Source organism: Mirounga angustirostris, unplaced genomic scaffold (assembly GCF_029215605.1).
Source record: "Mirounga angustirostris isolate CCGP_5_RB_7025 unplaced genomic scaffold, mMirAng1.0.hap1 SCAF_1, whole genome shotgun sequence".
Lineage (NCBI taxonomy): Eukaryota > Metazoa > Chordata > Mammalia > Carnivora > Phocidae > Mirounga > Mirounga angustirostris.
In genome coordinates, this window is record NW_026991709.1 from 99,123,703 (window position 1) to 99,195,791 (window position 72,089).

A 72,089-nucleotide genomic window follows, 5' to 3' on the forward strand; every position below is an offset into this window, starting at 1 on the left:
TTGGACATCTGTCAAGTTAATTTCAAAAACATTTAGATATAAGGAAGAAAGAGGAGGGCCAAATCCTTTGAAAATCTACACAGAGACTCAGCATTATAGGTGATGCTTCACTTGCGAATCTGCTGATATAGATGTCTACCTAAAGATGATCATCATCTATTCCATTTATCTATGGTCACTATCTGACTTTAAGATTGCAGATAGCTACTAAAGAATAGATAACACAAATGAGATTGCTTCCTTGCTTAGTTAAATAATAAGGATACATAAAACATATTTTTATTTATAATGTGTGTGAGTAATATCGGGTACAGACAAATTCTTATTTTTTAGTCTATGCATGTATTCTGTCACTTAAATGATTTAGAATATACTTTAGAGCCTGACTATCTATATTCAAATCTTGACTCTTCTGCATGCCAATTATAAAATGGGCAATTTATTTAACTTCTTGCTTCAATTTTCTCATCTATGAAAATACAGATGATAATAATAGCACTTCCCCTAATATAGCTGGCGTGAGAATTAAATGAAGTAGCATAAGTAATGCTTTCAAATCAGTGGCTCAAACATAGTAAATATTGTATGTATTATCATTATCATTATTTTTATCAGTGGTAATGACAGCACATCATCATCATCTTCCAGTTTAACCATGAGGGATGAAACATGCTACAGTGTTTTGAGAGCATGTTTTCGAATCATACTACCTTGTTTCCATTTCTGATATCCCTATTTAACATATATGATCCTTTTTTTTTTTAAGATTTTATTTATTTATTTGACAGAGAGAGAGAGAGAGACAGCGAGAGAGGGAACACAAGCAGGCGGAGTGGGAAAGGGAAAAGTAGGCTTTCCGCCAAGCAGGGAGCCCAATGCGGGGCTCCATCCCAGGATCCTGAGACGAAGACCTTAGCCGAAGGCAGACGCTTAACTGACTGAGCCACCCAGGGGCCCCAACATATGTGATCTTGATAAAATAACTGAATCTCTCTAAGTTCCAGCTTCTTCCTGAGGAAAATACTTTTAATAATTACCATACATATCACTCATGATCAGTGACATAATTTGCAAGGCTCATTACAAAATAAAATGCAGAGTCACTTTTTCAAAAGCTGAAGAAAACTGCTGTTACAGGTACTAAAAATTTCCCTTTCTTCTGAAACTTTCTCAACTTTGCCGTGGTGTTTTTCAAAGTAAAGGGAAATTAAAAACTTAAGTTAGGGGGCGGAGCAAGATGGCGGAGGAGTAGGAGACCTGGATTTCGTCTCCTCTCAGGAATTCAGCTGGATAGGGATCAAACCATTCTGAACACCTACAAACTCAACAGGAGATCGAAGAAAAAAATAGCAACAACTCTCTGAACAGAAAAGCAACCACTTTCTGGAAGGTACGATGTGCGGAGAAGTGAATCCAAGGCGATATTTGGGAGAATAGATGGCAGGGGAGAGGCCTCCGTCAGCCACAGAGCACAAAATCGGAACTTTTAAAAGTCTGGTCCGCTGAGGGACGTCACGCTGGTGGCTAAGCGGGGGGTGGAACCCTCACAGGACAGTGTGGTCTCAGGACCCTTGGGGTCACAGAAAGAATAGAGGTGCCTGAGTGGGGCAGAGCTCCCAGGTATCGGAGCAGGGAAGCCGGCTGCAGGGGCGGAGCCCAGGCGCGGGCTCTCAGCTCGGGGTCGCCATAAACCGTGATCCGCGGCACAGTCGGGCCACTGCTCCTCCAGCAGGGACCCAACAAGCAGCAGATCCGGGGAGACTCACCTTTCTCCCCCGGGAGGAGCTGTGTAGGAGTGCACTGCAGGGATCTGCTGGGTTTGGAGACTCCACCCGGGGTCGAGTGCCGGAGATAGAAACGCGCGGTCACAGGCCTGGTGAGCACAGAGTGCGGCTGGAGACCGGGGAGATGGGAGTGACTGACGGCTTTTCTCTGGGGGCTCACTGAGGAGCAGGGCCCCGAGTTCTGAGCTCCTCCAGGGCAGAGATTGGGAGGCCGGCATTTTCACTCTCCGCCTCCAAAGCTGTACGGAAAGCTCGCAGGGAACAAAAGCTCTGGAGAGCAAACCCGAGCAGATGACTTAGCCAGGAGGGGGCAAGGGCGGGGCAATTCTGCCTCCGGCAAAGACATTTGGAAACCACGGCAACAGGCCCCTCCCCAGAAGATCAGCGAGAACAGCCAGCCAAGACCAAGTTTACCGATCAATGAGAATGGCAGAACTCCAGCGCTAGGGGAATACTACACATAGAATTCATGGCTTTTTTACCGTGATTCTTTAGTCTTTCAAAGTTAATTTTTTTTTTGAACTGTCTTTTTTCATTTTCTTTTTCTTTTTTTTTCTTTTTGAATTTTTCTTTTTCCCTTTTTCAGCCAACATCTTATCAATCCCTTTTTTAAAAAAACATTTTTATTTTTCATTTTTAGAGTCATATTCTATCCCTTCATAGCACTTACCCGTATTTTTGGCATATATATATAAGTAGTTCTCTCTTTAAAATTTTGAGATAGTTTCTTCTAATAGATTAAAATATACCCTAAATCTCTAGTATATGTTTTTTTTTTTCCACTCCCCTGCCTGATCACATGCTCTCCCTTTTTTCTTTTTTCTTTTTTTAAATCCTCTTCTTTCTTTTTTCAAACAACTTATCAATTCCTTCTATAAAATTTTTTATAATGTCCATCTTTACAGTCATATTCCATCCCTTCATCATATCAACCCTTATTTTTGTACATATATAAGTTTTTCTTTCTTTAAAATTTTGGGAGGCACTTTCTTCTAACAGACCAAAATACACGCAAAATGTAGTGTGTGGCATTGATCTATATACCAGCCTGATCATATTTGATCACATTCTGGTTTTTTGTTGTTGTTGTTCTGTTTTGTTCTGTTTTTGTTTGTTTTTATCTTTATCTTTATCTTTTTCTTTTTTTTCTTTTTCTTTTTTCTCTCTTTCCCTTTCTTTGCCCACTGCTTCAGGTCTTTTCTGATTGGTTTAGAGTATATTTCCTGGGGACATTGTTACTCTGCTAGCATTTTGTTCTCTCATTAATCTATTCTCCTCTGCACAAAATGACAAGATGGAAAAAAATCACCTCAACAAAAAGAACAAGAGGTAGTACCGACTGCCAGGGACCTACTCAATACGGACATTAGTATGATGTCAGATCTAGAGTTCAGAATCATCACTTTAAAGATACTAGCTGGGCTTGAGAAAAACATGGAAGTTATTAGAGAAACCCTTTCTGGAGAAGTAAAAGAACTAAATCTAACCAAGTTGAAATCAAAAAGGCTATTAATGAGGTGCAATCAAATATGGGGGCACTAACTGCTAGGATAAATGAGGCAGAAGAGAGAATCAGTGATATAGAAGACCAAATGATGGAAAATAAAGAAGCTGAGAAAAAGAGAGATAAACAACTACTGGATCATGAGGGCAGAATTCGAGAGATAAGCGATACCATAAGATGAAACAACATTAAAATAATTGGGATCCCAGAAGAAGAAGAAAGAGAGAGAGGGGCAGAAGGTATAATGGAGCAAATTAGAGCAGAGAACTTCCCTAATTTGGGGAAGGAAACAGGCATCAAAATCCAGGAAGCACAGAGAACTCCTCTCAAAATCAATAAAAATAGGTCAACACCCCGACATCTAATAGTAAAACTTACGAGTCTCATAGACAAAGAGAAAATCCTGAAAGCAGCTTGGGAGAAGAGATATGTAACCTACAATGGTACAAACATTAGCTTGGCAACAGACCTATCCACAGAGACCTGGCAGGCCAGAAAGGACTGGCAGGATATATTCAGAGCACTAAAGGAGAAAAATATGCAGCCAAGAATACTATATCCAGCTAGGCTGTCATTGAAAATAGAAGGAGATATAAAAAGCTTCCAGGACAAACAAAAACTAAAGGAATTTGCAAACACGAAACCAGCCCTACAAATAATCTTGAAAGGGGTCCTCTAAGCAAAGAGAGACCCTAAAAGCAACATAGACCAGAAAGGAACACAGACAATATACAGTTACAGTCACCTTACAGGCAATACAATGGCACTAAATTGCTATCTTTCAATAGTTACCCTGAATGTAAATGGGCTAAATGACCCAATCAAAAGACACAGGCTATCAGATTGGATTAAAAAACAAGACCCATTGATATGCTGTCTGCAAGAGACTCATTTTAGACCCAAAGACACCACCAGATTGAAAGTGAGGGGGTGGAAAACCATTTACCATGCTAATGGACACCAAAAGAAAGCTGGGGTGGCAATCCTTATATCAGACAAATTAGATTTTAAACCAAAGACTAATAAAAGATGAGGAAGGACACTATATCCTACTTAAAGGGTCTATCCAACAAGAAAATCTAACAATTGTAAATATCTATGCCCCTAACATGGGAGCAGCCAATTATATAAGGCAATTAATAACAAAAGCAAAGAAACACATCGACAACAATACAATAATAGTGGGGGACTTTAACACCCCCCTCACTGAAATGGACAGATCGTCTAAGCAAAAGATCAACAAGGAAATAAAGACTTTAAATGACACACTGGACCAAATGGACTTCACAGATATATTCTGAACATTGCATCCCAAAGCAACAGAATATACATTCTTCTCTAGTGCCCATGGAACATTCTCCAGAGTAGATCACATCCTAGGTCATAAATCAGGTCTCAACCGGTACTAAAAATTGGGATCATTCACTACCTATTTTCAGACCACAATGCTTTGAAACTAGAACTCAATCACAAGAGGAAAGTCAGAAAGAACTCAAATACATGGAGGCTAAAAAGCATCCTACTGAAGAATTAATGGGTCAACCAGGAAATTAAAGAATTTAAAAAATTCATGGAAACCAATGAAAATGAAAACACAACTATTCAAAATCTTCGGGATGCAGCAAAGGCAGTCCTAAGAGGAAAGTATATAGCAATACAAGACTTTCTCAAGAAACAAGAAAGGTCTCAAGTACACAACCTAACCCTACACCTAAAGGAGCTGGAGAAAGAACAGCAAATAAAACCTAAACCCAGCAGGAGAAAAGAAATAATAAAGATCAGAGCAGAAATCAATGAAATAGAAACCAAAAGAACAGTAGAACAGATCAATGAAACTAGGAGCTGGTTCTTTGAAAGAATTAACAAGATTGATAAACCCCTGGCCAGATATATCAAAAAGAAAAGAGAAATGACCCAAATCAACAAAATCATGAATGAAAGAGGAGAGATCACAGCCAACACCAAAGAAATACAAACAATTATAAGAACATATTATGAGCAACTCTGTGCCAGCAAATTAGATAATCTGGAAGAAATGGATGCATTCCTAGAGATGTATCAACTACCAAAACTGAACAGGAAGAAATAGAAAACCGGAACAGACCTATAACCACTAAGGAAATTGAAGCAGTCATCAAAAATCTCCCAAAAAACAAAAGCTCAGGGCCAGATGGCTTCCCAGGGGAACTCTACCAAACATTTCAAGAAGAATTAATACCAATTCTTCTGAAACTGTTCCAAAAAATAGAAATGGAAGGAAAACTTCCAAACTCATTTTATGAGGCCAGCATTACCTTGATCCCAAAACCAGACAAAGACCCCATCAAAAAGGAGAATTACAAACCAAGATCCCTGATGAACATGGATGCAAAAATTCTCACCAAAATACTAGCCAATAGGATCCAACAGTACATTAAAAGGATTATTCACCACGACCAAGTGGGATTTATCCCTGGGCTCAAAGCTTGGTTCAACATCTGCAAATCAATCAACATGATACAATACATTAACAAAAGAAAGAACAAGAATCATATGATCCTCTCAATAGATGCAGAAAAAACATTTGACAAAGCACAGCATCCTTTCTTGATCAAAACTCTTCAGAGTATAGGCATAGAGGGTACATACCTCAATATCATAAAAGCCATCTTTGAAAAACCTACAGCGAATATCAATCTCAATTGGGAAAAACTGAGAGCTTTCCCCCTAAGGTCAGGGACACAGCACGGGTGTCCACTATCACCACTGCTATTCAACATAGTATTGGAAGTCCTAGCCACAGCAATCAGACAACAAAAAGAAATCAAAGGCATCCAAATTGGCAAAGAAGAAGTCAAACTCTCACTCTTTGCAGATGATATGATACTTTATGTGGAAAACCCCAAAGACTCCACCCCAAAACTGCTAGAACTCATACAGGAATTCAGCAAAGTGGCAGGATATAAAATCAATGCACAAAAATCAGTGGCATTCCCATAGACCACCAACAGGATAGAAGAAAGAGAAATTAAGGAGTCGATCCCATTTACAATTGCACCCAAAACCATAAGATACCTAGGAAAAAATCTAACCAAAGAGGCAAAGAATCTGTACTCAGAAAACTATAAAACACTCATGAAAGAAATTGAGGAAGACACAAAGAAATGGAAAAACGTTCCATGCTCATGGATTGGAAGAACAAATATTGTGAAGATGTCAATGCTACCTAGAGCAATCTACACATTCAATGCAATCCCCATCAAAATACTATCCACTTTTTTCAAAGAAATGGAACAAATAATCCTAAAATTTGTATGGAACCAGAAAAGACCCTGCATAGCCAGAGGAATGTTGAAAAAAAAAAAGCAGGGCACCTGGGTGGCTCAGTTGGTTAAGCGACTGCCTTCAGCTCAGGTCATGATCCTGGAGTCCCTGGATCGAGTCCCGCATCAGGCTCCCTGCTCGGCAGGGAGTCTGCTTCTCCCTCTGACCCTCCCCCCTCTCATGTACTCGCTCTCTCTCATTCTCTCTCTCTCAAATAAATAAATAAAATCTTAAAAAAAAAAAAAAAAGAAAGAAAAAGAATAGCAAAGCTGGCAGCATCACAATTCCAGACTTCCAGCTGTATTACAAAGCTGTCATCATCAAGACAGTATGGTACTGGCACAAAAACAGGCACATAGATCAATGGAACAGAAGAGAGAGCCCAGATATGGACCCTCAACTCTATGGTCAACTCATCTTCGACAAACCAGGAAAGAATGTCCAATGGAAAAAAGACAGTCTCTTCAACAAATGGTGTTGGGAAAATTGGATAGCCACATGCAGAAGAATGAAACTGGACCATTTCCTTACACCACACACAAAAATAGACTCAAAATGGTTGAAAGACCTCAATGTGAGACAGAAGTCCATCAAAATCCTAAAGGAGAACACAGGCAGTAACCTCTTTGACCTCAGGCAAAGCAACTTCTTTCTAGAAACATCGCCAAAGGCAAGGGAAGCAAGGGCAAAAATGAACTATTGGGACTTCATCAAGATAAAAAGCTTTTGCAAAGCAAAGGAAAAAGTCAACAAAACCAAAAGACAACTGACAGAATGGGAGAAGATATTTGCAAATCACATATCAGATAAAGGACTGGTATCCAAAATCTATAAAGACCTCATCAAACTCAACACCCAAAGAACAAATGATCCAATCAAGAAATGGGCAGAAGACATGGACAGACATTTTTCCAAAGAAGACATCCAAATGGCCAACAGACACATGAAAAAGTGCTCAATATCGCTCGGCATCAGGGAAATCCAAATCAAAACCTCAATGAGATACCACCTCACACCAGTCAGAATGGCTAAAATTAACAAGTCAGGAAACGACAGATGTTGGCGGGGATGTGGAGAGAGGGGAACCCTCCTACACTGTTGGTGGGAATGCAAGCTGGTGCAGCCACTCTGGAAAACAGTGTGGAGGTTCCTCAAAAAGTTGAAAATAGAGCTAGCCTATGACCCAGCAATTGCACTACTGGGTATTTACCGCAAAGATACAAATGTAGGTATCCTAAGGGGTACGTGCACCCTGATGTTTATAGCAGCAATGTCCACAATAGCCAAACTGTGGAAAGAGCCAAGATGTCCATCGACAGATGAATGGATAAAGAAGATGTGTTATATATATATATATATACACAATTATATATACACAATGGAATATTATGCAGCCATCAAAAGGAATGAGATCTTGCCATTTGCAACGACTTGGATGGAACTGGAGGGTATTATGTTGAGCAAAATAAGTCAAACAGAGAAAGACATGTATCATATGACCTCACTGATATGAGGAATTCTTAATCTCAGGAAACAAACTGAGGGTTGCTGGAGTGGGGGGGGGTGGGAGGGATGGGGTGACTGGGTGATAGACACTGGGGAGGGTATGTGCTCTGGTAAGCGCTGTGAATTGTGCAAGACTGTTGAATCTCAGATCTGTACCTCTGAAACAAATAATGTGATATATGTTAAGAAAAAAAAAGAAGAAGAAGGTAGCAGGAGGGGAAGAATGAAGGGGGGTTAATTGGAGGGGTAGACAAACCATGAGAGACGATGGACTCTGAGAAACACACTGAGGGTTCTACAGGGGAGGGGGGTGGGAGGATGGGTTAGCCTGGTGGTGGGTATTGAGGAGGGCACATTCTGCATGGAGCACTGGGTGTTATGCACAAACAATGAATCATGGAACACTTCATCTAAAACTAATGATGTAATGTATGGGGATAATATAAGAATAAAAAAAAAACTTAAGTTATTAGCATAAGCTTTATCTTTATGTTGTACAATGCCAGTTTCAAATGCAAATATCAGAGCATCTAACACATTTATGGAATCCTTGACATTATACAATCCATATTTCATCATTCATCTCCACAGGGTGCCTCGAACTGACCAGAATAAACAAACAGAAGCTAGATTCTGGGAATTTGAAAGGAGGAAAAGTGGTCCCTCTAGGCACTGAGAGGACCTGAGGAAGAGCTTTCCTGAGCACAAGATATTCATGGGAAAGTCTAGACCCCTGGGAGTAGGCACAGGGAGGCCAGAGGCCGGCCTGTTTGAGTAGCTGCACAAAATGCTGGTGCCCTATACTGTAGCAGGCAGTTAAAGAAAATGTTTATGTCTGGGAGACAGAACGATGAAACTGTTTTTGGCATGCTGATTATGAGATGTCCGTGGACACCAAATTGGCGCTGGTAAATTTTAACTGAACATTTGAATCTGGAACCTAGGTGTGAGATTTAGACCAAAGGGAATAGATTTGAGTGTCATCAGCACATAGTCAGTTATTTGGTTGCATAGAATGAGAAGGAAAGAGCAACATGGTCAGACCTTGAGGAATGCCAGTATTTATGGAATGGAAGTGGAAAAAAAGAGTTAAAAATACTGAGAAAAAGTGTACAGAGGAAAAGGGTTTTTTTAGAATGAAGGGAGGAAAGAGCTTCCCAGTAAAGGAAATTGTGAAATGTTCCTGCTACAGAAGAATCAATCAAAATGCTTAAAATTATATGTTATAGCAAAAAGTTACTTGTCACTTTCCTTAGAGTGGGCATTTTCCACACAGGTGGGTGTGAAAATTAGATTGTAGGGAGTGAGTGTATAAACTACTTTCTGCAAACGTTTGTGAGGGGAGTGAGTGAATGAGAGAGGGTGTAAACTGAAAGGTCATGAAGGACAGAGTAAGACTGTTTTTAAGGTGAAATGAGTGTATAAGGTTAGAAGAGTTGAGAAAGGGGATAATTAATCTATTGGATTCTTTAGGGAAAAGAAAGATTGGATACAAAACTTTGGGAGCAAAGGTGGGAAAATGAATGAAAATACCGATAAACACATACACACATAAGGACTGTAGATCAGAAAATTTAAGCATGATATATTTGATATAAAGGTTGATTAAATACTTTGTCTTAGGTTAGGATCTAAAGGAAGCAGACACTGAAATGAAATTTCACAGGTACAAAGTTTGTCACAAAGTTTACAACAAAGTTTGCAACAACACCTGTGAGGGAGTAGGGGAAGCAGGGAGAAGCTCATCTGCTATGAAGTTGCAGCAAAATCCTCTTCAGTGGATTCAAGGGGAATCTCTGGAACTCACATTCTCCTTCAGAGCTGGCTTGAATCAAGGCAAGAAGGCTGCCCTATGGCACCCGGCATCAGATAAGGGCCACCCCTGAACTTGGGTAAGACTGTTCCTTTTTAGAGGGAAATTCCTAGAATGGGACTCAGCTGTGAGCCATCAGCAGACAATATTCCTGGCAGCTAAGGGACTGTGTCTTGGTCTCCAATATGGTTCTATATCGTACATAACTCATGACAGGAATTTCAAACAATTCTGAAATTTCTGGGTCAAGATAACTATTGACTACCTAAATTTATTTCTTTTTTTCCTACGTCTCATTAAAATGAAGAGAATACATGTTATGAGGAACTGAAACCCATCTCCACTATTGTCAAGGGAGAAACAGAAAGATTATACTTGGGGACTCAGACATAAATATTTGAGGATCCTGGACGGCTCAACAGGTAATGCCTGTGTCTTTAAAAACTGAATGTAATAGCAGAATAGAAGTCAGCTTTTAACATAATCTGGCCAGAATGTCACTTTTTTATAAAATAGGTACAAAGTTACAATATGTTTCTAAGAATCCCTCAGTAAGGGATTCTTACAGAAACATTGTAGATTGTGTGATTTTAAGAAAAAAATATTCCTTTTGGCAAATTACATGTGTGTCCTAGTAACTTAAGAGAAAATAAACTCGGTCTTCTTATGAGGATAGACACTGAGCTATACTTGAAGCATCATGATGTTTATACATGCATGGGGGAAATGAGCTCATGCCACTTAAAGCCACCGGAAACCTGAAATAAATATGGTTCCACTGATATGCAACCTTACCCTGAAACAGCTAACTGTTCAAGCCACAAGAAGAGGATATAATATAGAGTGTCTCAATAGGCAGGGAAGAAAACTGGAAACGGAGGGTTTTAACGAGCATGGCATGAGCCTTAAGAGAGAAATCAGTACACTGAGTAAAATAAATGAAAAAGGGGCAGTGAATTATTCTTCAAAAGGTAAGAAAGGTGAAACTTTGAATGCACTTATTCAAAAATAATGAAAGACGGCTTTCAGTGACTGTGACTCTGGAAAGATTCCAGCTGGGCCAAGGGATGTCGGATCTCTCTGTCCTCCTCCCCTTCGACCTTTCCCTGAAGCCCCTCAATAAAATGGCCTGACCACCCCCCCCCCAAAAAAACCATGAAAGATGAAAAACAATTTTTGAAGCAACATTCAATTCAAGAAACTGGGGGGTGGGGGCATCAGCCTTAGCCTGAAGAAAGAACTAATAAAGATAAAACCTGAAATTAATAAAATAGAATAAAAAAAATTTACTTGCCAAATTGTCATGTGCAACGTCCTTAACAAAATACAGACTTCTGAGTAATGAGATTATGTTGAAGGAGAAGAAGGAAGAGGAGGAAAAGGAGAAAGAAGGAGGAACCCCTGCCTCCTCACTGGACAACAGGCATCTCAGGAGAGTAGTCCTTGACAGAAGTAAAAAAAAAAACAAGGTGATCCCGTAGACTGCCCCAGCTCAATTCTTGGAGAAAATTTCCAGGCAGAAATGCAGGGACAAAATGTGCAAATGGGGTGCCTGGGTGGCTCAGTTGGTTAAACGACTGCCTTCGGCTCAGGTCATGATCCTGGAGTCCCGGGATCGAGTCCCGCATCGGGCTCCCTGCTCAGCAGGGGGTCTGCTTCCCCCTCTGCCCTCTTCCCTCTCGTGCTCTCTGTCTCTCATTCTCTCTCTCTCAAATAAATAAATAAAATCTTAAAAAAAAAAAAAAAACCTTTAAAAAAAAAAAAATGTGCAAATGGAGTCTGCTGATCTCCCTACGTGGAGAAGACACAGTATAGAGTTCGGGAAGACCAAGGTGGCTAGAATTCATGAGGCAGAAGCTATTAGATAAGAAAGACACACAGAGGGAGTTCTGAAATATGCAAAGGATTTTTCTTATAACTTCATCTGAGTATTGATTGGCACCTACTTATGAGGAATCATCTTATAACCAGAGAGACTATTGGAAAGAAACAGGCAGATCAATCACTAGAGAGCACACAGAGCTGAGGACAGTTCATGTTCTGAACAACTAGAGTGGAAAGTCCTTCTAATACATGGGCCATCAAGTAAAATCCTTAATAGCGGGACCAAATTAACCACAGATTAAAGGCTGTTCTGGGCTCATCCAACAAAGCTTAAAAGCAAACATCAACAGCATCAAATTGTTTCCAAATAACTAAATAAGTTCTGAAACAAAATCCAAAAATATTTAAGAGAACACAAGAACTCTTAGCCTGAATAACATAAAATTTATAATGTCTGGTATTCAATCAAAAATTACTTCACATGAACAGGAACATGTAAATATGAATATTGATGAGAAAAAAATCAATAGAAGCAGACCCAGAAATGATTCACATAATATATTTAGTAATAGTAGTAGCAATAAAATAAGAATGATAATGAATTACCTTTGAGTATTAAACATGTACCAGCATTAGGCTAAGTGATTATCATCCATCACTCAGCATAATCATTCTTTTAAAAACCCTTCTAGAACACAATTATTTTCCCATTTTAAATGGTGTAGAAAACCTGGCTTCAACACACAAGTATAGCATGCCTAAAATGAGACTAATTCTCAAGTTTAGGTGACTGAAATGTCTAGTATATGCTCTTAACTCCCTACCTATATTATTTTATTGTCATTTCAAATTACAGAGCTATTTAAAATAACTTACAGAAATATTCATTAATATTGAATACTTTCTAAAGTAATTTACATGAAGGAAGTAAATAATACTATTTCACAAGGTCTGTCATCATTCTCAAGTAATGTTTAAAGGCTGATTTGAAACTTTAGTTTCACTAGATTCAAAATAATGACCTCAAATATCCAATAACAACTCTATGGGGCAAATTAATGAGCAAGATCTTTTTTATTTAAATATCTTCTTCAAAATATTCAAAAGAATTACAATTAACCATATGTAATTGGCTGATGCACTTTCACAGCAGATACCACCTATAAATAAGAAGATATGCTAGTGGTACTTTAAGAGAAGCCCCTGTTTATCACACTTGACTTTACCTCTCCAAAATATGTCTTGCTTCTTTTGCTAGACTTTACAACTTCCAGTGGTTTCTCTGGGAATAACGCCTGGAAATTAGCCTTCCGCATTCTCATTCCAAAGCCAGACTATTAAAATGTCAAGATTATCAAGATTAAATTGAGAAATTTGGCATTACTAACAATTTGGCCAAAGGCCAGAGTATATGAGCAAATAATAAGTTTATGATAATAATAAAGTTTACGATTCATTAGGAAAAAGCTGTGAATGGTAAGATGTAACATTGAAAAGCTGAAAGTCAAACAGTTCTTATACTGAAAGAATTTAGATTTGGGGACAAAGAAAAGCCAAGAATATAAGGATGCCAGTAATTATTATCAGTGTTTTTTGAACAATCTGTGTGGTCAAAAAAGGTATACATACAAAAACATATGCCATATCATATATTCATAGAAATAAAAAGATGGGATGAAACAGATGAGATGGTAAAGTTTAATTGATGTTACAATTTATTCAACTCTTTGAATAGTTCAACTCATACACCATATGATAAAAGCTTTTAGATTATTTCCACTTTGTTTAAAGTATCAGAAGAAGTACTAGAAGTATCTATTATGAAAGAAAATAACTAGTATCTGATATATTCTTTATTTTTTTAAGATTTTATTTATTTGACAGAGAGAGACACAGCGAGAGGGGGAACACAAGCAGGGGGAGTGGGAGAGGGAGAAGCAGGCTTCCTGAGAAGCAGGGAGCCCAATGTAGGGCTCGTTCCCAGGACCCTGGGATCATGACCTGAGCCAAAAGCAGACGCTTAACGACTGAGCCACCCAGATGCCCCTAGTATCTGATATATTCTTAACAACAATCTAGGTTCATTTAAAAATTCTAACACATGTATCATTTGGTTCACTTCAAAACTCTCCAGTCACTCATCTCATTTTGTGTAATTTAAATAGTTCTATTAAAGAATGAATACACATATTTAGGTTTCAATTGATATATAACATAAAAGATAAATAAAGATAATAATAAAATAGAATTGTAGGTTAAGGGGAGATCATTATGATTAAAAGAGAGTAACTCCATATAAGTAGTACAGCCATATATTTTAATTTCCTAGAAGACTATGAATTTAATTTCAACTTCTGTCAAAAGCAAATATGTTCCCAATAAAAATAACAGAGATGATTTCCCTTGTAGAAATCATCTATGAATCCTTAAAATAATGAAAGCAACTTTCTAAAAGAAGGATTCACATGTTAATGCTCTTAAATTTTTTTTTTCAAAGAAATAAGACTGCATTTATATTATTGTCTAGACTAATCTATATCTGGAGATAGTTGATATGAATTAGGAAATGTATTTTCATTGCTTATTTTTGTTGACAGATCTCACTACTGAAACAAAGTGCTAAATAATCTCTTTCCTCAAATGCAGATATATCTTTCTTAAGGTTTAGCAACCAGCATGGGGCATGGACACTTTCATTTTCCTGAGCCTTAGTGACTGTAGGAAACTGACATCTTATTGTATGATATTAAAAATAATAAAGAAAGATAAAGACTTTTAAGGCAAGTTAGAGTTTATTTTTTTATTTAATTTTTATTGTTATATTAATCACCATACATTACATCATTAGTTTTTGATGTAGCGTTCCATGATTCATTGTTTGCATATAACACCCAGTGCTCCATTCAGTACATGCCCTCTTTAATACCCATCACCAGGCTAACCCATCCCCCACCCACTCCCCTCTAGAACCCTCAGTTTGTTTCTCAGAGTCCATAGTCTCTCATGGTTTGTCTCCCCCTCCGATTCCCCCCCTTCATTTTTCCCTTCCTGCTATCTTCTTTTTTTTTTTTAATTTATTTGAGACAGAGAGAATGAGATACAGAGAGCATAAGAGGGAGGAGAGTCAGAGGGAGAAGCAGACTCCCTGCTGAGCAGGGAGCCTGATGTGGGACTCGATCCCGGGACTCCAGGATCATGACCTGAGCCGAAGGCAGTCGCTTAACCAACTGAGCCACCCAGGCGCCCTTCTTCTTTTTTTTTTAACATATAATGTATTATTTGTTTCAGAGGTACAGGTTGGTGACTCAAAAGTCTTACACAATTCACAGTGCTCACCATAGCACATACCCTCCCCAATGTCTAATGCCCTCAGCCACCCCATCCCTCCCACCCCCCACCACTCCAGCAACCCTCAGTTTGTTTCCTGAGATTAAGATTTCCTCATATCAGTGAGATCATATGATGAATGTCTTTCTCTGATTGACTTATTTCGCTCAGCGTAATACCCTCCAGTTCCATCCACGTCATTGCAAATGGCAAGATTCCGGGTTTTTTGATGGCTGCATAATATTCCATTATATATATATACCACACTTCTTTATCCATTCATTTGTTGATGGGACATCTCGGCTCTTTCCACAGTTTGGCTTATTGTGGACATTGCTGCTATAAACATCAGGGTGCATGTACCCCTTCGGATCCCTACATTTGTATCTTTGGGGTAAATACCCAGTAGTGCAATTGCTGGATCATATGGTAGCTCTATTTTCAACTTTTTGAGGAACCTCCATACTGTTTTCCATAGTGGCCGCACCAGCTTGCATTCCCACCAACAGTGTAGGAGGGTTCCCCTCTCTCCTCATCTCGCCAACATCTATCATTTCCTGACTTGTTAATTTTAGTCATTCTGACTGGTGTGAGGTGGTATCTCATTGAGGTTTTGATTTGGATTTCCTTAATGCCGAGTGATGTTGAGCACTTTTTCATGTGTCTGTTGGCCATTTGGATGTCTTTTTTGGAAAAATGTCTGTTCATGTCTTCTGCCCATTTCTTGATTGGATCATTTGTTCTTTGGGTGTTGAGTTTGATAAGTTCTTTATAGATTTTGGATACTAGCCCTTTATCTGATATGTGATTTGCAAATATCTTCTCCCATTCTGTTGGTTGTCTTTTGTTTTTTTTCACTGTTTCCTTTGCTGCACAAAAGCTTTTGATCTTGATGAAGTCCCAATAGTTAATTTTTGCCCTTGGTTCCCTTGCCTTTGGTGATGTTTCTAGGAGGAAGTTGCTGTGGCTGAGGTCAAAGAGGTTGCTGCCTGTGTTCTCCTTTAGGATTTTAATGGACTCCTGTCTCACATTTAGGTCTTTCATCCATTTTGAGTCTATTTGTGTGTGGTGTGAGGAAATGGTCCAGTTTCATTCTTTTCCATGTGGCTGTCCAATTTTCCCAACACCATTTATTGAAGAAACTGTCTTTTTTTCCACTGGACATTCTTTCCTGTTCTATCAAAGATTAGTTGACCATAGAGTTGAGGGTCCATTTATGGGCTCTCTATTCTGTTCCATTGATTTGTGTGTCTGTTTTTGTGCCAGTATCATACTGTCTTGATGATGACAGCTTTGTAATAGAGCTTGAAGTCCGGAATTGTGATGCCACCAGCTTCGCTTTTCTTTTTCAACATTCCTCTGGCTATTCAGGGTCTTTTCTGGTTCCATACAAATTTTAGGATTATTTGTTCCATTTCTTTGAAAAAAAAGTGGATGACATTTTGATAGGGATTGCATTAAATGTGTAGATTGCTCTGGGTAGCATTGACATCTTCACATTATTTGTTCTTCCAATCCATGAGCATGGAACGTTTTTCCATTTCTTTGTGTCTTCCTCAATTTCTTTCATGAATGTTTTATAGTTTTCTGAGTATAGATTCTTTACCTCTTTGGTTAGATTTATTCCTAGGTATCTTCTGGTTTTGGGTGCAATTGTAAATGGGATCAACTCCTTAATTTCTCTTTCTTCTGTCCTGTTGGTGGTCTATGGGAATGCCACTGATTTTTGTGCATTGATTTTATATCCTGCCACTTCGCTGAATTCCTGTATGAGTTCTAGCAGTTTTGGGGTGGAGTCTTTTGGGTTTTCCACATAAAGTATCATATCATCTGCAAAGAGTAAGAGTTTGACTTTTTCTTTGCCGATTCAAATATGTTTTATTTCTTTTTGTTGTCTGCTTGCTGTGGCTAGGACTTCTAGTACTATGTTGAATAGCAGTGGTGATAGTGGACACCCCTGCCATGTGCCTGACCTTAGGGGGAAAGCTCTCAGTTAGGGAAGTTCTCTGCTATAATTTGCTCCAATATCTTCTGCCCCTCTCTCTCTTTCTTCTTCTTCTTCTGGGATCCCAATTATTCTATTATTGTTTCGTCCTATGGTATCACTTATCTCTCGAATTCTGCCCTCGTGATCCAGTAGTTGTTTATCTCTCTTTTTCTCAGCTTCTTTATTTTCCATCATTTGGTCTTCTATATCACTAATTCTGTCTTCTGCCTCATTTATCCTAGCAGTTAGAGCCTCCATTTTTGATTGCACCTCATTAATAGCCTTTTTGATTTTGAGTTGGTTAGATTTTAGTTCTTTTATTTCTCCAGAAAGGGTTTCTCTAATATCTTCCATGCTTTTTTCAAGCCCAGCTAGTATCTTTAAAATCATCATTCTGAACTCTAGTTCCAAGATCTTACTAATGTCCACATTGATTAGGTCCCTAGCAGTCGGTACTGCCTCTTGTTCTTTTTTTTGAGGTGATTTTTTCCATCTTGTCATTTTGTCCAGAGGAGAATAGATGAATGAGAGAACAAAATGCTAACAGGGTAACAACAACCCCAGAGAAACACACACTAAACAAATCAGAAGAGACCTGAAACCAGGGGAAAATAAAGAGAAAGAAAGAAAAAAGAAAAAAAAAGAAAGAAAAAGAAAAAGATTAAACAAACAAACAATCACGAAAAAAAAACAGCATAGGATCAAATATGATCAGGCTGGTGTATAGATCAGTGCCACACATTAGATTTTGGGTGTATTTTGGTCTGTTAGAAGAAAGTGCCTCCCAAAATTTTAAAGAAAGAAAAACTTATATATGAATACAAATAAGAGTAAATACGATGAAGGGATGGAATGACCTTACAGATGAAAATTATAAGAGATTTTATAAAAGGAATTAATAAGAAGTTGGTTGAAAAAAGAAAGAAGAGGATTTAAAAAAAAAAGGGAGAGAATGTAATCAGGTAGGAGACTAGAACAAAGCCATTCACTAGAGATTTAGTGTATATATTTGGTCCTTTAGAAGAAATTGTTTCCCAAAATCTTAAAGAGAGAGCAACTTATATACATATATATATACCAAAAATAAGGTTAACTGCTATGAAGGGATAGAATATGACTCTAAAAATGAAAAATATGACGATTTTTAAAAAAAGGAATTGATAAGATGTTGGTTGAAAAAGGGGAAAAGAAAAATTCAAAAAAAAAAAGAAGAAAATTAAAAAAATTAACTTTGAAAGACTAAAGAATCATGGAAAAAAAGCCATGAATTCTATGTGCTTTATTCCCCTAGTGCTGGAGTTCTGCCATTCTCATTGATCGGTAAACTTGGTCTTGGCTGGCTGTTCTTGCTGATTTTCTGGGGGAGGGGCCTGTTGCCATGGTTCCCAAATGTCTTTGCCAGAGGTGGAATTGCCCCACCCTTGCCAGGTCTGGGCTAAGTAATCTGCTTGGGTTTGCTCTTGGGAACTTTTGTTCCCTGCAAGCTTTCTGTACAGCTTTGAAGGACAAAATTGAAAATGGTGGCCTCCCAATCTCTGCCCTGGAGGAGCTCAGAACTCAGGGCCCCACTCCTCAGTGCGCCCCCAGAGATAAGCAGTCAATCACTCCCATCTCCCCCGGCTCCGGCTGCACTCTGTGCTCACCCGGCCTGTGACTGAGCGTTTCTATCTCTGGCACCCGACACCGTGTGGAGTCTCCAAACCCAGCAGATCCCTGTGGTGCACTCCTGCGCTGCTCCTCCTGGGGGAGGAAGGGGAGTCTCCCCAGATCTGCCACTTTTTGGGTCCCTGCTGGAAGAGCAGTGGCCCAACTGTGCTGCAGATCACGGTTTATGGCAACCCTGAGCTGAGAGCCTGCTCCTCTGCTCTGTCTCTGCAGCTGGCTTCCCCGCTCCAATACCTGGGAGCTCTGCCACACCCAAGCACCCCTGGTCTTTCTGTGACCCCGAGGGTCCTGAGACCACACTGTCCCAGTGAGGGTTCCAACCCCTGCCTAGCCACCAGAGCGACGTCCCTCAGTGGAGCAAACTTCTAAAAGTTCCAATATTGTGCTCTGCTCTCTATCATTTGCCAGAAGTGGCCAACAGAGGCCCCCTCCCCCCCCGTCTATCTTCCCGAATATCACCTCGGATTCACTTCTCCGCATGTCCTACCTTCCAGAAAGTGGTCGCTTTTCTGTTCAGAGAGTTGCTGCTATTCTTTTCTTCAATCTCCTGTTGAGTTCATAGGTGTTCAGAATGGTTTGATCTAGCTGAATTCCTAGGACCAGACAAAATTTAGGTCCCTCCTCCTCCACCATCTTGCTCCTCCCCCAAGGATAAGTTAAGAGTTTAAAATTTAGTAGTGAAGAGAGTGGGTTTGTCACTCCCTCCAAAAAAAAAAAAAAAAAAAAAAAACACCAACATGAACAACCATCACCAAATATCTTTATTTCTTAACCTTTATTGTTTTCTTAATGAAAACTTTCTAAGTATACAGGTATTAACCTAAACCTAGTATTTCTACATGTGACAACATACAAGAGAGGCCATGTTTACTATAAACTTTATAAACCTAACAGTTTGCACCCAAATCTACCTAGCAACCCAGATATAGCATGTAAAATTTCTATCCTTCATTAAATGATAAAGCTTTTGCTGAGTGCACATGGATAGATGAAACTCACCTCAATACCAAGCTGAACAGATATCTAAGTTTTAACTAAGCCTTAGCATCCAATATATCTCACCAGACTACTTTTTCAGTTTTCAACAGGCACTGGAGACTGTTAACTTCCTGGACATTCACCAGGATCTGGTGTATATTCTGCAGGACATGATCAACAAAAATTAAATGCTTTAGCCTTCTTAAATCACAGAGTTTATATTACTATTTATTCCTATTACTTAAAGGTATTTTATTGAGGTCATTCTTGAACTAAGCTTTAGACAGTTGAGGGAATTGTTTTGAGGAAGGAAAAGAGAAAAAAATGATTTCGTTTAGGGGCATAGCACAAATAAAGTTCATGATGAAGTACAGGGCATGTGCCCAAATCATAGAATAAGCCAGACTGGTGCAAAAACAGACCTGCTGAGGAAAAACAGGAAATAAGTTTGGATGCCGTCCAAACGGTTACTCTTCCTCCCTCATGCAAAAGTCCTTGTTCAGCTCCTGTGCAAAAGAGCAACTTGTAATTTTCTTCCTCTTCTCTACTTTATCCCTTATTCTAGAAACTCCTGGTCATTCAACCTAATCATTGTGGAGTTTGGCTACTGGCTCAAAGTTAGAATAATCATATAAGCTATATCCAAATTAGGAAACTTTGAGAGCAAAAGGGAGTTGTACTGATAATGACATGGTATGACAAAGGTATGGAACAGGTTGTTCTAGGTAAGAGTACATATAGATACTCTATTCATCTTGAGTGTCATCAAAACTGGCCCACCAAATTGGCTTCAACCATTTGTCTTCCATATTCAAACATACACGACAACAGATATACCCTGGGTCTTGCCATCATTCAAAACAGTCTCACACCCAAAACTTTAATCTCCAGAATAATGATATCTGCATCTCCTACTCATCTGATATCTTACTCCCATGCGATCTGCTGTCTGAACACATGAATCTTGTAATCATTATAACTACTTTCCCTTACTGAAATTCCTTCCTCAAAGTCATACTGTTCCCTGTCTGGCAATAGTAGGTCACTCAGAACTTCAACACCTTTTTACCTAACCTCCACTTCCTCTTAAGATTTCCACTTTTAAAATACAAACCCTCTATTTTGGCTCATCCCTACTGCTTGGCCTCACTGCTGTAACATAGTTCTAAATATGTTGGATACATTTTCTGGTAATGAGCTCTGGATAAATTGACCTCCTTTTCTCTTTATATTATTTTCTTTTTTTTTCTTTATATTATTTTCATTTGCATGCACCCTTGTCTCATATATTAGATTTCAAATTCCAGAGCAAGGATATGTAAACGGGGAGTGTGTGTGTGTGTGTGTGTGTGCATGCATTCATGTGTTTATATTTATAGGTACACATATGTGTGTATATATGTATATATAAACTATATATGTATAAAATATTTATGGATATGTGCATATTTTTTATAAAATTCATAGTTAAGTCCAATGCACAATAGATACTTAATAAATAGATTTACAACTCCTTTAAGCTCATATATTCTTTAAAGCAAGTACTGGAGATGCTGAATAAAAATTGGATAAAGCATGCAAAAACACCAAACACTAACATTTACTTTCTATTGACTCTTTTATCAGTCCCTAAGCACAGATTATCTAGTCAATCAAATATACATTCCCACTTTTAGCATTCTAAATCCCAATCCAGAACCTCAACTTCTCTAAATAATCCATTCCATCATTTTGAAACATCTTTTTCTTTGCCTAACCCAGTCTTTAGATTTACTGTTACCATAAACTCAGTGAATTGTAAAGATGATCTAGTGGATTTGTGTGTGTGTGTGTGTGTGTGGTATGTGTAAAAAGGAGAAAGAAGATTGCAATTGCTTGATTTCATTGATCAACAAATAATTGTTTTAAGTATTGAGACTATCACTATGAATAAGAATATCATTATGACACATTATTTTATCTTTAAAACGATTCTCTGAGAGAGGCACTATAATTTCCTCTGAAACAACAGGCGATTTTCAGGCTTAAATGGGCTGTAAAACTTTATATGTGTTAAGTGAAAGTGATCCCTTTGTAAAAATAAAACTTATAATTTTAGAATAATTTCAGATTTACAGAAAAGTTTCGAAGTTTGTTCTAATACTTCCCACACCCAGTTGTCTCTCTTACCAACATTTTATATTTGTATGGTACATTTGACACAGTTAACGAATCAATAGTGAAACATTATTATTAACTAAAGTTCACATTTTATTCAAATTTCTTTGGTTTTTACTTAATGCTCTCTTTGTTGTTGTTGTTCCAAGTTCCCATATATGGATGTGACATCTCATTTAGTTGTCACATCTACTTAAGCTCCTCTTGGCTATGACTAGGTCTCCAACTTTCCTTAGTTATGATCACCTTGACAATTTTGAAGAATATTGGTCAGATATTTTGTAAAATATTTCACAATTGAGATCTGTCTGATGTTTTATCATAAGCAGACTCGGGTCAGAGGCTTAAAAAAACAGAGGTAAACTGCCATTTGGATCACATTACTATCACCACATTCTATCAATATGGTTTGCACTATTGACATCAACATTGAGCACCTGAATGAGGCGGTCAGTATTTGTCCTATTTCTCCCCTGTGAAGTTCCTGTCATTCCTCCCCTTCCATCCTGTACTCACTGAAAGGAAGTCACCTTCTACTATACTATACTCCTCATTTAAACTATGGGGAATAGGGTTCCATCCCTTGGAGAGGAGGCTACATAAATTATTAGGGTACATAAATTATATACCCAGAGTAGCTACATAAATTATTTGAAGTTCTTGTGCATGGAAGATTTGTATATTATTCCCAATTTATTTATACATTCAATTATTTCATATGAATATGGACATATAGATATTTATTGTATATTTTGGATTATAATCTAATATTACTTTATTTTGTTGCTCAAATTATTTGGCCATTGGGACCTCTTTCATTTGCCTCCTGTGTTTCTTTGACATATTTTGGATTTTGTGTTGTTTTTTGTTGGTTCATTTTAGCAGATCCTTACTTTCTGGAATTTCAAGATGGTTCAGGCTCATATTGTATACTTCCTACCACACTCCAGCCCTATTATAATCAATTTCTTAAAAAAAAAGAAAAATCCCTGGTTCCTTTTACTGGTATTCATTGCTTATTGGTTGATACTGCTTCTAGGCCTCTTCAACAGACACAGGGAAGTATACTGTATATCTATGGGTGTTTTTATATTATCTTTTTCTATTTTAAGCTAAACATGAATTCATATTTGTGTCTCAAGCTCTAATTTAGTACTACTTGAGTAATTTTATCCTCCCCTGTTTATAACCTCCCACTCCAACAGTGATAAGCAGTGCTTCCAACATCTGTCATCCATTTACTTCATTGTTCTATTCCAGTATACAATGGATAGCACTGCCATAACTGTTACTCCATATATGATAAAAAACAACTTTATTAAGTAGAGTATAGCACTTAATGTGCATTTTCTTTTGCCTTTAGGCTTAAACAATATTCATTCCTTTTTTCAAGCTTGTATTTAAATTCCAACTAGTTAACATCCAGTGTAATATTAGTTTCAGGTGTAGACTTTAGTGATTCATCATTTACATACAACACCCAGTCTCATCATAACAAGTGCCCCCTCCTTAATACCCATCACCCATTTAACCCATCCCACCACCTCCCCTCCAATAACCCTCAGTTTGTTCTCTACAGTTGAGAGTCTGTTTTCTGGTTTGCCTTGCTTCCCCCCCTCCCGGCTAATGTTCATCTGTTTTGTTTCTTAAATTCCACATATGAGTGATACAATACCCATTCATTTCCAAAGTTACTTGGTTCAGCACCTTTTCTCGTTCCCTCTTCAGTAAGCTTATTTTGTACACTTGTACAGTTAGATTCTTTTTTTCAAAATTTTATTTATTTATTTATTTATTTATTTATTTATTTATTTATTTAGAGAGCAAGAGAGCATGAGCAGGGATGGGGGCGGCAGAGGGAGAGGAGAAAGAGAATCCTAAGCAGGCTCAATGCTCAGCTCAGCACAGAGCCTGATGTGGGGCTTGATCTCACCACCATGAGATCATGACCTGAGCCAAAAACAAGAGTGGGAAGCTTAACTGACTGAGCAACCCAGTTGCCCCTGCCTCTTTTATTTATTTATTTTTAATCATATACATTAGAGTTTATTCTTTGTGGTATGAATTTTAAAAAGTACTTGGTGTCATGTATTCATCATTACAGTTTTGTTAAGAATAGTTTCTTTGCTCTAAAATATCCTCTGTGTGCTATCTTTCAACCCATCATACTCCCTTAAGTCCTGGCAACCACTGATCTATCAAGAAGAATTCACAAATCACAACAGAAATTCAGCTATAAATAAAGTTATTTCCCAGTGTAAATCTCTTTTATCAAAAAGTACTGGTTATAAGACAAACTGAAGTACGTATGTCTCCACTTATGTTACAAAGTAATATTAAGGAATCACATTTGATATCTATGTGCATATGCATTTTTAAACTTTGTTTGCAGGTAATTATTTTCATTGATTTAATCACCATTTGAAATGAAAGTCTTCATTTAATCCTAACCTTAGGAAACAAGTAAATTTCATGTTCAAATTAACCCAAATTTCACCCATTATATTGATCATGTTAGTGTTACTAGCAAATTCAATTGTGTACTATAAAAAGAAGTCATTTTAATTACAGAGGTTAATGTAGTGAGTGTAAGCATCCTAGATGAAAACCTTCAATTGTTCAGTTCAATGTGTGATAGTCTATATTGCTTTTGTGTGCATCCATCTATGTAATTCCTATTCCATCTTTACAGAGAAAATCAGGGTTTCTGCACATGATCAGGAAAATAACTCCTTAAGAATATTTTGATTTAACAATAAAGCATTTGATTTAACAATACAATTCCTTCCAATTCAATAGGTATTGATTAAAAACCTACTGTGATCTCAGAATATCATCAGATCCTGTGTCATCTGGTGATATAAAAGAAGTGTAAAATAATCTAAAGGAAAAACAAAAAAGTCATGAACATATCTCTTGATCCATCTATCCATCTATCTATATACATACAGTTACATATAGGAAAAAGTCATGAACATATCTCTTGATCCATCTATCCATCTATCTATATACATACAGTTACATATATTCTTTCTCTTTTTCAATCCATTCCCTATACACTTACAAATGAATAACGAAACCATCACATCATTCTCATTCTGAAAATTCTACAATGCTTTCATTACCAATTAAGTTAAAGTCTATACACAATAAGCCCATTAAATTTAAAAACTTATCTCCAATTACTCTCAGGTACTAAACTTTTATTTTTACTAAACTAGTCTTCTTTGTTGACTATCAAACGTTGTGGGTTCCCTTTTTTCTTCTTCTAACACTGCACAAAAAATCTTGACTACACATTTAAATAAGTGCATTAGACAATAATTTTGGAGGATTTCATTGAGGGGACATCAACTTGAACCCAGATAGTTACATGTGATTTCACGAGCAGTTCAAACAGTGGCTGGAAATAAAGGATGCATAGAAGAACGGTAGTAATTGACATGCTGCAAACCAACATTTTCATAGCAAATTTTACCTCCTTACTCTTGCGTTTTCATATTTTAAAGAGAATTTCAAAAACAAACTACTGGTTAAAAAATGTGTTTCTTTTCAACAGTTTTGTGAGGTTAAAGAGTACTGGTGAAATATATAAAATTTGGAGCTTGATTGGTCTAAAGAAAGGAAAACTGAGCTTTCTTTTGTTTCTTAGAATATCCAGATTAATGTTATTCTTTTCCATTAGCAATAACTACTTGTCTTTAAACAAATTTTTAAATTTTTAAATTAATTTTGATATTAAAAGAATAAAACTTTTTTAAAAAAAGACACAGAGTTAATTAGTATTATAAACCTTTCTGACTGGTATGGAGCCTAGATTCAGGTGGCTTGTCAGTGTGCTACTGTATCGATGAATCCAATCTCTTCATTCTTATTACTTAGAGACATAGTGTTATTTCAACTCTGTGAAGATATATGGATGAGACAAATCATACAAAAAATATGATGAAAATCCAGATGCCATTATGGAAGTCTTTGAACCCTTATTCCACCCCTACTTCCAATATCTTAGGCTTATTTTAAACACATTGAGTCAGATAGTAGCTCATATGATAAAAGTAAGCTTTTACTTCGTAGTTTTTGTTGTTCCAATGTTAAACATGCTAAAAATGATGCCATAAAGTAGGTAAAGAATACTCCCATTTTTCTTGGGAATTATCTTGAATTTTAAAAATAAAATATTTATAAAATAAAGAAATCAGTGCTATACACATTTTAACTAGGAGCTGGATTTTCAACCATTGAGATAGTGGAGCAAGTGTATAGGTAAAAAAAAAATAATATCTCTAAGCACATGTGTACTTTATGACTTTAAGTGTACTTCATTCAACTATTTATTTCCTTAAATTTAGTTACACCGTTTAGTTATTCTTGCAATTTAATTTGCTGCCACCAGGTGGAGAAAGTGTGCCAAAGCTAAGCCAGGGGTCCCCCAACTATGGTCCTCAGGCTTGTTTTTTTTTTTTTTTTTTTTTTTTTTTTTAAGTAGTAGTATAACACAACCACTCCCATCTCTTTATGTATTGTCTATGGCTGCTTTTGCATTACAATGGCAGAACTGAGCAGTTGTGCCAAAGACTGCATGTCTTACAAATCCTAAATATTTATTACCTAGTCCTTTAAAAAAATGCCAACCCAAGGTCCAGGTAGTAAATTTTTTTATTTAAGTTGCAAAATAGCTCTGTTTACTTCTACCACATTCAGTTATAAATTATTATTCCTTTATTTTTGGTTTATGTTAAAAGAATTCTAGGATATTAATAAGGATACTACTATACTAGCCCCTACAACAACAACAAAATTTCTGTATTTTAGATGTTTAACAAATAGTTTATTTCTTGCCCATATTAACAGTGTTGCTGTTTGGAAGTAGACTCTTCTTTTGAGTGTTATGCAAGGATTCTTTCCATCCTGCAGTACCAAACCTACAAGTCTTGAGTCCTCTGCATCCAAATGTAAAAGGAAAAAAAAAAAGGTTGGAGAAGGCCCTCCTACTTCTACAAAAACAAAAACATTAAACACAACATCACCACAGGAGGAATAAAGACATACATTACTGCAGCTCACATTCTACTGGCAAGAAATAATCTGATGGTTCCACCAAAATGCCGGAGTGCTAGGAAATGAAGTTCCTGAATTGGGACCCACTTCACAGAAATAATTCTACTCTATGAAAAGGACAGCGTGGATCCTTGGTAGGCTGCTAGCAATCTTTGCTACTCCACATTACTTGATGCCAGTTTTTGTCAAGTTGATGTCAACCTATGGATACTGTAGCTTTAGTGAACATTTCTATATTGCTTCCTTTCTACATTCTGCTTTTGTAATGGTTATTTTTTAAGTCTAACTAATCTTTATGTCACTTTTTTAGAGGTAGGGAAATACAGAGAGAAGGAAAACCAGTTGTATTACATGTCGACCATTGTGCCTGACTATAAGTAATTATTGAAATAGTATCTACCCTGATGTAGGAAAGACAGGGTTTGAAGCTGATGGCCAAGAAAGAATTCTTGAGACATCTTTGGTGCAAAAAAGTGATTTTATTAAGGCATGGGGACAGGACCCATGGGCAGAAAGAGCTGCAATGGGGTCATGAGGAGTGGCCCATTGTATACTTTCAAGTTGGGAGGGGGTTAGGGATAGCCTAAGTCTCTAAGAAATTTTGGAAGCAAGGTTTCCAGGACCTTGAGCGGGCTAGCTATTGTTGGGAATAGGTCATTTATTACCACCTAATAAAACCTGAGTCATGAGACCCTTCAGATGTATATCGGTGGGTCATATGCTTGGGGGATGATTGCCAACACATATCTTGGGGGTTTAGAGATAAAGGAAGTTTCCAAAGGAATTTTTATATGTTAAAGTAGACTTACAGGACCCGGGAGGTTGGGCTAAGATTGCCTTTTGCCCTCAATAAAGTATTAACATACAGGCAGTTGAATCCCTAGAGGAATGTCACTCTGCCTATTTCAAGGACTTGTCAATGGGCTGTAGATAGTAAGGAAATTTAATAGTTTTTCTTCTGCCTTTGCTTCCCACATCATACCCCAATATCTGTCTGCTTTTTGATTTATAGACAATTGAAACTCCTCGTTTATATCCAAAATATGAGAATAACTCCCTCACCACATTCTGTACCTCTTTGTACACTAATTATATATTTGTTTTATTCTACCTTGCATAATTGTGAGTTTACATGTGCATTTCCCACACTGTCTTAAATTCTAGAAAATGTGCTTATCTGAAAAATTTCCATAGTCTATATATTGCCACAGACATAATATGATTAATAGGTTTGTTGAAAAAAAGATTATCATAAAAGTTAGACCTACTTTTTCTTCCTTTTGTTTTACACTCTTTTTACAAGGAAGAGCAAATAATTAGCTATTATGTATATATGTATACATAATACATATAATATATACATCCATACATATTATATGTATGGATGTATATTTTATATAATATAACATTGGTTGGAAGACTAAAGCGTTTTTTGTGGGTTTTTTTAGTGGTTGTTAAAAACAATTTAAGTTTTGTATGTAGCCATTGTGACAAGCACAGAAAATAAACATAATCTCTAGTGAAATAGGTTCCCAAAGTAATTTAGAGTCTTAATATGAAATTATTTATAATGTAGGAAGATAATTTTCTGTGATGTTTTTCTACCTAACAATAGAAAAGACTATATCACTTTTAATTTCCTTTGATCTTATGGATTCTAAAAATACCATAATCTCAGGTATCCTGCGATGCTAACACATGCTTATTGAGTTAATAAGTGAAGTAGAAAGATGTTTATTATTCTTGGATAACTAATTTGATTTTTGGTAATGTTTTACAATATGGAACTTGGGCAGAAAATGTTTTAATGAAAAATTAATTGTTCATTTTTTTTCTGGGTTAGAAAGTCCTAACATTCAGAATTTCAAATGGAAATTGCAAATATTTATACAAATCAATTCTTTTCTCTTAAGATAATGTAATAATCTTCCAAAGCAAATCTCAGTTTATATTTATTCACTGGTGGATATCCAAGGATTGAGGATTAGGAGAGAATGTTGAAGACTTTCCTTGAACACCCCCTCACTGCCTAGTAAATTAGTTTCTGGAATCTCTACAAAAGGTTGAATTAATTTCCATTGGTATACACATCAGAAAACTGTGAATCACCATCCTGTTTTCTGTTTCAATGGATTTTGAAGCACATGCTGTATCTTTTATTAGCTCGCATGCGAAGAAATCTATATATTTGTCAAAAGAAATCTGAAAGTAATTTCATATTCAAGTCTGTTAAATTCTTCACCTATAACAAAGCATATTCAAGTTTATTTTAATCTGAAATAAATATGAGTCATATTATCAAGGAGAAAATATATTACAAAATATATCTGTTAATATATTGGCACTAAATTATTTCTACACCGAGATTTTTATATACATAATGATGAAGAATGTTAGAAAATACTTACAGAAAAAAAATTTTTTTGAGAGACAGAGTGAGGGCGTGTGTACACACACCAGTGGGGCAGGGGGAAGGGGCAGAGGGAGAGGGAGAAAGAGAATCTTAAGTGGACTCCACGCTCAACACAGAGCCCCACTAGGGGCTGGATCTCACCACCCTGAGATCATGACCTGAGCCGAACTCAAGAATCAGCCTTTTAACCGACTGAGCCACCCAGGTGCCCCAATTATAGCAAAATTTGAGAGGCAGAATTAGAATCCTGGAAAATATGACACCTTTCCACATATGTGGCTGATAACTGGGACATGAAAGACTCTGTACTAGTTGGCAAAATAGAGGGACAGTACTAGCTACACATGTTTGATTTTAGGTAAAATATGTACTACTACATAGCACAGGCAGTGAAATGTTGAAGGCTTTTCTAATCTGTTTGTCATTATCTTTCTGCCCGTATTATTTCAGATTATAGGTCTGATTATACTGTTTGCCTCACACATTACAAATCTGTTCATGTTTGAATTTTCATTTGTATGATGAGCATCAGCAGGTAAGAGAGAACGTTAAAAAGCACAACAAGTCAATTAATATACTCAAAGAAAAGCCAAAAGTCATTAATAAGAAAAAGCTTTTTAGGGGCACCTGGGTGGCTCAGTTGGTTGAGCGACTGCCTTCGGCTCAGGTCATGATCCTGGAGTCCCTGGATCGAGTCCCGCATCGGGCTCCCTGCTCGGCAGGGAGTCTGCTTCTCCCTCTGACCCTCCTCCCTCTCATGCTCTCTGTCTCTCATTCTCTCTCTCTCAAATAAATAAATAAAATCTTTAAAAAAAAAGAAAAAGCTTTTTAAGGTTAAAAATACTATTGTCAAAATAAAAATAAAATTGGAAGATACATTCCAAAATATGGGATTAAAAAGTGGAGAAAGAAAATATGAAAAAATAAGATATAAGTCATAGAGAGTAATACAGGATGCTCAAATCTAATTATTTGGTACCCAAAAAATAATTTAGAGGAAGATTACTAACAAAATAGCAACTGTTTTGAGAACATATAGAGAAAAACTAATATGGGTATAATTAATAATAATAATAATAAAAAAAAAACTAGCACTGATTTCAAGAGTAGAAAGAAGACCCAAATCTTCACACTGAAACAGTTCTCTAAGGGCTAATGCAATAAACATAAAAATGCCCCATATATCTAGAAACATAATTATAAATTTTCTTAACACCAAGAAGGAAGAGATGACCCTAGAATTCTTCAAGAGAAGGAAATAAAATCATCTACAAAAACTGGTTACCGGATACTTTTTAAGAAGTCATCCATAAACTCAGGCACAAAGAAAAATAAAGGAACAGAGAGATAGCATCCATGAGATACTGGTCTAATTCTCAGGCAGGTGATTATGCAGCAGTAACAGAAAGCAAGCTACCTAAAGTACCCAGGCAGTCCACTGTGTGGGATGTGGCTGGGGCGGGGAGATAGAGGAAATTGAATTGCCCCACGTCAAAATATGAAAAGAGTATAGAAACAAAAGTAAAACTAAGGAAGACATGATGGTGAGTTTTCATATCCTTAATTATGACTTCAAAGCTTATTTTAATGATAGATATGAGGATAAGAAGGGGATTTTTCAGTAAATCCAATCATAAAAAAAGCTAATAGATAATTCTTAAGCAAATTAATTCAGAAACAGAGGTAATAGAAAACTTATTTGGAGTTACAGAGATAAACAGAATAAGAAATAATTAGAATAGTTATTAAAGTTCTTACCTCAGGGAATGGTACAGAGTAAAGAATGGGAAAACGGGAAGGAAGTCTCTTATTTTTCTTTGTACTGTACCCTTTAAAACTGTGATTTTTTTTTACCATGTGCATATACTGCTTTTATAATTTATTTAGAAATATTTATTTAATTCTTACTATTTGAAAAACAGCAATACAAGTGTGGAGTATACAATAGCAAAAGCAAAAAGACAATATTCTTGTGTGTATATGTGTATACACACTTAAAATATCATGTTAAGAAATGTGCACAGTCAAAAAACTCAGATTTTTTAGTATAAAATTAGTATTTATTCTATTAAATAAAAACAATAGTGGACCCAGAGCCTATTGACTTGCACTGGTCTCCACTGACATTATATGCTGTAAAACTGGGGGGCCTTTTGAGCATGGGAACAAGCTCACATGAAGTAAAAATAATCCTTCATGTAAAAAGTTTCATGAACTGCAGAGTTATGTACAAGGTTGGCTAATGTCATTGTTCCTTATTTTGAGCCCCAAACCAAAGGGTTACAAGAATCAGAAATCTGCACACCCATATGTTATTCATGTGCTCCTGGGAAGGGAAATATTCATTCTTTTCCTTGGCAGGCTCTTACTCAGGTAAGAATGATCTTAACCATAAGAAATGAAATTATATAGAGAGTAATCTTTACTTTATTGAGAAAATAGAGTATAATGGACTACTTCAGTTTCTGTAGGAAACGCTTCTATCAACTTTCTTCTCCACCGATATTAGGAGAATTGAACTTCTATATTTAACTTACGTTTAATAATAACAGTTTATTTTATTTGATAACATGAGGATCTAGAAACCATGCCTGGTATGCTACTTCTCAGTCCCAGGTTGAGGGGAGTTTGAGAGAGGTTACTTCCTTTGAGAAACGCAGTAAGGTGTGCCATCAATCTTAATGTGGTAAACGGGGTAAGTTTTAAGTGGGTTTATATTATTTTCAGGTTGCTATTAAAGGAAAGATCAGCGCATGTTTCTTAATTAGAGTTTAAATAAATAGAGTAATGGAAGTTGTGTCATATGCAGTAACTCACATCTCATTGAGTTTTTTTTTTTTTAAGGTTTTATTTATTTATTTGTCAGAAAGAGAGAGAGAGAACAAGCAGGGGGAGTGGCAGGCAGAGGGAGAGGGGGAAGCAAGGTGGGACTCCATCCCAGGACCCTGGGATGCTTAAAAGACTGAACCACCCAGGCGTCCCTATCACGTTGAGTTTTCTTAACTGGTGAAAGTTAAAGACCTCCACTTAAGTTTCTTTAAAAGCAGGCCTGAAAATAACCTTTGAAATTAATTTTAAATCTTAAAAGTGTATGTACAAAAGTTCAAGATATTAGTTTTCTTTTTACTAGGAAAGGCATTATCTTCACATTAAGTGGACATGGGATAAGCTCTGGATACCCTTGATATCCAGCTGACTTTCTAATGTATTCTCAAGTCACCTGAAAACTCAAGGCTTTCTGAATCACTCTGAGTTAATGTAAAAATGATTTCCTAAGATGCCACAGTGAATTCGAATCCAAATGTAATAAAGTCCTTCAGTAAATACTGAGTCCAAAAACAAGATGAAACAAAAGAAGTCTCACATTTCCCTCAAACTTTAAGTATTCTGGAAAAAAAGTAGAAAATGAAGTCAAAATGAATGGTCATCTCATCTTTTATTTATTTTATTAGAATGTAACTAACATGAAGATAGAGCTTCACATTTTATTTACAAAATTATAAAATTTCTTTTCACTTCATCTGCGGAAAAGAATACTATCTGGAGCATAGTTCTCTTTTTTATGTTTGCCCCATTCCCTTAACATCTGTAACTTTTCTTTCTGGAGTGATGGGAAAAGATGTAATGATGATTCACATGGCTCAGGCAAGGAAAATATGCTCCTGTTATGACTGTTTTATGCAGTTCCTGTAAATTGGAGTAACAAATGACATCCTCCTTTAGCTGAATCTGAGATAATCAGACAGCATCTGCCTTCTGTTCTCTAACTCCATTTGTAGAAAGGAAATGCTAACTTTAAAATCATGCATCTTTTGAAGTGCTAACTCCTATTCCCTCCAAATCTCCTCTGCTTGTTTCAATGTTCAGTTTTGAGGTACCTTCTCTTGACCACTCAAACTATCAAATCTAACACCATTCTTTACTTGATGTTTCTGAATGGAAAGCTCCTTTTTAATATTTTTATCCTTTAAAAGCGTGAACTTTTTGCTTAGTATAGAAATATGTTTTCAGCTACAAAACTGATAGTTAATATTAAACAAAACAAACACTAACTGAAATCATTAATTCCTGTTTCAATCCAGACAATACTTTGCTGCCTTGAAAACAGAGTTGCTGTAACTCATTGTAATTTTTTTTTTCATCATCTGATATTATGAACCCATCTAGGAACCTGTGGCTCTCCCTCTGTCTCTTTGAATCAATCATTCTCATCAGGGTGTAGAAGGAAGTAGCAGAGGTTGCTCAGTATGGTAAAGCAAAAGGTTTGAATCTCTACCTACACTCTGTAACTGACATTATGTAAGTGTGGCTGAGGTCATTTAGGAGGTATTATTGTTTGTCATTTACAAAGCTAATGAGTTGAATAAGGTGATATTTAGATATCCCATAAGGCTTTAATAATCTACAGTTTGAAGTCATTTTGGGAAACCGTTATCCAACCTACTTTAATTCTCTATTATGCACTGATTACATAAGAGAAGTCCCATAATATTAATCTTTGAACACAAAGATTTCCATTCTTCACTGAATAGCTCAACTCATCTAGGTAAGATTTCAATACAATTTTTCTAGTGCTTCAGAGAATATGTAGGTTACATCATAAATAGGGTTTGACATATATTATATAATGTTCAAACATTGGGTTTTTTCTATGGTTCAACTGCTTTATATATATTTTACGTCACCTATTCAAATAATTATAGAGAATCTTATAGAAGTAAAACAATCATAGATTTCAAGAAGTTTATAATTTTGAAGGTTGAGTTAGATACAGACATAACTGAAGTATATATTATTTTATATTGCTGTGTAACAAGTTACCAAAACTCAGTGGTGTAAAACAAAAAATTATTATCTCACAGCTTCGACTGGTCAGGAGTCTGGGTAGGGGTTAGCTGGGTCCTCTGCTCAGGGTCTCACCAGGCTAAAAGCAAGGGGACAGCTAGGGCTGCAATCTCATTGGAGGGTCAGTGTCCTATTCCAAGCTCATGGATTATTGGTAGAATTCAGTTCCTTCTGACTGTAAGACAGAGATTCTTGTTTTCTTGCTAGTTGGCAACAGGGAGCCATTCTCACCTACTAAATGCTGTCCATCATTTCTTATGTGTCCCTCTCCAAGGCTGCAAGGCTGGCAGGAGAATTTCCCATGATTTAACTGTCCTAAGAAAGGTTCCAGTCTCTTTCAAGGGTTCATCTTATTAGTCAGGTCCACTTAGAATAATATCCTTTTTGATTAATTCAAAATTAACTGAATACATCTAGAAAATCCCTTTGCCATATAAGTGCATAATCATAGGAGTGATGTATTCATAGTATTCGCTGTTCTTGCTTACAGTCAAGAGCAAGGGAATTACCCAGGGCATGCACATTTGGGGAGGGAGAGAGGATATCAGGGCCCATCTTAGAATTCTGACTACCACAAAGTACAAGTTGGAATAAAATAAGTGTCTAAATAAATAGAAGTTATATTTATAGAAATTGAATTTATACATTCTATATATACATTGAGGAAGAAATGTAGATGAGAAATGGTGAAGCAAGTCACAAGCATATATACTTTTCCAGGTGGTAGAGATATGCCAAAGGAAGAAAGAAAATATTTCAATAAAGAGCAAGGCACATACTGTAGTGAAATATGAAAATATGGAGACTGTTCCTACAGCCCAATTTGGCCAATAAAGCTAATAGGAAAGATTTAGGCCATTCAGTGAAAGGCTTTAAACACTGCACTTGTTTTAGTAGGCAATGAAAAGCTATTAAATGTTTAAGAGGATCAAACTGAACTACTTGCCTTTTCAGATACATTCTCTGCCCTACCTCTATCTGGACCACATTCATGAGATCCCTTGCCTTTAGGCTTCCGGTTGGGTTTGTCTGCTTGGAAGCACTGGCGGGATATCTGGAAGGTGGAAGGAGAGTGAGGTAGGTTATATTACTAAATTGTCTTCCTGTGAGGCTGGCTTCCTCCTTTATGACAGGTGGCCTCTCCCTACAGCCCTTTGTATCTTTGGGTTCCAATAACCATTTCCTTCTCTCTCTTCTTCAGGTACAATGACAGGAAAAACACTGGATGTGAACCATTAGGTATGGTATTATCTTTTGTGTTCTTTCTTCACTCATCTAGCACCTTTTAAAATTCTATCAAACTTTCTTCAAATTACCGAACTGAATGTGCCATCTGTTTGCCGCTGGGACTTTACTGAAATGGGGACTATATAACCGAAATTCTTGTGGGAAAATCAGTGTGACAGTCATGCAGAGATGGTGTAGAGAGGAAAGATACTAAATATGTTTGTCCAGCCAAGAGTAATAATAAAGGCATGAACTAAGTAGTGAGCATTGAGAATACAAGACAGATGTTGCAAGAAATAATAGAGGCAGACTACATAGTACTTAGCATGTGACTAAAAGTAGGGGATGAAGAAAGACTATTAAAGGTAGTTCAAGGATAAAACTTGGTAACTAATCAAATTGTCACTCCATTAATGGAAACATCAATGTCAGAGTGAGAAATCTATTTGAGGGTTATTAGGAATAACAAGTTTGTTTCAGAATTAGTATACATAAACATGGTAGACATTCAAGTAGAGAAAACAAATCAGTGGTTGGAAAGATGGATTTGGCATTTCAGAGCGTAGTTAAAGCTAAAACTATAGACTCAAGACCTATATAAAATATGTTATAACTGACTTCATAAGAATCATTATGTCTTGAGAAAAATCAAAGGGCAAAGAATGCACATCCAAGGACAAAACCTTAAGGCACCTATTCATAGGGAAATGAGGAGAAAAATTTTCAAAGAGGAAAGTGTCTCTTCTCTTTCTCTTCAGAAACAGAGATAGAAAAGTGTCAGCGATGTGAAAAAAAAGTCAAGAGCTTGCAAGAAAAAAAACATATATATATATATATGGGTTTTTTAAGGAGCAGGAAATGATGGTTGGATTAGTGCCAATCTTAGTACCTGACTGGCAACACCCCAAATCAACACAGCCTCATCCATAGCCATCACTTCAAAGGAATTGTCATTTATTTTACCATGTGATCATGTCATATGACTCAAGCTTTTTGGACCAGGGATAGACATCTTATCCAAAGGTGATAAATTCAGAGTCTGATTGGTGGTTTATGGGTGCACTTGCATGATACATGATACAATAAATTTGGCCAAAGAAAGTCTTGCTTTTAATCAAGTATGTTGAGAAACTCAGGCTGGCTGAATTAGTAAGTGGAAGGTGTAGCTAATAGTGTCTGAGGTATAATAATATTCCAATGAAAATAATGGGTCATGTACAAGACAAAACTAAGAAGCAGCAGTAGAAAATAGCAATAAAAGGTAGCAAATTAGCATAGATACACACATAGGCAAAAATAGGAATCATATCAACAATGTTGGCTGTAGATCAGTGACTCACTGCTGAGGCCAAGAGAAATGCATTCACTCAAGAACCATCTTCCATTCTCTTTGAGGCTTAGCCCACTTAAAATTTATTCTCAGATTTCTCTTAGTTCTGAATACATATCCAATATAAAACTGTATTTGTGCTAGCCTGAGGGTCTATCTGTTTACCTGTTCCTAACAACCAAACAGGCCTATAAAAGAGAGAGACAGAGAGAGGGAGAGAGAGAATGCTTAAATATTCTATCTCTGATATTTATATCTATCTTCATAATCATATATATACATATATATATAGAGAGAGAGAGAAATGGAAATCAAGAAACTAATTATCAGAAGGACACAGGCAGTGATAAGAATTGCTGGGTCACTGCTTAGGTGAACTAAGTCTTTACACCTCTAGGATGGCAAATTAGCAGTTCACAACTGGTAAAATTTTTAATGAAGCTCTCCTTATGCAAAGCAGGGATACTGATAAGTAAGGAACAGAATATATCAAAAATGATAATTACTGTAACAATCTAATAGCCCCTAGAAATAAAACTGAACTGTCTTTAGTCTCCGCTTCCCAAGTGCCATGTTTTGTGCCATCTGAATTCCACCTTACCCTCTCACTAATAAGATATATATAAATGATCAAGAGCAGCAATTAATTTGCTGATTAGCAACCTATCAGTGTCTTCCTGGAAAAAAAGATGAACTAGCCAACCAGATGATCACCACCAGGAGATGAAACTAAGAATCAGAGAGTCTGATCCAATCAAAAGGTAGAAATTGATTTTAAAAATATGAGGCATAGGGGCACCTGGGTGGCTCAGTTGGTTAAGTGACTGCCTTCGGCTCAGGTCATGATCCTGGAGTCCCAGGATCAAGTCCCACATCGGGCTCCTTGCTCGGCGGGGAGTCTGCTTCTCCCTCTGCCCTTCCCCCCTCTCATGCTCTCTCTCTCTCTCTAATAAATAAATAAATAAATAAATCTTAAAAAAAATATATGAGGCATAATAGGAACCAGAGAGATCATGAGTCCTGTTTAGTATAAACTGTATGATGAAGCTTGTCATATTAATGTAATGTAATATTAAAAATATGCAAAATCCTTCCACTTGTTGAGGTCCTTAAAACTACTTTGGAAACAGTATAATCTTTAAGCTCTAGGCTTAATGAGCCTTAGCATAATTGTAATGCCTCTTTTGGGATTTGTTGACAAAGTGTCAGACATCCTAAGCACATTCTTCTCTTGTAACTAAATGAGACAAACAAACAAAAAAGTAGTTTCTAGTGCAAAATAGTAGAGATAGTTTGAGGAAAATAAGGAGATTGAAAGTGTATGTTGTATTTGAGAAAAAGAAACTCATTAATGACCTTTGAGAGAGCGATTTCCATAGAGAGGGAGGGGAAAAGGAGCAATATTAAGGGATGAAGACTGAAGGCATAAATGGATAATAAGAGCTGAGAGGAAATGGCTTTAGAGAAATATAAAGAAGATAGCTTTTGAAGAGAAGAGGTTAAGTCAAAGAATAATAGGGCACTGTTGGATCAAGAAAAAAGTCCTTCCTGTTACTGCTTTCTGTTATTGCTTTGCCTTGAAGTACTGGGGAAACCAGAGAATATTTTTAAGCAGCAGAGTAAGGTCAGTAATAAGGATTAAATCATAAAGTCCTAGATAAGTGAGATATTTTTACTGTTCAAATATTTTCCAGCAGTTATAAAATTAAGTAATGTATTTGCATTATCTGACCCCAAACTCCTTTTTTAAAAATTCTTTTAAAGGTTCTCCAAAAAGGAGAAATATTCAGAAATTATCTGGTTTAATTCCTCATTTTGATTAATAAAATCATTCAGTGACCCACTGCCCAAATCCAGTGATTGAATTGTATAAAGTTTGAAATCCTGATGACTCGACCAAGACTTTAATATTTTGCTTTCCCCTTACTTGTGTTCTCAAATGATTAAACAATTAATCTTTCTGTAATTTCTAACTTTACCTCAAACACAAATGTAAGGATATCCAGCAATATAAGAAAAAAGTGGTAAAAAACCATTGTTAATTTCTGAGGGTTATGCATGCTTTGTCCACAGCAGATAATAGATCTGACTAAATATTCTAAAGAAATTATAATTTAAGTTCTCTTTTTTTTATTTATTTATTTGAGAGAGAGGGAATGAGAGAGAGCACATGAGAGGGGGGAGGGTCAGAGGGAGAAGCAGACTCCCTGCCGAGCAGGGAGCCCGATGCGGGACTCGATCCCGGGACTCCAGGATCATGACCTGAGCCGAAGGCAGTCGCTCAACCAACTGAGCCACCCAGGCGCCCAAGTTCTCTATATTTTAATTAATTTTTATTTAAATAACTATTTGGGAAAAGATAGATATGAATTTAAGTGCAGTAACTTTTTTTTAAGACTTATTTATTTATTTGAGAGAGAGAGAGAAAGCATGCAAGCAGGCAGAGGGGCAGAAGGGGAGGGAGAGAGAGAATCCTCAAGCAGACTCCCTGCTGAACACAGAGTCCAAGGTGGGGCTTAGTCCCAGGACGCTGAGATGGTGACCTGAGCCGAAATCAAGAGTTGTCTTCTTAACTGACTGACCCACCCAGGTGTTCTTAAATACAGTAACTTCTAATTTTTTTGGTTTTGTTTATTTGGTTTTGCTTCATTTTTTTGTTTTGCTTTATTTTATTTTAAATTTATTTATTTTTGTTTTCTTTTGTTTTAACCTGGAAAATAAGTTAGAATTGGTCCAATGACTGTGAAGCATGTGTCCTAACTCAAGGAGGGAGGAGACAAAGAAAGGGTAGACAGAGATCACACAAATAGGGGTTAGAGAATTCACTGAGGTTAGTTACATGTTCAGTTCCATTCAGGCCTGGAAATGGTAATCTTATCAGTGGTGACACTCTAAGAAAATGACATAAAAATTACCATATTACAAATAAATTGATAAAAATATGAAATGGGGAAAAATCGAGACCTATAAATGATGCATATTAAAGCTCATATTAACTGCTAATATTCAATTCTAAAATTGAAATGTATTAATTAGGCTATCACAAAGGCAGGTTGAATGCCATATGCATGTAACATGTTGAATGTGATAGCAAGAAATGAAATTTTTAAATGAGTGTCTAGATGCAATTGAAATATTAAGAAATATTTGGTCAAAATAATTTTGAAAAAAGTATATTAATATTTATGTTTAACTATTATTTCAAAGTTCATTCATTTATTGAATAGCTATTATAAGCCAGGTATTTTCAAAAGCACTAGAAATTCAAAAATGAACATGGCAAGACCCTGTTTTCAATATGCTCCTAGGTAACCGAAATTATAAAAACCACGTCCTACCATGTTATCAAAAACTAACTGGGAATTTAAATTTGTAAGTTCAAAGTATCTTTATTTATAAGTACTAAATACATTGACATCATAATGTACATGAAAAAATACCCAACACATAGAAATAGTGTGGCTCTCATTTCTAAAATGAGATGGGTTTAAGTACCCATCTACTCTACCAATAAAAATGATGCCTGAATGATTTTTCATTTTAAAATTGTATTTTTTCAGCCTTATTGAGATATAATTGGCATACAACTTTGTTTTGCTTTAAGGTATACAGCATCTTGATTTGGTACACTCACATCTTCCAACATGACTACTGCCATAGCATTAGCTAATAACTCCATCACATCTCATTCTAAATTTTAAAATTTAAATTTTATCTCTCATTGTGATTTTGTTATTGCAAACACATATTACATAATAAAAACAACCTTGAGTAATTTTCCAAATTCTATTCTTAAAATGTTTAAATGCATGTGTAATCTTCATTGTCCTCTGAAGTGTGGAGGATTTCCAAGTTAAATAGAGATAAATAGATGGATAGATAGATATCCAATATAGTGGGTTTATGAAATTCCACCTTAACATTTTACATAAAATTCCTGAGTTCATAATTTTGACAAAAGAAACTGAACAGTCCATCAAAAATTTTGATTTTCTTATTTTATAAAATCCAGATATTTTAGGGAGGAAAAGGAGATTAAAAACAAATAATCTATAGTCTTTAATTCATCTGTACTGAGTTTGCATGTCAGCCTGACATGTCTCTCTATCTTTGTGTATTTGTATGTGTGATATATGTTATAATGAAACTGTGAAAGTACGTATTTTCTAAAAATGCTCATAGTATTGAATCTTAGTATCTTAGAGCAAAGCAGAATAATAAAGGAGGTTAGATTGCCTGATTTCGGCATATTTGCTCCCCTTTCTCTCTTGTTCTACCATCTATGTATTTCCTTCTTTTGCCTACATACAGTGCTCTCCTAACATACAATTTGTTACATCAGAGAGGAAAGCAATCTAAGAAACACATTCATAGTAAGATCATAGGAGTTATTATATAATTTATTACAGGGATATTTGCATTCTAATGAGCAGAGAGTTAGTATTGTCATGCTGGCTAAACATTTTGCTTTTAGATTCAAAAGAAATGGATTCAAATCCTGGCTCCTTTAGGCACTATGAGCAATTCAGCTAAACCTTTATAACTCAGTCTCCTGTTAAACAGAAATAATAATGTTCACTACATATAATTGATAAAATGAGAAAATGAGAAAATATATGTAAAGTACTTAGCACAGTTCTGCCAAATAATACATGTTTTAAAATCTGAATTAAGGATATACCTAAAATTGATTGAACACATTCTCAATAAAAAGTATAAAATAAATGATACTGAATAAACCAGTACATTTCTACAATTTAAGCAACATTTAATACATACCAGGCATTATGTTCAATGAAATAAAGTATTATATGGGCTTATTTTATCTATAAATGTATTTATTTATATATGGGCAACATTCCCATATCCTCTCTGAAAGGTAAGGATAAAATGTCACCTTGGCTCAGCACAGCTACTAGGTTTATAGTCACTTGAGTGACTCCTCTTGGTCGTGCAAGTGAGCAAATATTAGTTTATGAGAACTAAAGCCAGGTAGAGAAAAGGAGAGGATTTGGGTACCAGTTATACTTATTTTGGAGGTATACGAATGTTGAATGTTTTTATCTCTGTGTTCTTAATAATGCTGGTATTTTTATGGTGACACAGTTGTGCCCGAGTAGAAGTATGGGAAGGACTGACATTGGCAGTGTGCAGGGTAGGTGTAGCATGGAGGCTGAGCTAGGACATGAGAGGGACAGCCATCAACTCAACAGTGGAAATCTTCCATGAGGCTGTGGATAGCATCATCATGGCACCAAGTGGCAGAGGCCAAGGTTTAATACTGTGAATGAATTACACTTGGCATGTGTCTCTGTATGTCAGTATTTGGAAGCAGGTCTGATATCTTTTGGACTGAATAAGCCCCAGATATTCTTGGTCAGTGTGGTCAAATGTGAAAAAGGAAGAACTTTGAGGGAAAGGAGCCAGATTTGAAGCTAATATAGACAATTCAAGAAACTGACTATAAGAATTAAAGATGCATAGGGTGCCTGGGTGGCTCAGATGGTTAAGCGTCTGCCTTCAGCTCAGGTCATGATCCCAGGGTCCTGGGATGGAGTCCCACATCGGGCTCCCTGCTCCTTGGGAGCCTGCTTCTCCCTCTGTTTCTCTCTCTCTCTGTCTCTCCTGAATAAATAAATAAAATCTTTAAAAAAAAAAAAAGATGCATAATTGTAGTTATGTTATAAGCTACTAAACCAGATCAGAAATGGAATGCATACAAATGGATACATGCATGTAATTTAAAAAGAGATACAGTGGAGAAATAGTAATTTTACATAATTTATCAAATATGTGCAATAAGTTAATGGTCAATAGGCTCTGTAATCCAATCACTCTTCTTACAAGCCTGTCATACCAATGCAGACCTCCTGCTTAACAAGCTAAATGGTCCTTATCTATGAAACGCTTTGAGCAGTGTGTATATGAAAAATATCATATAGGGGCGCCTGGGTGGCTCAGTCTTTAAGCGTCTGTCTTCGGCTCAGGTCATGACCCCAGGGTCCTAGGATCGAGTCCCACGTCTGGGCTCTCTGCTCTGCGGGAAGCCTGCTTTTCCCTCTCCCACTCCCCCTGTTTGTGTTCCCTCTCTCGCTGTCTCTTTCTCTCTCTCTCTGTCAAAATAAATAAATAAAATCTTCAAAAAAAAAAAAAAAGAAAAATATCATATAAACAGTGTAACTATCCAATTATAAAACTGAGATGTTTCATGAGTTAAATGGTTCTTCCTGTGTAAGTGAGGTGATATATACCTCACTTAGAAACCTCACACATTACCTGAGCCAGAGCATGTTCAAAGCAGGAATTAAGAATCTGGGGAGTGGTGATCTCAAACCACTTTGGTGGTCTCAAACTTTCCTCCTGCCTTGCAAATATTTATATCTTTTCAATTAATAAAATTAAATGGTAGGTATATAGATAGATAACATAACACATAAGTACATTATATACACTAATTTTATAGCTCTTAAGGATAAGAAGTGACCCTTTTCCTAAACTCAAAGTTAAAAAAAAATAACACTAATTATCACCATTTACAGAGTCTCAGATATGTGCTCAACATTTTGCATATGTTATTTAACCTTCAGAAAAAAATTAAAATGACATTATTTTGATTTTAATTAAGGAAACAGGCAATTAAAATTTATAAAGATAAAATAAAATGTTAAAGAAATTAGAAAAAAGCCATTCCCAAAGTCCCAAAACTAATTAAAAAGTCAAGCTCGTATTTGAGCCTATCAGGAGCTGATTCAAAATACTACCTCTACACTAGTGAGGGAGGCATTCAAGTAAAAACTATATAGGGAAACAATAAATCTTAGAGGGATGTGGAAGCACAGGCAAAAGAAGTTTGAGCCTAAGAATTGACACAAAGGAGATTATTTGGACTGGCTTTGAAGAGTAATAGGAGTTTACTAGGGTAAATAGGGGTAAAGAATGGCCTACCAGACTGAGAGCACTTACAAAAATCCATATATTGATGCATAGGAAATGATTAATAATTATTGTGGGGAAGGGTTTTTATTTTTCTTTTTTCCCCAAATACTCTTCAAATCAGACTGTGAGCTCCTTCTGCCTATAAACAGGTCTAGAGCAGAGTCTGAGCCTGTTTTCAGAAATTGAGATATTTCTGTGAGTATGCTGGAGGCTCAGTCTATTGCTTTGGCCCTAGGAGGGAAAGGTGTGATATAATAAACAGTACTGCAGTGCAAGTTTTTCTGTGCGCTCTATTGCAACCCTGACTCCAAAAGCTTTTTTTTTTTTTTTTAAGTTTTGAAGTTCTTATGTTGTGCAATATCTTGACACTTAGTGTCTATTTTCTTTTTTCAGTCTTCTGTTTGCCTTCTGATGCAATTTGGACTCTGCTCAGGGCACTATTTGTGTGCATGCATGTATCTCTGTGAATGTGTATGAGTGTGCCTGTGACTTTTACAGAAAAATATAGATCTTCTTTGGGGCAATCATGATTGCAATCAGGAAACTACAGATTCATTAAAGGCCTCAGTTAAAGAAAATGATTATAAAATATATGACCGAGGACCAGTTTCTGCTTAATAACTTGAATCTTTAAAACACTTGCTCTGGGGCGCCTGGGTGGCTCAGTTGGTTAAGCGACTGCCTTCGGCTCAGGTCATGATCCTAGAGTCCCTGGATCGAGTCCCGCATCGGGCTCCCTGCTCAGCGGGGAGTCTGCTTCTCCCTCTGGCCCTCCCCCCTCCCATGTGCTCTCTCTCATTCTCTCTCAAAAAAATAAATAAAATCTTTTAAAAAAATAAATAAATAAATAAAAAATAAAAAAAACACTTGCTCTGTTCCTCGGGTCTGCTGAATTTCTAGACAATGTTGCAGTTTGTAATGACCTGTCATGCTGATTAATCCTGATCACTTTTTTAGGACTCTTAAAACTAAATATATTTGTTCACCATGCCTAAAACCACAACCAGAAAAAAATACGACTGATAGTTTTCCTTAATTAGTAAATATTCCAAAGGACACTATTTTTCATTGGGTTCTCTATATTTAGGTGAATTACACTTTGTAATCAGTGATTAGTAAAGATGCAGGGGAGATTCAGGTAACTATGAAATCCATATTCTAGAATGAAGAGGATTTTCCCCAGGGTAGCCTGTCCAAACATGTGGGGCAAGTGCCACTATTGGTTTAGAGATGCTTTTATGTATTAAAGAGAAGCTTTAAATTACATTGGATCACATTAATGAGAAAATGATTCTCTTTCCAGCTTAGTTTCAATCCTGATTGCATTATGAGGAATGTCCCGCTTTGGCACAAAGATATATTTAACAACCCTGACTCTTGCTAATCTCTCTTATTATAAAAGAGAGGTAGGCCCTAGTCTCTGAACCTCCTGCAAGCATATATTTGGTGAGAAGTTAACAGTATTGTGATGGTTCCATTGTATTTTAAAACCACTTCTTACTGGCAGATGGTTCTTGTTTTCTATGTGCTGTAGTGAAAAAAAGTTTAATTCACTTAGTATCTTTTCAATAAATTTATTTACTAAAAAATTTAAGGGAAAACAAAGTTGTAACTACTCTTTGATATTAAAATCTCACGCACTCAGGCTAGGTCTCTTGAGGGGAAAAAAAAAAATTTCAAAATTAAAATGCTTTAGGAGGCTCTCTGCTAGGTCACTTCTGACAAACAGGTTAAAGAATGATCATGGTTCATGCAGGATGCTCAACAATTGTGGGTAAAGAAGGTGAAGAACTCCTATGTTCCTTATGAGTTAGCCCAACAATGAACACAGTGATGACCAGGAGGCAAAAAAAAAAAAGACAACAATGTCATGTAGCTTTTTATTTAAATAGAAAACTAGCCAATCATTCTTCCTGGGTTTTCTTTGGAACTTGCCTTTTATTAAGGTGGTAAAAATTCTCCCTGAAGGGTTTTGGAATCGTACCCAATGATAAGATGTTGTAGCTGCTTCTATAAAGTGCCATTTGGCCCTGTCTTACTCTGACAACTGAACTGCCAGGCAAACATGCACTGCTATCTGTAGTATACCTTAATAAAATGCAAAGATAAGCAAACCCTTGCTTTGCCCCTCTCATCAGTGCCATCTTTGTAAATGAGAGTGAGGAAGTGTCCAAAGTCATTCCAAAGGACAGGAAAGGTCTCTAGAGATAATATGCTTATAGGATTACCAAATGAAAAAAGTAAAAGGATTTATTTGAAAGGATTACAGGGAGGGAGCATAAAGAAAATAAAGTCAACAAAAACAAAGATATTGAAACTTAAAGTTTTGAAAAATATGGATATAGATTATGCTTTTTATTGTAAAAATACACTAAAGAATTATACACATTTTCCTAGTGTTTGGCTGAGAGAGCAATTTGCAGAATAGCACTGATGACGGAGTGGAACAACGTGGAATCTGAAATGGATGTGAAACAAGAAAAAAAAATGTTGAGTGATGACTTGCTTTTCAAGGGCAAATGAATGTATAATATTGAATTAGGGAGAGAGATTAATGAAAAGATGAAAAATGAGAAAGTATTGGTTTATACATAGTCCTGGTTTGAGAATAATCTCAGAGGTACATGCTCACTGCTTTGAGGAAATTGAGCACTTTTACCACTTTTAACTTCTTAAGGGAGTAATTATCTTACATGGCACTAAAAAAAAAAGTAAACCTGAAGAAAAATAAGAACATCTAGGTAACAGATATATTCAATATTTGTAATAATTTATACACATATTTCTAATAATTTATAGACATATTCTTTTTTTATAGAGGGGTAAAATGTTAAATCTATATGCTTCCAATGTGACAGATACTTGCATATATTATTTCAAACTGATAACAACTTTAAAACATTGGTTTTATAATCTCTACAGATGAAAGAAATAGCACTCATAAGGACTACGTGTCTATAATCATATCTACTTCCTGCCCTACTAACAGGTCACAAATAGCTTTATTGTTATATAAGTTCAGACCTATGATAAGACAGAAAATATTCTTTCAGTGGTTTCAACTATACTCCAAAGGTGTGGCTGGATTTTTACTTCCAGCTATGAAAGAGTAACTGATACCAGACTTACTCTTCCAACAGAAACAATTATTAATAGCTGGCCACCATGTTCCTGGAGAGAGGCTGAGGTGCCTGAGCTCCAGCCCAAGGCACCAGGGCAGTGAGAATGTCCACTTCATTAGTCTGGGCCACTTTCTGGGCCGTGAGCAAGAAGAAGCTGTAGCCCACTTGGGCTGTCCTCACCCTTACACCTGCAGCAGTAAACAAGATAAAACAACTTCTTAAAGATAAGCTGAAAGTGTAGGTCTGAAAGTTGGTGTCCCAACCAAGGGCTCTAATGACTTTTCTTATACTCTTGAGTACAAACTATAAGAAAAGGAGATTCTGATGAAGAAGTTGTTCAAGATGGAGTCAGAAAAGAATGTTCATCAAAAAGAAAGCACAGCTAACACTTTGAGGAATAGAAATGGACTATGCTAAAGATAAATTATCTAGTGAGTCTGTTTACAATAACCCAAACATCAAAGGAATGCACAGTTGTAGAAAAAGCTTTTATACTTGACCACTCTAGTTATAAGCTTCAGGAAAACTCGTGGAAGTCCTAGGCTTACTGAAGAAATTATGTCATGGTCACATACTTAAGGTTTATAATGTATGAGAGAAAGTGATGCATTTTAAAGATGATAAAAGCCCTACAATTATTTATAAAATTAGACACAATATATTAGGCAACAGCTTCAGGCCTTGACCAACAGGCAGTTCATGACTGTGCTCCTTGAAAGAAGGAAAACTCATGTGGAGAGTGCCATGATCCTCTTAGGTTTCTGCCTTGGGACACTTTTCTGCCAATGTTCATGAAATGAAGCCTAACAAGGCTATAGTCTCACTAAGCAATGAAAATAGATATTGGAGTCACAGGTTGCTAATATAGCAGAAATTTGCAAAATAGGGTTTGAAAAGAAAGAATTATATGGAGAAGTGGAGTCTGTGTGGGGATTCATCACAGGTACTTGACCAAAGTTTGGGCAACTCATACTCAGAGTTCAACTATAAGAGGTATTATAAAGATCGCCTGCGACAGAGTTGAAAGATGAATGGGGATACCAAAGATTATGCAGTGTGGTGAACACTGAATTTATGACCCAGCAAGATTACAGAAACTTCAGTGAGTCTCTTGGCAAGACCGAATAAAGAACAAACCTTTGGAGTAAATATCACACCATAGAGCAATTGCCACAAGCTAACACTAATATATAAACCAAGTAGGCCAGCCTGCACTAATAGAATAAAATGAAGTTTGGCAGAAACAGGAAGATGCACCAGTAATTTCTTATCGGTATACATAAAATGTTCACCAAGTTAGATTATACACTGGGCTATAAATTAAGTCGCCAATAACTTTGAAATTATTGATCTTGCTGAATATCCTGCAATTCTCTGACTAAAATTATATTAGCAATCAGTAGAAAATCAATAGAGAAAGAGAGGATGGAAATTCTTAAACTATTTGGAAATTAAATAACACACAATCAACCCATTACTCAGGAAATCACAGGGGAAATTAGAAAATATTTCAAACTAAATTATAATAAAATATGAATGCAAATCTTTGGAGTCCAATAACACAGCAATGTGAGAGAAATTTAGAGTTTTCTAATGCTTATGGTATGAAAGAATAGAAGTAGAAAATAAAGGGATTTGCTTCCTTCATAATAGAAAAAAAAAACAAAAATTAGGGCAGATTAGAAACAAAAAAAGTAAATAGGAGAAATAAGAAAGAGTTGAATTCAGTGATATAAAAAAACCTAACCTAAGTCAGTTCTTTGAAAACATTAACAAAATAGCTAAAAAGTTAGTGATTTAGCAAAAGTTAGCTCAAAATTTTTAAACAGACTGATCAAGACAGAAAGAAAAAATCTTTTCACAATCAATCACAAGAATGAATGAATAGATATCACTGCAGATCCCAGATATATTAAAAGACAAAATTATGGAATATTTAAGCAACTTTATGCCAATATATTCAACTCAAATGACACAAAAAGAAATAAAAATCTAAGTTACATCATATCTATATTTTATATAGGGACTTCACAAAAAATGTATATCAATGACCAAAGGGAAAAGGCAAATTATTATTATTATTTTTAAAGATGTTATTTATTGGGGCGCCTGGGTGGCTCAGTTGGTTGAGCGACTGCCTTCGGCTCAGGTCATGATCCTGGAGTCCCGGGATCGAGTCCCACATCGGGCTCCCTGCTCGGCAGGGAGTCTGCTTCTCCCTCTGACCCTCCTCCCTCTCATGCTCTCTGTCTCTCATTCTCTCTCTCTCAAATAAATAAATAAAATCTTAAAAAAAAAAGATGTTATTTATTTATTTGTCAGAGAGCAAGAAAAAGAGAGAGAGCACAAATAGGGGGAGTGGCAAGCAGAGGGAGAACAGGCTCCCTGCTGAGCAAGGAGCCGGATGTGGGGCTCAATCCCAGGACCCTGGGATCATGACCTGAGCCAAAGGCAGATGCTTAACCCACTGAGCCACCCAGGTGTCCCAAGGGAAAATGCAAATTAAAATAGTGAGATATCACTTAACTTTCTCTAGAATGAGTATGATTAAAAAGATGGTCAATGTTAAATATTAGTGAGTATGTGGAAAACTGTAATGCATTTTGGGTGGTTGTGTAATCTGGCACATCCTGTTTGGGAAAGAGGTTAGCAGTGTCTTAGTAAGTTAACTACCAATGGTCCAACAATTCAACTCCTAGTTATTTACTCAAGGTAAGGGAACACACGTTCATGAAATACTTATGTAAGACTGTTTATAACAACTCTAGTCATAGTAGCCCCAAACTAGAAACACTGAAATATCCATCAGTAGGAGATTGGGTAAAAAAAACTGTGTTGTAATTTTAAAATAATATACCCCTTAGCAATAATAGAGGACCACTAATTTCACAAACAACATGGATGAATCCCTAAAACATTATGTTCAGTAAAGGAAGCCAGACACCAAATATTTCACTCAATGAAATGTAAGAAAAGACAAGACTAATCTATGCTGATAGGAATCAAAATATTGGTTGTTTATTGGGAATGGGTATTGACTGGAAGGGATAAAGGGAATTTACTGGGAAGATGGAAATGATCTGTTTTGACTGAAGTTAAGAATGTACATCTCTGTCAAATCTTCTCAAATTGTATACTTAATATTTCTGTATTTCACTCTGTAAAATTCACATCATTTAAAAATACATACATAGACCAATGATTAGGAAAAAGGATAGTCACAGAGACAACTCCAGCAGTTTTCAGTTATTCAATCCTCAAATGCTCAAAATAACCATCTAGGAGATAAAATTTCTAGCCTATATTTTAGTCATTATTAGGAAAAATATACATATATCTATGTTTATATATATATACTATAAATGTATATGTTTTATACAAACATGTATGCACATATAATACTGAAGGTCATTCACAAAAAACATCAGTTTGTTAATATCCACATTACTTATAATTTAAGATTCCTTTGTGTAACTAAAAGTCAACCTTAAATTTACAAATATATAGCTGATAATTTTTTTTTAAGATTTATTTATTTATTTTAGGGAGGGGAGAGGCAGAGGGAGATGGAGAAAGAAACCCAAGCAGACTGCGCTAAGGGCAGAGCCCAAATGCAGGGCTCCATGTCAGGACCCTGAGATCATGACTTGAGCTGAAACCAGGAGTTGGTCACTTAAACAACTGTACCACCCAAGTACCACTAGCTGATAAAAGTTTTAAACTAATTGATATTTTCTTGTAAATTTTTAGGTACTCTTATTTTTCCTTTATTTTAACCTTTCTAAAACTTGTATACAACTTGTTCCTGATGTACATGCAACAAATAAATTAGATGTTTAAAAAAACATGAAAAGAAAAAATTATTTATGCTTTGTTAATATTTGCATAGTAAATATACAGCATAGTTTCAAGTATTTTATTTTTTTAAAGATTTTATTTATTTATTTGACAGAGAGAGACACACAACGAGAGAGGGAACACAAGCAGGGGGAGTGGAAGAAGGAGAAACGGGCTTCCCACCAAGCAGGGAGCCCAATGAGGGGCTCGATCCCAGGACCCTGGGATCATGACCTGAGTCAAAGGCAGATGCTTAACGACTGAGCCACCCAGGCACCCCTAGTTTTAAGTATTTTAGTCACATACTCTCCAACAGTGATATATAAAATGAAACATATATACACAAATATAAGCACATATACCATATATATGTAATATTATATACACATATTTTGATACTTTCCTGTAGTTAAGACAAAAGTAACTAAGATTTAAGTGACTTATCTTCTATATGTGTTTTTTTTATATATTAGAAAGAATATTTTAATAAAAAAATACATGAAGAAACCTTGAGATCACCTTAAAATTAATAAAGTATATTTACAGGTAAAATTAATAAAGTTAGTTTCTGCCAAATACTATAAACATGAAAAAGTGCCATAGGAAGGTTACACATTTTAAATAGTTGAGGCATAAAAATCACAGGAATAGGAATGATGAGAAAACTAGGGTAGAGAAGAAAAATGAATAATTTATATATAATGTATATATACGTAAAGTTCACATGTGTAATTTGTAATATACATATAAAATAGATTTTATAATAAATAATTAGACATATATAAACCATTTATGTAAGACTTAAATATATAACCAAAATGTTAGGACTAGTTATATCTGGGTTATGGATATTTGAGTTATTTTTATTTTGTGTGATTTTTTAATGATGAACATGAATCATTCTCCTTAAGAGTGTTAGGGAACTCTAATTAAAAATGAAATCTTGGGGCTCCTGGGTGGCTTAGTTGGTTAAGCGTCCAACTCTTGGTTTTGGCTTAGGTCATGATCTCAGGGTCATGAGACTGACCCCTGTGTGGGGCTCTGAGCTCAGCACAGAGTCTGCTTAAGACTCTCTCTCTCTCCCTCTCCCTCTCCCTCTGCCTCTCTCCCTACTTGCACCTTCTCTCTAAAATAATAAATAAATAAATAAATAAATAAATAAATAAATAAATAAATAAAATCTTTAAACAACAACAACAAAAAAATCCCAAAACCAAAAATGAAATCTTAGGACTCCAATCTTGATGTGCTCCCTTCCCATCCCCCCAAATCTTCTCTTAACCCAGAAAATCTCTTCAAAAAGGTCACAAAGAAAGCTACTGAGTAAGCAATAACCAGAATATAGCCTAGTGATCAAGCCAGAAACCCAAAAACGTTTCTCTGTATCTTTTCTTCCCTGTCTCTCTACAGCCAATTCCTAAACTAATTCTGTGCGAGCTTAAACAGCTGTCTCCTCTTTTTTATCCCTACTGCCACCTCCTAAATTCAATAAATCATCATCTTCACATTAGTAAAGCAATCTCAAAAACTAAACTGTCTCCCTACTCATCAGGCCTATTGAACATATATACATTTTCCTGAAATTATGCTTCTAAAATAAAAATTAATGTTTCTTTTTTTTTTCTACCATAGCTAACATTTATTTCAGTCAGAAACACACAGAACTGGATTTCTAAGCCCCCTCTTTTTTTCTTTTATTATGTTATGTTAATCACCATACATTACATCATTAGTTTTTGATGTAGTGTTGTTCCATGATTCATTGTTTGCGTATAACACCCAGTGCTCCATTCAATACGTGCCCTCTTTAATACCCATCACCAGGCTAACCTATCCCTCCACCTCCTCCCCTCTAGAACCCTCAGTTTGTTTCTCAGAGTCCATAGTCTCTCATGGTTCATATCCCCCTCTGAGTTCCCCCCCTTCATTTTTCCCTTCCTACTATCTTTTTTTTTTAACATATAATGTATTATTTGTTTCAGAGGTAGATGTCTGTGATTCAACAGTCTTACACAATTCACAGAGCTCACCATAGCACATAGCCTCCCCCATGTCTATCACCCAGCCACCCCATCCCTCCCACCCCCACCACTCCAGCAACCCTCAGTTTGTTTATGAGATTAAAAATTCCTCATATCTGTGAGATCATATGATACATGTCTTTCTCTGACTGACTTATTTCCATAAGCATAATAACCTCTAGTTCCATCCACATAGTTGCAAATGGCAAGATTTCAGGGTTTTTTTTATGGCTGCCTAATATTCCATTGTATATATATACCACAACTTCTTTATCCATTCATCTGTTGATGGACATCTTGGCTCTTTCCATAGTTTGGCTATTGTGGACATTGCTGCTATAAACATCGGTATGCACATACCCCTTCGGATCCCTACATTTGTATCTTTGGGGTAAATACCCAGTAGTGCAATTGCTGGGTCATATGGTAGTTCTATTTTCAACTTTTTGAGGAACCTCCATACTGTTTTCCAGAGTGGCTGCACCAGCTTGCATTCCCACCAACAGGGTAGGAGGATTCCCCTTTCTCCGCATGCTCGCCAACATCTGTCGTTTCCTGACTTGTTAATTTTAGCCATTCTGACTGGTATGAGGAAACAAAGACTTTAAATGACACACTGGACCAAATGGACTTCACAGATATATTCAGAACATTCCATCCCAAAGCAACAGAATACACATTCTTTTAAAGATTTTTTTTTTTTTTTTGAGAGAGAGAGAGAATGAGAGACAGAGAGCACCAGACGGAAGAGGGCAGAGGGGGAAGCAGACCCCCCGCTGAGCAGGGAGCCCGATGTGGGACTTGATCCCGGGACTCCAGGATCATGACCTGAGCTGAAGGCAGTCGCTTAACCAACTGAGCCACCCAGGCGCCCCCAGAATGCACATTCTTCTCTAGTGCCCATGGAACATTCTTCAGAATAGATCACATCCTAGGTCACAAATCAGGTCTCAACTGGTACCAAAAGATTGGGATCATTCCCTGCATATTTTAAGACCACAATGCTTTGAAACTAGAACTCAATCACAAGAGGAAAGTCGGAAAGAACTTAAATACATGGAGGCTAAAGAGCATCCTACTGAAGAATGAATGGGTCAACCAGGAAATTAAAGAAAAATTAAAAAAAATTAATGGAAACAAATGAAAATGAAAACACAACCGTTCAAAATCTTTGGGATGAAGCAAAGGCGGTCCTAAGAGGAAAATATATAGCAATACAAGCCTTTCTCAAGAAACAAGAAAGGTCTAAAATACACAACCTAACCCTACACCTAGAGGAGCTGGAGAAAGAACAGCAAATAAAGCCTAAACCCAGCAGGAGAAGAGAAATAATAAAGATCAGAGCAGAAATCAATGAAATAGAAACCAAAAGAACAGTAGAACAGATCAACGAAACTAGGAGCTGGTTCTTTGAAAGAATTAACAAGATTGATAAACCCCTGGCCAGATATATCAAAAAGAAAAGAGAAATGACCCAAATCAACAAAATCATGAATGAAAGAGGAGAGATCACAGCCAACACCAAAGAAATACAAACAATTATAAGAACATATTATGAGTAACTATATGCCAGCAAATTAGATAATCTGGAAGAAATGGATGCATTCCTAGAGATGTATCAACTACCAAAACTGAACAGGAAGAAATAGAAAACCTGAACAGACCTATAACCACTAAAGAAATTGAAGCAATAATCAAAAATCTCCCAACAAACAAGAGCCCAGGGCCAGATGGCTTCCCAGGGGAATTCTACCAGACATTTCAAGAAGAATTAATACCTATTCTTCTGAAACTGTTCCAAAAAATAGAAATGGAAGGAAAACTTCCAAACTCATTTTATGAGGCCAGCATTACCTTGATCCCAATATCAGACAAAGACCCCATCAAAAAGGAGAATTACAAACCAAGATCCCTGATGAACATGGATGCAAAAATTCTCACCAAAATACTAGCCAATAGGGCCCAACAGTACATTAAAAAGATTATTCACCACGACCAATGCACAGAAATTGGTGGCATTCCTGTGCTGCAAGGTTGGTTCAACATCCGCAAATCAATCAATGTGATACGATACATTAATAAAAGAAAGAACAAGAACCATATGATCCTCTCAATAGATGCAGAAAAAGCATTTGACAAAGTACAGCATCCTTTCTTGATCAAAACTCTTCAGAGTATAGGGATAGAGGGTACATACCTCAATATCATGAAAGCCATCTATGAAAAACCCACAGCAAATATCATTCTCAATGGGGAAAAACTGAGAGCTTTCCCCCTAAGGTCAGGAACGCGGCAGGGATGTCCACTATCACCACTGCTATTCAACATAGTACTAGAAGTCCTAGCCACAGCTATCAGACAACAAAAAGAAATAAAAGGCATCCGAATCAGGAAAGAAGAAGTCAAACTCTCACTCTTTTCAGATGATATGATACTTTATGTGGAAAACCTAAAAGACTCCACCCAAAACTGCTAGAACTCATACAGGAATTCAGTAAAGTGGCAGGCTATAAAATCAATGCACAGAAATCGGTGGCATTTCTATACACCAACAACAAGACAGAAGAAAGAGAAATTAATTTATATTCATAAATTTGTCATATGCATGGAATACTTTGTATGGACATGGAACATCAGACAGGGGCATTGCTATCCCAGACCTGAGCAACAGGGCTCTGTCTCAGCTCTTCTCCACTACTTGGGGCCAGCTACCATGAGTGTCCCAGGAAGAGAGACTGAGAACCACATGAGCCCTGGAGCTTTTTTTCAGCTTAGGATATGCTCCAACACTCTTGCCCTGGGTGGGGTTGCCTTGATGCCTGAAAATGTGTGGGACTTGTTGTATGTGCTCCTCCCTGGTCACTGGCTCCCAAATCCCCAAGGGCAAGCTGGCAAGCAGAACTGCTGTGGGAACCATGAGGCATTTCTTTTCTAGCATCACTTGAGAATGGGTTGCCAGGTGGTGTTAATATGATAGTTCTGATGACTCTCCAAAGGGAGAAGGAGTTCTGGACACATAAGGAGCTCTGGGAGGTGTAGACACAGGAGTAGTTAACTTTTACCAGAACGCCTACACACATTCGCCTCTGGCCCAGGTTTCACTCACTTGAATTCCCGCAGGGAGCCACTCACAGGTGACAGCTTCCCCGGACGTAGGCAGATGTTTGTCATCTCCTGTATCTCTCCAAGTGGCACTGAGGGAAGCTTCCTCCTCTTCCACCAGCTCCACCTGTAGGATGTCCAACTATTGGCTCTGAGGCCTTTTGAGATTCTCGCTCCAGAAGGTTAACAGGTTCTTCTGGTTCCGGTACTCTCCAGCCTCTAGTTGATATGGTGATACTTCACTCTCCTGGGTTGGTTTGAGGCTGTGTCTGAAGAGGAAAGGATACTCTGTGCTTGAAGAGGCCATGCTGCCTCCTCCATTGACCGGCCCTTCCCTATCCTCATTCAGGTTGCTGTCAGAATTCATTCCCTTGCTGCCTGTTGGTCAAGGCTACGCTCAGCTCCCAGAGGCTACCCACACTTCTTGTCATTAACTCCATCTTCAAGGTCAGAAATGAAGAATCTCTTTTGCATTGAGTACCAATTACATTCTGATTACATCTCCAGAAATAGCCCAGCCTCTTTAAGGCCTTATCCAGTTAGCTCAGTTCCATTGAGAACATTCTCTCTATCTTAAAGTCAACTGGGTTGGGACACCAACACTTTAATTATATATGCAAAATCCCTTCACAGCTGCATGTTAGTATTTGAGTAACTGGAAGAAGGTGTGTATATACTGAGGATGGGGAATCTTGGGGGATATCTTAGGATCCTGCCTACCATACTTATTTTGTTTTACACTTCCCCCACTTTGTGCTTACTTATCTATTTGTTTTACATGTTTTGCTCTATAGTCTATGGATTTTTGCCTGGTATTTTTGAGTTTGTCTTTTTGCCTCCTTTCAGCAGTAGGAATGCTGTATTTCCTTCTTAACAAAAACAATGATGGCTGTAAAATGTTTACTCAATCTAGCTCCACTGAGGCTAATTTTTTGTCTAAATTTTGTCGAGTTTGTGTACATAGGTTGTAAACAAGAGGTTTACATGTTTTTACCTTTTATTCTGTCTCTAAGAATATTTTAGAATAAAATATAAATAGTTTATTAGTTGTTCTTTAAAATATAATTTTAGATGATAGTTCAGATATAAAATAGCCTTTTATCTAATAATATTTTTATGAAACTGTACACTAATGTTGGTAATTAAACACTCTAAAAGATATATAAGTGAATTTTACAATTTTAGTAATTGGGTTTATTATTATTAAGCTGATATCATTATTAACTGAGAACATTTTGAATGCCTGATAAAGCATTATTTTTACTAAGCAATTAAGACTTGCATGTCACTGTAGACATTCTCATCTCAGACTCTCTAATGCTACAGTTAACTGCTCTCAGTCTTAAAGTGCTGAGGTATTAGAGGAACATCACAAACCAAATAAATGGAAAGACATTTTAATAGCCCTTGTCCCTGGCAAGGCCTATCGTCTTGATGTAAGATTGGCCTTATCCTGCTGTGAGAGACATAGAAGATCTTTCTTTAAGTTCAGTGGTGGTTCAGTGGCCTGCTGTGATTTCCTCCAAGTCAGTAACTGTCATCCAGTCTGTTGACTATCATTTGAGATAATAAATCTTGATCTTCACCATAGTCAAAGTCAATATCCACTTAAGTTAAGAAAATCACAGTGTTTTCTTTTATCGTAAAACAGGAATTGCCTAGCCCTGGCTTGACCTAATCAACTAATCTATTTCCTGTGGTGAAACCCATTCTAACATGTCTTGATTGGGTGAAAAGTAGACTATAGACAGTCACTAAAATGTCAAGACACTGTGATTTACCTTTCAAAATACTGTTTGCAGTTTAGATGTGGAGATTCTTGCAATGAAAGTTAGAAACTAAGATTTACTGGCTTTACTATTGTCTATCCCTTGTGTGAAGAAAAGTATTTATTTATTTGCAAGTATTTTAATTTACCTTTAAAAACAAACTGAGGGTTCTAGAGGGGAGGCGGGTGGGGGATGGGTTAGCCTGGTGATGGGTATTAAAGAGGGCATGTATTGAATGGAGCACTGGGTGTTATATGCAAACAATGAATCATGGAACACTACATCAAAAACTAATGATGTAATGTATGGTGATTAACATAACATAATGAAATAAAAAATAAAATAAAATAAATATTATTGTACTTAGATTTAATTTTGAATAATTGCTTCACCTTTTATTAACTATTTAGCCATGAGCATAATATTTAAAACCTAACATCTCTGAGAAACAATTTCTTCATCTGCAAATTAGTACTAATAATTATACTGTTACTGTGGAAGTTAAATATATTATTTCAAAATCACTTTTGACATAGAACTCTATAAGAGCCATATCATAAAAATAGATGTTTGTTTGTTTTAATCTGGTTTAAAGTCCTCATTGACTTACTGTGCACAAAGAGTTGAGACAGGTAGTAACACTTACCTGACATTCCAGATAGACCAATAATGACAATCTGATATCAAAGTATTTTCTGGATATCCATCATCTCATTAATCACTAAATTCAAACTAGCCAGAGTGACTGATCATTTTTTTTTCTTTTGTTTAAATTATCTCATTTTAGACATCATATGTTCTAGCTGGAGTTTTTATTTCTCTGTTTTAATATATTTAAACTTTTACTCTGCTCTAGGGCTTCCCTCCCTCCATCTTCCATTTCACACATTTAACCAGAGGAATATTTCAAAAACACAAAAATCTAGGTTTTCATAGAATAATGGTGGCTGCAGAAATCCATTATCTCTCCATGCACAAAAGACACACATATAAGCAAAGATGATAAATTAAACTACTCAAGCTTATACTTATATTGTAGGAAAATAGTCCAGAGGCCATTCCAGGCATAGATTAGGTGGAAATTGCTTAGAAAATAGAAGGATTTGTTGAGCAAGATATTATGAATGTTGGGATCCATATTAAATTGTCTGTGGAACAAGAGTCCCACATTATATAGGTAAATATTTGGAATAGTTATAATATCTGGAGATTTAGATATTGACAACTAAGGAATCAAAAGGAAGGGACTGAGTTTGAAATGTAGGAAAGGCACTACTTCTAGGGAATTGGATTTACTTGAATATGGAAAGCATCCTTTGGAGGTCTGATGGTAAAAGAAAAGAAGGAAGAAAAAGGTGAAAAATGAAGAATCTGGCAGAAACAAAACAAGAAATAGGATCACAAAAATCAGAAGATATACAAATTCAATTCTTCAAAATGGCACAGTTGGTTAAAGAAACTGTACTTCACTTTGCCAGCAAAAGAGAGAACACTTAAATTAAGAACTATAATTAACAATCCTACTAATAATCCTATTACTGTTAGTTCAGAGAATACTGCTTCCATCATTTTTTAGTCACATCTTTACTACTTTGATGGACCAAGATGTTCCAGGCTAATCTTGTATTTTTCCTGCCCAAGTCCAGGAGTTAGCCACTTCTCCAAGGTTAAAAATTATCCCTAAAGAGCAACCAAGAGCAGAGAAAAACTGAAACAATATTACTGCAACCTAAATTACATATCGTTAAACAGCCATTTGTATATAGGCAAAAATACCTCAAACTGGAAATTCCAAAACTCAGAAAAGATATGTACAAAAGGAAAAAAAAAAAAAAGCTTAATGTAGAATGAGTTAAATAAATTTGAAAAAATAATTAAAAAAATAAAATCATATCAGAAATAAACACTAAATTACAAGCTTCTTAGGAGATAATAGATCAGACTAAAATTATAAAAAGAAAAATATCTAAAAAAATTAAAATGAGATTAAGAAGTGAAAGATGTCCTATAAAAAGTCATAGATAATCCAGGCTAAAATATCTAAATATGTTTAATTAGAGTATCTGATAAAAATATTTTTTAAAAGTGACTGCTTATCCCCAAATTGGCCCAGATGGTCAACTCTCAGACCTATACTAACTGAACTATTAGATGTTAAAGATAAAGATGAAATCCTTTGGTCTTGGGCTCCAGGTAAAATAGATTGTCTAATGAGGAAAAGAATATCAGTTTATCCTGTTTTCTCTTCAGCAAGGCATGTGTGCATAAATATTTTTATGAAACTCAATGAAAGGAAATAAAAGTAAAAATAAACTATTGGGACCTAATCAAGATAAAAAGCTTCTGCACAGCAAAGAAAACAATCAATAAAACTAAAAGGCAGCCTACACAATAGGAGAAAATATTTGCAAATGGCATATCTGATAAAGGGTTAGTATCTAAAATCTGTAAAGAACTTATCAAGCTCAACACTGAAAAAACAAATAATCCAGTCAAGAAATGGGCAGAAGACATGAACAGACCTTTTTCCAAAGAAGACATCCAGATGGCCAACAGACACATGAAATGATGCTCAATATCACTCATCATCAAATAAAAACCACAATGAGATACCACCTCACACCTGTCAGAATGGCTAAAATTAACATCACAGAAAACAACAGATGTTGGCAAGGATGCAGAGAGAGGGGAGCCCTCTCACAATGTTGGGAATACAAGCTTGTGCAGCCATTCTGGAAAACAGTATGAAGGCTCCTCAAAAAGTTAAAAATAGAATGACATGGAAACAAAGATGTAAAAATATTGTGTAAATTTAGATGCTATAATATATTAGAATGTAAAATTCCACTAAAAATTAAGAAAATGAGAGAGGAAAAAAAGGAAAAATAGAGAAGAGTTAGACTGATATAGAAGTACTAAAGGAAATTCAGAATATATCATTTAAAACTGACAAAACATTTGAGGTTTAAGAAAAATAAAAGAGGGCGGGCGCCTGGGTGGCTCAGTCGTTAAGCGTCTGCGTTCGGCTCAGGTCATGATTCCAGGTCCTGGGATCGAGCCCTGCATCGGGCTCCCTACTCAGTGGGAAGCCTGCTTCTCTCTCTCCCACTCCCCCTGCTTGTATTCCCTCTCTCACTGTGTCTCTCTCTGTCAAATAAATAACTAAAATCTTTAAAAAAAAAAAAAGAAAAAGAAAAGAGGGCTACAACTTCATAACAGGTATTATAAATATAACTAGTAGATAATATAAAACCTTCCTAAATACCAAAACAAAATTTAAAATAATATTAACAAAAGACATATAGAAAGAGAAAGAGTAAATATAAACACAACAAATGAAGCATAAGCCATATAAATATATAAGAGAATAGGAACCAATTGTTCCAGTGTTATTAATACATATAAATGGATTTGATTCTCCTATTAAATAAAAACAATTAGATTACATAGCAAAACCCAATTGTTTTCTGTATGAAAGATTTAAAAAAGGGATTCATAAAAGATTAAGAAAAATGGTAAGCAATGTAAACAATAAAAAAGCAGGAACCGAGATTCTGATATTAGATTAGTTTGAATTCAGACCAAAAAGAAGCTAACTGTACAAAGATGGGAGCTTCATCATACTAATGGTTTTATTTGATAATAAAGATATAACAATGAACAAATCTATGTAGCAAATAAATTAACAATAACATCCATAAATCAGAAAAAAATTTTAAAATGTAAGGAGAAATGGACAAAATTACAATTGAAAATTTCAACTCATAACTGTCAGTACAAGTTACATTAAGTAGATGAAGAAAAGTAAATCTATAAAAGACCTAAACATAAATAATAAATTTTATAGATAATGAAGGTTGTAGCTTCTTTTAAAGCATATGTGGAATAGCTAAAATATTTTGTCATATAAGCCACATGTAAAATCTCAATTTATTTAGTAAAATAATATGGACAACCTCCTTTAATCATTACCATGCAATAAAACTAAAAATTAATTGCTATATTGAAAAAAATGCTTTTCCATTTGAAAACTAATATATAATATATATTTATACATACGTATTTATTTATATATAAATTATTTATACATACGCCTTTTTAAATTCTTCTTGAGTGATAGGAATATATACTGATAAATTGCAGAATTTCTAAAAAATAAAGATAATGAAAACTCTATATAGCAATATCTTTGGGACATAGTTAAGACAATGATCATACAAAACTACATAGCTGTTTCTCAGATTGAATCATGGGCAACAATTATTATTATTCACCCCTCCTGTGTTCATGCCCTTTGCCATGTAACTTTATGGTGCCTTCTCACTTTGGGAGAATCAATTTATTCTACCTCTGAAGTCTGGGCTTGACTTTATGATTTGCTTTTGATATTAAGATCATTGCATATCTAATGCAATAAATGGCTTGAAAAGCACTTTTAAATGTGGGTTTGCTCTCCCTTTTTCTCTTTTATCATTGTCATAGATCATTCTTAGGCTAGCTTGAGTGAGGAAGAGAAATATGTGGAAAAAGAGTCAACCAAATTGAACCAGTTACCCTAAGGCTCCTTGAAGAAATGGCTGACTCCAGAGCTTGGAAAGATACAAGATAAGCCAGGAACATCTTGTTTACCAGAAAGTAAAGAAACTCTAAAAAATGATGGAGACATGCATTATATTAAACTTGGCTTATACTGACTTGTGAAAGCTGATTATACATAACTTCCCAATTTTATCTACAGGAGGCTTATAATGGCAGACTGTAAATCTATCTTTCCAAGCTCATGTTTAGTGATATCATGTTGGTAGATTAAAACCATCCACCCAGGAGTATTTACGCCATTAAAATCAGCAAATACTTTAAATTGAGCCCCTTCTAACCTTTTTTTAGAGCCAATGTATAAGCATAGCACTGAAGATTTCTCAAAAAAAAAAGGCACAGGCCCCATTTCGATAGATCTCCTACTGAATAAAACTGAAACATGTTGATTATCAAAACTAAAAAACGATAATAACATATTAAAACTAGTTTAATAAAATATGAAGTCATGAGTCCATAAATACATAGGTTAGTAAATAAATAAATAGGGGATAAAGGAAACCTCATCTTTCGAGTAGGATGACAAAGAAAAGTACATTGAAAGACACAGTAAATCACTACTTGGAATTCTTCATTAAAAAAATTGATTTAGCAAGAACCATCAATGGATGCTGTAACAAGTTGATGGAAGTTTGATGGAAAACAACATAATTTATATAGTCGCAAAGTAGTCCCATTAGTGACGTATAAATAATAAAGGAAAAAGCAGTAGCATTATAGTGGAGAAGCTTATAATCAAAGCAATATCACCAGTAATTGGAAAAGCCAGCATCACATGACTGAAAAGAATACAGTACTGCATCTGTGGAACTCTGACATCAGACCACCCTGAACTGAAGTTGAATCTACAATTACTGTCTTGCATTTTTTTTTTCTTAAAGATTTTATTTATTTCAGAGAGAGAGAGAGAGAGAGGAGAGAGGATGCAGGAGTGTGAGCAGGAGGAGGGGTAGAAGGAGCGGGAGAGGCAGCAAATCCCAAGCCGACTCCATTTAGAGCGCAGAGCCTGATGATGAGCTCAATCCTATCTCCCTGAAATCATGACCCCAGCTGAAATCAGGAGTTCAATGCCCAACTGACTGAACCACCCAGGTGCCCCACTGTCTTTCATTCTTTAAAAAAAAGTCAGTGTCAAGGTTATATTGGTTAAGTCCCTGTAAGCAAGCTCATGAAAGACAAACTGTTCCACATTAAACTACAGAGATATGTCAACTAAATGTAACATATAAATACATGATCCTGAAGTGAAAAAGTCATAGATTTTTTTTTAAAGACCAGTATTGGGACATATGGTGAAATTTGATTAAGGTCTGTAAATTAGGTAATAGTAAAACATCAGATCAGGAAATTTTTATCATTATGCCACAGTTATATAAGAGAATCTGTTCTCATGAAATACACTGAAGTTTAAGGGGTAAAGGGCCATCAATTTTATATCTCGATCTCAAATGGTTCAGAAAAAAATATGAGTTATATGGAGAGAGCATTGCAAGCATACTAGCAAAATGTTACCAATTGGGGAATTTTAGTGAAGGTTATAAGGGGATTCTTTGTATACTGCCCTCCTTAGTCTTAGGAGACACTTATTAAAGTATTTAGAGATTCAGTTCATAAAGGTTAAATGGTACAAAGTTTGAATATACTTTAAAATAATTCTGCAAAAGAGGAAGATGTGTAAATATGTATGTAAATATATGTTTCATATACATATATGTTTATATCCATACACAAACACATACATACTTGAAACAAATAAATAAATGAGAAAATAAGTGTGGCCAAACATGAGCAAGTAGTAAATCTAGGTCAGAAATATAGAAATATACAGTGTTTATTATACTAAACTTAAAAAAATTTCTGTATGTTTGAAATATTTCAAAATTAAAGATTAAATGAAATTATCAACTTTAGGATTTGTCCAAAGCCCTTTTGAAGTTTCTTATCCTTCAGAGTGTGTACCGCCAGTTACCCATCATTCCAACTTTAGGTTAGAAGTCATCTCCTCTAGAAACTTTGTCCTGACCTTAAACTTGATTAACTGCCTTTCTGCTGTGGTTCCACACATTCTTTTTTTTTTTTTTTTTTTTACATTTCAATAACTCAATAGATAGATGAGCAGTTGATAGATAAATCAATAAATGGATAGAGAGACAAATGAATAATTGATAGGTGGCAGAGAATGAGAGAGGGAAAAAAGAGGGAGAGAGAAAGGTATTGTCTATATGTCTCTCCTACTAGATATTAAGCTATGTTTGGAACAATGTAATAATTTTCTCTACACCCAAGATCTAGCAAACTGTTAAGATCAAGAAGTGTTTAGCAAATAATTTTATAAATGAATAAACCTATTTATGCACATATGTGTATATAACATATAAATAAATAAATATAAAATGGTTGGATGTCATCTGAAATATTTTTGATATTACATAATTTTATATAAGTAAATCTTAGGGTTCTTGCAGACATGTGTCAAGGGACCACTTTATAAGGTGAACTAGATGTAGGGGAAATTTTAGGGAGTCAAGTATACAGATTTCCATATCCCAGGCCATATTTTACTGAAAAAAATTTTTTTTAGGTTTTATATATTAATACTTCTAACAAGACTTCATTTGAAAAAAAAATAATTTTCTTCCATGGCTAAATCAAACAGAAATTTCTTTGTGTTTCAATATCTATCTTCTCTACAATGGTGAAGTAAAATACGTAACATTCATTGAGCCTTTAATACATGGCCATATTCATATACTTCATGTGAAAATATTCCTTCAATCCTCATTTTCATCCTAAGAATTAAGCCTTTATGGTTTTTTCTTCCAGATGAAAGAATTAAGACTCAGATACAGTAAGTGATTTGCCTAATTATTTGAAGCGAAAGATACTGGATTTGAACCCAGATTCCTGCCTGCCTCAAATTCACGGCAACTGAAACAGCAGTGTCTAAGATCAAAGTGTGACGGAAAGAGTCCCCAAACCTCCAGGAAATGTAGAACTCCCATTCTAAAAAAACAGATCCCTGACTCAGTCTCCTAAACATCTTGACCAGAAAGAGCTAGCACAGTATATAATGGCTGCTAGTCACTTAGAATAAAAAATAAATTAGAGGTGCAGGACTGAGGAGAAGGATTGTAATTAGCTTTCAACAGAAATTAATGGGGGAAGGAATTTCCTGGAAAAGGAAAGGAAGAAATGGGACAGATTTTATATATAAGGCTAAATAGCTAAATGATAATACAACACTTTATAACAAGTGAATGAAAGTTTTTCACTGAGTTGAAAAAGGAGAATAAAAACAAGTCACTAAAAAGAATGATGAAGGGGCATTCTTACGTGAGTAACAAGACAATGAGATGAATCTGAGGGAGCAAAGACAAGGAAATTTCTTGCTTCTGAATATTCAGTCTGAAAAGCATATACAAGCATATTTGCATACTTTATTCCTTAAGGTTTTAAATGGCATTTATATATATTCTCTTATTTGATCTCTATAACAATGATATGGGGGGATGATGCAGATAAAGACATCAGCTGGGGCACCTGGGTCGCTCAGTTGGTTAAGTGTCTGCCTTTGACTCAGGTCATGATCCCAGGGTCCTGGAATTGTGCCCCACATCAGGTTCTCTGCTCAGTGGGGAGCCTGTTTCTCCCTCTGCCTCTGCGTGCCTCTCTGCCTACATGTCTCTCTTCCTGTCAAATAAATAAATAAAATCTTTAAAAAAATTAAAAATTAAAAAAAAACACCATCCTTATTTTTCATAGAAGGAAACAAGACTCTATATCCCACATTTAAAAATATTTCTTAGTAGAGAAACAATAAGGCATCTTATACACAACCATTACTCAGAAAGCCAGTGAATGGTTGAGCCAGGGCCAAAATTACTGTCAAAATCCCTAAAACACAAGGGCAGAAAGACTGTATAGGACTCATGCAGTGGAAGATTTCATTTAGAATAGATTAGAAAGCTGAGATTAGAGACAGAAAAAAAAAATGTCCAGTTAAGAATAAATGAGAGCCTGAAAGGAAATAAAGGGAGATGTCAGAATAACTCCAGAAATGACATTATAGAATTTTCCTGAGTGAAGGAACAGACATTGAGAAAAGAAACAATATGAAGACTTGATTGTGTGGGAAAGAAAGTTTATTAGATCTGTATTTGATATGCTGAATTTGAGCTTTTCTTCTGAATTAGATTTCATGTTTTTGAGGAAAAGGAGTGGAGTCTTGGACATTTGTATATACCTTTGCAGTTAAAAGTAAAATTTAAGAATTGGAATTCTAGAGCCACACTGCCTGGCTCAACTACGAGCACCATGACTTCCATATTTTGTGCAAGTCTCAATTTCTCAATGCATGTTTCCTTATATGTATAATGGGCCAATAAAAGTACCTTTTGTAGAATAGTATCTGATACATAGTAAGTGTTAAATATTAATAGATTTTATTTACTTATTTTACAGATATTATTTTGTGGGTTTTTTTGTCTGAAATACAAGGTTTTATAAATGACAGGTGAAACTTTGAAAAGTAAGAATTAATAAGCAAAGTTTAAAAAAATTAAGGTAACAATGGAAAAGAAATATTAAATTCAGACCATTCCTTGTAGTCTTTTGAAAAAGAAAGATGAATCATAATAACTCAGCTTTATAATTGTTATAAATAACACTGTAGATAACTATATTCCCTGAAAGAAAAGAATGTTGACATAAAAATGAACCACATGTGTTGAATACCACCTTGTTCACAACTGGAGAGGGTTCTGTAGGGCAGAAGGAAAATGGCTGAAGGTAAAGAAATGTGAAAAAAGGAATGTGTGACCTTTGTGATCATTAAAGTAGGGGACACTAGAGGAGAGTAAGAGAGATACAGTAATGAAATCAGTAATCATTTGTGAACTGTGCCTAGTACTTTAACACTCCTCTGGCCCCTACAGGTAAAAGAGTCTGGAGGAATCCTTGTGTGAAATGGTAACAATGGAGGACAGCAGGATCACATGGTATCCTGGAGGGGATACTAATACACTCAGAAGAGGGGCAAATACTCCACAATAAGCAGTTGTTCAATTTTCTTTCAGATAAACATAGTCAATATGTTTGAAAACAATGCTTTAAATTAATTAAAAAATTGGGATGCCTGGGTGGCTCAGTCGGTTAAGCATCTGACTTGATTTCAGCTCAGGTCATGAGATTGAGCCCTGCATCAGCCTCCGCGCCAGGCGTGGAGTTTGCTTGAGATTCTCCATACTTAGAAAACTAGCCTATATGTGTATTCAATGTTATGTTAATGAAGCTGGTGCTCCTCCTTGGGAAACTTCAATATTATAATGAAGCTGAAGTAAATGCTGGACTAGGGGAAGGAGCTATGGGCCAGTCTAACTGGGTGGGGGCTTGGGCTCTTTATTTCTAATGAGGAATGCAAGGTCTTGCTTTGTTTTGAAACAGTGCTAGGAGGTTGGTTTTTTTTGGTTTGTTTTTGTTTTTGTTGTTTTAAGATTTTATTTATTTATTTGACAGAGAGAGAGCACAAGTAGGCAGAGTGGCAGGCAGAGGGAGAGGGAGAAGCAGGCTTCCCGCTGAGCAGAGCCTGATGTGGGGCTGAATCCCAGGACCCTGGGATTATGACCTGAACCGAAGGCAGATGCTTACCTACTGGGCCACCCAGACACCCCTGTTTTTGTTTTTTTTAAGATTTTATCATTGAGAGGGAGAGAGAGAGAGAAAGAGAGAGAGAGAGAGAAGAAGGAGGAGGAGGAGAAGAAGGGGGAGGAGAGGAAGAAGAAGGAAAGGAAGAGAGGGAGAGGGAAAGAGAAACCCAAGCCCACTCTGCACTGAGTGCAGAATCCAACACAGGGCTTGATCTCACTATCTTGAGATCACAACCTGAGCCTAAACCCAAGAGTTCATGGCTTAACTGACTGCACCACCCAGGCACCCCAGCAATGGAGGTTTACCAATGATTTATTGTCTTTGATATGGTTAGGCGATCTCCTGGCCTGGTAGAGACTGTTAGTTTTTGCATTCCCTTTGTTCCCATAAAATCCTTAACTACTGATGTTTTTGCATTTCTTTGTAATTCTGACACCTCCTAGGAAATTCTACAAGCAATGTGCTTGGGCAAGTAGAGCTGGTAGGGCAAAGATCACAAAAAATGGCTGGGGTAAAGGGGCAAAAAATGACTTCACTTGTGTCACAAAAGCTGTGTCTTCTCTTTCTTTTTCTGGGGACCCCTAAATCTTTCTGCTTACATCATCTGTACAATAAGGTTCAAGTCTTCACAGTCCCACCTTCTCCTCATCCCAACCTCTGGCAAACAGTAATCTTTTCTCCATTACCATAGTTTTGTCCTTTAGAAAACATCATAAAAGTCAAATTATAAAGTATGTAACCTTTTCAGAACGTCTTGTTTCACTCACGATAATACCCTTGAGATTCATCTCAATATTTTGTGTTCAATAGTTCAGTCATTTTTTTGGGCAAGTAGAATTTTATTGTAAGGCTGTTTCATCATTTGTTTTGCAATTGAAGGATGTTTGCTTTGATTTCTGAATTGGGAGATTATGAATAGTCACTATAAAAAAGGGGTAAATGGGTTTTTGTGAAAATTAAGTTTTCAGTTTTGTGTGGTATATACTAAAAGTGACATCATGGGGTCATATGGTAAGTTTAAGTTTCACTTCATTAGAAAAATGCCAAACTGTTTTCCAGAATGGCTGAGCCATTTTGCATTCTCAGTAGTAATACAGGAGAGTTTCAGTTGCTCCACATTCCTGTCAGCATTTGTTATTGATAGTATTCCTTCTTTTACCCCTTCTAATAGATAGGTGGTAACAATGCATTATAGTTTTATTTTGTATTCCCTAATGGCTGATAATGTTGATTGTATTTTCGTATTATTAATTAATATCATGTTATTGATATTAATATATCTTTTTCAGTGAAGCATCCATTCAAGTCTTTTGCCCACTTATAAAATTTAGGTTATTTATTTTTTTTTATTGTTGGGTGTTAAAAGTTCTTTTTTATTCTGGATAAAAATCCTTTGTCACATATATGTGCTTTGCCAAGTGATTTCTACCAGGCCATGGCTTGTCTTTCCATTCTTTTTTTTTTTTCTCTAAGATTTATTTATTTTTTTTTAGAAAGAGAGCATGAGCAGAAGGAAAGGCAGAGGAGAGAGAAAGAGAGAATCCTCAAGCAGACTCCCCACTGAGCATAGAGCCTGATGCGGGGCTCAATTCCAGGACCCTGAGATCATGATCTGAGCTGAAATCAATTGTTAGCCGCTTAATGAACTGAGCCACCCAGGCACCACTCTCTTTTCACTCTTTAAGTGTTTTATGAAGTGGTTCGTTTGCTTTTATGCATATCATTCTATTATGGGGGTAGTCTGATGTCATGTCTAACAACTCTGCCTGAGCCCAGGTCACAAATATTTTTATATGTTTTCTTCTAAAATCTTTATAGTTTCACATTTTACATTTAGACTTATGACCCATTTTTTGAATCATTTTCTGTAAGGTATGAAGTTTAGTCAAGATCCATATTTTTGGAAGTGGATATCCATTTAAAAAAATCCTTTTTTCATTTAATTGCTTTGTACGTTTGTCAAAATTCAATTCACCATTTTTGTGTGGGTCTATTTCTGGATTCTCTCTTCTATTCCATCAATCTATGTGTGTTCTCTCTTCACCAATAGGTAACTTAAAATCAACATCTGATTTTAGAAAATTTATTCTTTTTTCAAAAATTTTTTGACCATTCTAATTCCTTTGCTTTTTCATATAACTTAAAGTCAGCTTGCCTATATCTATGAAAGTTTATGTGGAATTTTGGTTGGAAATGTGTTACATCTGTAGGTCAATTTAGACCTTGTAATCTTTACCATCTGAGTCTTCCAATCCAAGAACACAGTAACTTGATAGTTTTTAAAGCACCTTTTTATTTTACTGAACATGTACACATGTAATCTACAGAACATGTAAATAGTATTATGTATTATATATATCATACTAGCAATCTGATAGCAAATTTAAGAACGGATCAAAAATTATGTATTCATGATAATAACAGAACTATATTCTGTAAATAATTGGATGTATTTAGTAGTTGCTTAGTTTGTATTTTTAAAAATGTTAACCAGAGCATTTAAAAGTAAAAATTAGTTTAAAAAATTAAAAGAAGAAAAAAGGGCTGGATCAGCCTTAGCATAGCTAAATATGAATCCCCGTGTATGTGTTAGAAAACTCCAGTGGACTAAGATTCAAAAAAATCTTAATGCAAATTCCTTTTTATTTTATTTATTTTTTTAAAGATTTTATTTATTTATTTGACAGAGAGAGACACAGTGAGAGAGGGAACACAAGCAGGGGGAGTGGGAGAGGGAGAAGCAGGCTTCCCCCTGAGCAGGGAGCCTAATGTGGGGCTCGATCCCAGGACCCTGGGACCATGACCTGAGCCGAAGGCAGACGCTTAACGACTGAGCCACCCAGGCGCCCCAAATTCCCCTTTTTAAAAATGACCTAAAAACCAGATAAATTAAATGACTTGTCTAAAGACAATAACAATCCATTGTAAGAGCTAGAAAAAATCTTCAATTTTCACTACTGTCAATCTCACTAAACATTACACACATTTCTCTATTACACAGGTTGTATGAAAACAAAACCACACATCTAAGAAATATTTTAAACCCCACAACAAAGTGGATACTGGAAAAGTTCATAAAAATGTAACATATGTTATGGGGATGAAATAGGTGAAATAGGTGAAGGGGATTAAGAGGTACAAACTTCCAGTTGTAAAATAAGTCATGAAGATAAAAAGTACAGAATAGAGAATATAGTCAATAGTATTGTAATAAATGTATGGTGACAGATGGCGACAACTCTTATTGTGGTGAGATTTTGTGTATATGTATAGCATTATCAAATCAGTACGCTGTACATTGTCAACTAATATAACACTGTATGTCAACTATATTTCAATAGTTTAAAAAAGATTTTTTTTTAAATACATAACGTATTAATTTTAAGGTGGCTTTTTTTTTTTAAAGATTTTATTTATTTTTTAGAGAGCGAGCGAGAGAGAAACAGCATGAGAGGGGAGAGGTTCAGAGGGAGAAGCAGGCTCCCCGCTGAGCGGGGAGCCCGATGTGGGACTCGATCCCAGGACCCTGGGATCATGACCTGAGCCAAAGGCAGACGCTTAACCATCTGAGCCACCCAGGCGCCCTTAAGGTGGCTTTAAAGGTACTTGGTGACCACAAGAGCATAGTTAAATTAAGCTTAATTTGCTGTGCAAAGAATCATCACTCTGTTGAAAGTACTTGGTCTTTATGAAAATAAATGAGACATGTAATTTTTCTAGGCTGCCATGGGGTGAGGCAAATTTAAATTCACTCTAAAAGAACCAATAAGATGTTTTTCTATTTTAGAAAAAGTGATTGTTTTTAATTAGGGTAGTTTTAATCTACAGTTTGTTCATTTTCACACATTTTCTTGTTTAAAGTCACCTCTTAATTTTGAGAAGGACGTAGAAACTTAAAAGACAAAATTAAAGAGCTAGAAAGCAGAAACTATTCCAAGCCTTAGTTTATATTCCTAAATACTTTCCACATTTTGTGAAACATTGGCTAAAATCCATATGCTGTTGAATTATGGCAATTTTGCAATACAAATTACATTCTAAAGAGGCAAAATGAGTTTGAAGTTCTGAATACCAAAGATTATGCACTGACTTGGGCTATATCAAATTGCCCTGCTGGAAATCTTCCATCTCCTCCTCCACCCCCACACCCCTGACCCCAAGTATACTCTTTCTCCTTCTTGGTCTGTTTCCTGAGAAGTTGGGCTGTGTAGTCCCTTCTTGTCTTGGATCCAACCAACACAGAATGGAGGGAGTGAAAGTGTAGTCAGGAAGACTCACTTCTTGAGTGGTTGCTGTAAGGCTGGCTATACCTTTCCCTGGAAGTTCTCACCTGTCA

At 36.1% G+C, this 72,089-nt stretch overlaps 1 pseudogene; it reads left to right on the top strand.

Annotated features, from left to right (window-relative positions):
• Positions 1 to 46,885: 46,885 nt before the first annotated feature.
• Positions 46,886 to 47,281, top strand: LOC123862903 (iron-sulfur cluster assembly 1 homolog, mitochondrial-like; annotated as a pseudogene).
• Positions 47,282 to 72,089: the final 24,808 nt, after the last annotated feature.